Here is a 71,937-nt window from a genome sequence, read left to right on the forward strand (position 1 = left end):
ATCCAGTAAGAATGTTAAAATTGAAATAAGCAGATAAACAAACTGGTCATGTTTGGTTTTGATTTGGAGAAACAACACAACAAACACAACAAGTTGTTAAATTATCAGAATGTGTCATGTTCCAAATAGCTATTCAGGCTAATTTATCTCCTCTAAGAACTACAGGTGCACTGGACTACGATTGGCCGCGCTCTGCCGTCTGTCACACTCTGGACACGCCCCCCCCTCCCCCTCTGATGCTCACCTGTCACGGAGAGAGATACACAACACAGAGAGAGAAACTCACACTTCTGTAAAACAGCAACAACAACAACAACAACAACATATAATGCTCGAAACTCTTTCTTTGTCAACCCCCTGAAAAGATAACTCCTCCTCCTCATCCCTCACTTTCACGTACTCGCACCACGTTGTGTACAGCAGCTCCAGGTCACATGTTGCTTTGTGGACTGTTGACAGGCGGGGGGCGGGGGGGCGGCTAGAAGGGACGCAGGCAACGAATGAGGAGACAATTAGCAAACACAAGAACAAAAACAGTTGCCCATATTGTGATGGGAAACGAGGGGGGGAGTTGAAGATAAGGTGTGTGGGGGGGGGGGGTTAGTAGTAATACATACGATATTATACAGTGGGGTGGGGGGGGAGAAGATGGCCGACAGAGAGAGCTGTCTCAATTCGGTCTCCTTCACATCTTAAAAAACACCTCCCCACCTCCCCCACCTCCCCGCCTCTCTCCATCCCTCTACCCCCCCTCCCTCCCTCCTTCCACGGCCCTTCAGCAGGACACCTCCATGGTGTGGGTGACCGGGCCCACCCCCTCGGTGCTGTCGGAGTGGGTGCAGGCCCGAGAGCGCGACCCGTCGATGGAGCTGGCGCTGGTCAGGGAGGCCGTCCTGGAGCGCACCAGGCGGGTCATACTGGCGGAGGGCACTGGGAAGGAAGAGGGGGAGGGGGAAACATTGGGGGGGGGGAACAGAGATAAAAAGAAGAGTTTAGCATCACGATTTGTGGAAAGATAAAACAAAAAGAAGTGAGATCAGTGGATGTCGGGGAGATGTGGGGAGTTCATGCTAATGAGAACTAAAGAGTATCTGGTTTCTGCTGCTGGTGAGACGCTGCTTCGTTCAACTGGGACTCGACTGGTTCGGTCTCTGAAGGCGTTAGTGTCTCCACAGGCAGACACAGCAACATGCTGGAGAATCTCTGGGATCACTCTGTACAGTTTAATATGACCGTTATGGAATTGTATTAAAGTACACATCAATATTAGTAAAGTCATGAATTGTGTTGAGTTTAGAATGAAGCCTGAAGCTCGATGAACTGATCCAGGGTCTGATTATGTTCAGGTTAAATCTGAGCAAAATGTAATAATTTTAATAATTCATCCAATAGAAATGTATTAACATTTTATACATCAATTTAACACAAGTGACATAGCTGCCGTTACGAGTTTCTCTACAGTTACCTTCACTTAGCTCAATTTATCATTTGGCCACATGGGGGCAGCACAGCAAGCTTCTAATATACACTTACTTTAAAACTCTTACGAGACGCCTGCTGCTGGGAACTGTTTGATATGATTATTGTTCATGGGCCTGAAAACAAAAACACTAACCAGAGGCCGGACAATCTGATATAAAACAAATTTGGGGATTTGAAAGAATCACGTTCAAATGTTTCATGTGTTTTATATTCTCCTTATATGAAATAGATTCAGTAGAGAATCACTACAACCCAGAGAGTCATTTAAATCATGTTATATATTATATTTCACAATATTACAGTTTATAATAAGTTGATTTACTATTGGTTTTACATGTTAAACATAATCTCAGTGTAGTTTTACATCTCCTCCTCAATCAGGGCGTGTTGTGTCTTTGAGCCTCTCTTTCGATTGGCTAACAGATAGACGACAGAGCCAAATATGGAAGATATGGAAGAGACGACCTTCGACCTCCAGAAACACACAATCAACAGGATGCTTCTGAACTTTAACAGGACTGGTCGTAACTTAGTTATGATGCTGTTATTACAACCTGTTTTGTATAATCTTGATATTTTTCTATTCTCCGACAGAATGAACTCTGATTGTTGTTAAGTTCATTGAGTTATGGAACGTTTACAGCCTAAATTTCGGGAATATGTGCCTTTGATACTTTATGATAAAAAGAGGAGACATGAAATTCTCATTCTACAACATGATCTTTAAATTTTAAATTTGAATAAGCATAAGTCCACATTGTATTAAAGGACCTATATTGAGAGTTCATTCTTCTAAAGTTAGTTATTAATTTGCGTATGTTGAGAATGATTTTAAAGTCCGGAGGCTCCCAGCTAGCTGAAGGCCATGCAAAGAGCAGTACTGGAGATGTGATGGTAAAGGAATGGGGGGGGAGGGTGGGGGGGGGGAGTAAAGACAGTTTATTTTTCCATGGGAGGAAAAATTATTTTTGATGAAACAAAGATGGGCAAACGTAAAGATTCCATAACAGCCCCAAAAATAGTGTATTAGTTGCAAAAATTAAAGATCAACATAAATTCCAAAATGCCAATATCATCCAACAGGGCAGCAATAAGAGGTCAGAGGTGAAGGGGGGAGGAGGAAGTACCTGGCCCTCCACTCAACCTCCGATCCTTCACATAAGCGACTGAGAGAACAGGGCAAGGGAGACAGAGCAAGATTAACACAACTCGTATCCCGTCACCACAAACAACACAACTTCCACTGAAATAGATTTTCACATGAAATTAATGTACAGACTTGTGTCGACCGCAGAAACTAGGACCCTTCGCAGGAACTGTGTACAAATCCACCATGATCCAAAATTAAGTTAAATATTCTTACCCCTTAAAAAGTGTCTCCAATCGGGGGGGGGGGGGGGGGGGGGGGGCGGATTAGTCGATATCTCACGTCGAGAGCAACGTGTTATTTCAGCCGCTGAATCGCAGCAATAGTTATAAAAATCTGTATTTCTGATGTTTTGAATAATCTTTGTCACTCGTGCTGACGCTAACTCATTTACTGTTTTTCTAGTGCAGCTACACTTATAAATAGATTTTCCATTATACCATCTAAACTGTGTCAAACTGTCAGAATCATATTTGTCCCCCTGCAGTTTCTAAACCAGTCAAAACAATCCATAAAGTTTTTACCATCCTCTGCAGACTTATGTTAAAAATCATTTAATATCACTTTCTCTTGACTGCAGCATGAATTCTATTCCCAGAAGGCATTGATGTTGTATAGTATTGTGCATTACCGCCCCCTGGTGGATGTGAGAGGAACAGCATGTCGCCATATGTCGTCACTCACACCTGGTTTTTAGATCAAAAATGGAAATGCAGCTGAACGACAGTCTGCAGGAATGTTTTAGTTCCCTGAATAAGATCCAGCTTCTTGTGGTCGAGACCTCTCACTCACAGAGCACAGTTGTGTTTCCAGATACTTACTGTAGCCCATTCCCTGCAGGAAATACTTGAAGGCTTCAGTCAGCTTTCCAGGCTGGAAAACAACACACGTCACAGTTTTCATTAGATCGGACAGTTTAACACGATGCCTTCAGGGTCCAACTGGTTTCTGTTTGTTGGTTTCATTTGATTGTGCGACAGCCTGTTGAGTTGAGTGTGTGTTGCTGTTTGTTGGTGTGTTACCTGTGTGAGCTGGGGGAGTCCGCCAGAATCGGCCATCTGCCACAACAGGATCGACAATCAACAGGAGAAAATAACTCACAAATTCAGATTGACACCCTTTCGTTGTTAGTCTCTGTCGATTAACTTTTCTTTCTGAGAAGCTGAATATGAGGATTAATAACCATCTATGACAGATTTGAGGCAAATCCTTGAAATGAGTGTCTTTCTATCAGCAGAGACTTTACTACAGCTACCACACAGTTACCATAGAGACAGAACCATCTGCCAAGGACACATTCTATTACAAAAAGCACTTGATATTATTTTTTGATATTATTTTTGTGTGCACACGAGAGACCGTTTGTTCCCGTGTTCTGATTAATATGAGATTGGATTCATCGTCTCTGGAGCCCACACATTAATCGAAACATGGCAACTAATTAATCTCTTTTTAAATTGGTTTGATTTGATATGCAAAGACAAACTATCATCTCTCATCATATTGTTAATGGTTAAATTGTCACATTTGGTGATTTAAATTTAAGAAAAATAAATCAAAAATGTCAACAGGTTCTGTGTGGATGTGCAGCAGCTGCAGGAGAAACCATTACACCGGGACGAACCATTACCTTCAGGAAGGTGGTGTTGGTCGGATCCAGTTTGGAGTTGCACTCAACCTGGAAAAAACAACAACAGAAATGAATAAGCAAAAAAATAAACTGATACAGAGACAAGAAACCTGATGATGTGTTGAAGTTAGATGTGGATGTTATTGTTTGATCATATCAGTGTGTGTCAGTGTGTGCGTGTGTGTGTGTGTGTGTGACCCAGATACTGCAGTGAGCTGCAGAGATGAGTCACTGCTGCAGCCAAAGAACACAGCCGTACTGTTAACACACACACACACAGACACAGACACACACACACACAAACACTCACAGGCACAGACACACACCGTCATTCACACACAGACTTTGTTTTTCCTCTCTGTTGTTTCCACTTGCAAACATGAACAAAGCAAATGCACGTTTGTCTGTTTTCTCTAAATTGTGCTCATAACATCTGGATGCAGATGCAGATGCAGATTCAGATTCAAGTCGGATAATAATTGAAAGTCTCCTGCATGAGGAGCAGGAGACGTCAACACTGTGTGTGTGTTTTGGATTTAAATGACGTCTCTGTGTCGTTTCCTCTGCGATGCCAGAAGAAACGACACAGAGCAAACACACAAACACAAACACACAACTGCTCCTATCAGCGGGTATGAAATATTAACCTGACCTCCATCTGTCACATGCAATAAAACAACCTCTGTCACCGCTCTGTCGCTCCCTATCTCTCCATCTTTCTCTCTTTCCGAAAGGTTTACAACAACATCTCCTCCTGCCCCCTCCTCCCCAACTCCCCCCCCCCCCCCCCCTTTGCACCTCCGTCCCACCCCTCCTGCAAACATGCAGAAGATTAACTGGTGCAGAAGCACAAACATCTGGGCCACTTGAAAATATAACGCCAGAGACAGAGCGTCCCGGCCTCAGGGGAACAGCAACACACACACAGATGGACTCACACTCACACAGAGATGGACACAGACAGACTGGAAACAGACACACACACATTGTCTGTGAGGGTGAACCAGGTCTGTCGAGCTGAATGAGGACAAACAGTCTCCGTGAGGATTCACAAAGCACTGAGCAGAGGAAGAGGAAGAGGAGGAGGAGGGGGAGGAAGAGTTCAGTGTTTCTCAGAGAGACGATCACCAAGAGGGAAGAAGGAGTGAATTAAAGGAGAAGGTAGATGAGAAGGACCACCAGGGGGCGCTGGTGAAACAGAGCTCCAGCCTGAGGAGACGAGAAAAGAAGAAGAAGGACTCACCACTCCTTCCTCAGCCGGAGCGTTGTCTCCTACCACCAGCATCGTGGGACACCTGCAGGAGAACAGCGGCCATGTTGGATATGATGGAGGATCATTTCATTTAAGATTTCCTAGTATTGATTTTTAGGGCTGAAGAAAATTATGATTCTTCAGTGTCGCAGGTTTTCAGGTCGTTTGCTCGTCACAATGTTGTGTTCACCAAAACAAACAATCGTGGTGACTTTGAATTTCTGTAAAGAATTCACTACATATATTACATTGTTTGTTTTTACAGCTTTATTTAATTGTTTTTATTATTGTATTGCTTTTAACCAGGTATTTGGTTTTTAAAGCTTTATTTTACACTTTGTCTTGTTAAATAGTTGTTTAGTTTATGTAAGAAATAATAATAATAATAATATCATCAATGGTAAAATTCAATGACTTCTTTACCAGAACCAGGAAACAAGCAACAACTCACTTCAGGGTCTTGGCGTTGATCACCGTCCCGCTGCGATTCATCTCCAGGTCCCTGCGACTGAGGGGCAGACATCATGAATGACAAGATGAACTGTGTGTTTGTGCATGTGTGTGTGTGTGTGTGTGTGTGTGTGTGTCTCTCCACCTGTTGTACATGTTCCAGAAGAGCTGCAGGTTGAACAGGTTGACTGTGTTGTTGATCTGTTGTCGGTAGCTCTGCACCAGCTCTGTGTTGTTCATCAGCTCCTCCTGCACACACACACACACACACACACACACACACACACACACACACACACACACACACACACACACACACAGAATGTCAGTTTTCCCGTTGGTACCCTCAAAATGATGAAAACTGAAACAACCGAGTCAATTTCCTCTGTGGCCCGTGAACGCACCTGACTGAAGAGATGCGGCAGCACCACATCCGGCAGCGTGCTGGTGAGACCCGACAGCTGAGGAGAGACAACAGGGAGATCATTACCACGAGGAATCGAACAGTGGAGCTGGATCCGTGAGCTGTGAGAGGCGAGCACCTTGGTGGCGGCCCAGTCGATCCATCCTTTGCCATTGGGGTCGATGTTGAGCAGAACCAAACCCTCCACCAGGTCGGGGAAGATCAGCTGAGAGCACAGATGGATTCAGATGATGTCAAATCTAAATATATTCATATCTTTAGAGGATCATTTAGAAGATATGTGGTTTGATCTGACTCACAGCGAACTTGGCCAGAACGTAAGCTCCGGCTCCAACTCCGATCCCAACGATGCTCTTAAATCTAAAAACATCATTGATCCATTAGACACTGGTTTTAAAAGTGAAGGAAACACTGACAGCAACTGAAAACACTCTGATGCTCGATGGTACAGAATGTGACTGGTGGACAGAGACACAGACACAGACACAGACACAGACACAGAGACACAGAGACAGACACAGAGACACAGAGACACACAGACACAGACACAGACACAGACACAGAGACACAGACACAGACACAGACACAGAGAGACAGACACAGAGACACAGACACAGAGACACAGACAGAGACACAGACACAGACACAGAGACAGACACAGACACAGAGACAGACACAGACACAGACACAGACACAGAGACACAGACACAGAGACACAGAGACAGAGACACAGACACACAGAGACACAGACACACAGACACAGAGACACAGACACAGACACAGAGACACAGAGACACAGAGACACAGACACAGACACAGACACAGAGACACAGAGACACAGACACAGAGACAGAGACAGAGACAGAGACACAGACACAGAGACACAGAGACAGAGACAGAGACAGAGACACAGACACAGAGACACAGACACAGAGACACAGACACACAGACACAGAGACACAGACACAGACACAGAGACACAGAGACAGAGACACAGAGACACAGACACAGACACAGACACAGACACAGAGACACAGACACAGAGACACAGAGACACAGACACAGAGACACAGAGACAGAGACACAGAGACACAGACACAGACACAGACACAGACACAGAGACACAGACACAGAGACACAGACACAGAGACACAGAGACAGACACAGACACACAGACACAGACACAGAGACAGACACAGACACAGACACAGACACAGACACAGACACAGAGACAGACACAGACATAGAGACAGACAGAGACACAGACACAGACACAGAGACACAGACACAGAGACACAGACACACAGACACAGAGACACAGACACAGAGACACAGAGACAGAGACACAGAGACCCAGAGACAGAGACACAGAGACACAGACACAGACACACAGACACAGAGACACAGACACAGAGACACAGAGACAGAGACACAGAGACACAGACACAGACACACAGACACAGACACAGACACAGAGACACACAGACACAGACACAGAGACAGACACAGACACAGACACAGAGACACAGACACAGAGACACAGAGACAGACACAGACACACAGACACAGACACAGAGACAGAGACAGACACAGACACACAGACACAGACACAGAGACAGACACAGAGACACAGACATAGAGACAGACAGAGACACAGACACAGACACAGAGACACAGACACAGACACAGACACACAGATACAGACACAGACACAGAGACACACAGACACAGACACAGAGACAGACACAGACACAGAGACACAGAGACACAGAGACACAGACACAGACACAGAGACACAGACACAGACACACAGACACAGAGACAGAGACAGAGACACAGATAGAAATCGATGCTTATATAAATGTTCATCTTTGATTCTATGTTTGCAAGATACACACATATATATATTAATAAAGATAAGATTCTATTGGTGTTTTATTTTGCACACCAGAGCTTAAATGTGTGTTCTTTGTGTAAAGTGTGTGAAATTTAACATTTGAATTTAAAAGCAAGGAGCACGAACCCAAAGTGCTGCACCACAGTCGGCAACATCCCGGCCAACTGGTCCATGGTGGGATACAGGTACCTGCAGGGGACAATACACATGATGACATGAGATCATAAAGACAACATTAAAGAAGAAGAAGAAGAAGAAGAAGAAGAAGAAGAAGAAGAAGAAGAAGAAGAAGAAGAAGAAGAAGAAGAAGAAGAAGAAGAAGAAGAAGAAGAAGAAGAGTTCAGGTTCCTTTACCCCTGGGGCATCTGAGACGCTCCGACCTGCTGCCCCGGGGCGTCCACGTGACAGACCACAAAGTGCTTGGTGATCTCCTGCATGTCCTCGTTGTTGAAGAAGGAGTTGAAGCACAGCTTGTCTGTCGGAGAGCGAGGGAGGGAGGAAAGGAAACAAGGGAGTCAGTGAGAGGACGGAGGAAGGACAGAGGAAAGGAAAGTGATCACATCTCACCTCGTTCACTTAACAGAAATATGAACGAGTGCAGATCCTGTCTGTGCTTCCAAGACCAAAGTCTGTAAATATCGTTTTTGAGTTTATTTTTTCTCTCAACAACTCCCCCCCCCCCCCCCCCCTCCGAGGATTCCTCTCCCTAACGAGCTCCATGTCCTTGAAACCAGTTCAAACTCAGTAAAGTGAATCCTGACGTCACATTTCGATACTGGTCTCTGCAGATGTCCCACTTTCCCCCCGTGTGCGTCAGACTCGTTGTGTCCTCTGGTTGAGTTGTGTTAATCAATCGGACCGATGGACACGACAACTGGGTCAGAGGTGACGAACCAGAGGCGGTGACCTCCCCGTCTGTGCCACAGCGCCACCTGAGGGCCGGGGGGAGAAGTTCCTCCCTCCACGTTTGTGCTGAGTCATCGTCGGGATGAAGTCTGCACCGTGACCTATACTTCTTCCTTTTGCACTTTCTTTCTCCCTCTCCGACTAATCCTCCCTTTCTCTCTCTCTCTCCCCTTCTTCTGTTTTTGTTCTCCTCCTCTTCCTCCCTTCTTTCCTCTGGAGTCAGACAGAAGCACAGATGCCTCCGTGGGTCACTTTGATTTTCTTTCTTGTCTCGACGTCAGTTTCGGGGCCACGACCTCTTTTCCTGCTCCTTCAATCATCTTCCTCTCCCCAAACACTCTTCTAATCTCTTCTTCTCTTTTTCACTCCCCTCTTCTCTCCGGTTCCTTTTGTCTTTACTTCTGTGTTTCCTCTGCTGGGCCATCTGCCGTTTGGACTCATTTTAAATTCATCTTTTCAGTTGAAACATTAAGATTTAAAACCATTTTTTTCCTTCTCTGAGTTCCCGCTCCGTCCTGTTAATGCAGCAGAGTCGAGTGATTTATCGACTGGTCATGAATATTAATAACCTCAAGGTGCTGCAGCAGAAACAACATGGACACTGAGCTAATTCTAAGATATGTGACTTTATTCTACTTCCCTGTGTTTGCATCGTGAATTCAATCTGTTCTAAATAAGATCCATAATCGTCTTATTCAAATCCCATATCTGCAGTTTTTGGATCAGCTCCCGTCCCTGACACGGCATCCTCCAAACCCCCCCCATCCCCCGTCCCCGTCCCCAGCCCACCTCCACCCGTCAGTGCTGCATTGCTGCCGGCCGCGCCCCGCCTCCCTCTGCAGGATGTTTTTCTGACCTACATTTCATCGATGACTCTCGACCCGTTCCTTTGCATCCTCGTCTCCTCGTCTCCTCTCTTCTATTTCGGTCGCAGCCCTTTTTCTATGTTTCGTTGTTTTTGTTCTAATCTTCTCCTCCTCTGATTTTCTGCACATCTGTCCGTCCTCTCCTCTTCACATGGATTTATGTTGTATTATCTCTCCCTTCATTAAATTACTGTCCACTCAGAGTGTATAGAGATGATTTTATAACCACAACACCAGAGTGTTGTCTCTCTGATGTTGTGGTTATAAAAGGATTACACAATCCATGAAATCAGTTGTGATTAAATTAACTTTAAACCCTCTAGTCTCTCAGAAGCAGGAAAATGGGACGAAACCCGAAACTGAGCTGAAATTATTTTAAACTTCATGACTCATTTGTCACTTGTCTCTTTTAATTGTGTGTGAAGTTGGTGACAACGACGGTAACAAGTTTGTGTCTGTCTGTCTGTGTGAGGTGTGTGTGCGTGTGTCTGTGTGTGTGTGTGTGTGTGTGTGTTTGTCTGTGTCTGTGTGTTGGCAGAGTGAAGACAGGGAGGGATAGTGTTGCATGGGTGCCAATTATCACCTCTAACACGAGCAGAAACACCTTACACAACAACCTGGAACATCTCGACACACACACACACACACACACACACACAGACACACACTCCTCTACTCACGGTTCAGTCCCACATCGTGGTAGGTGAGGATCGCGGGCTTGTTCCCTTTGGGCGCCCCGCGGATAACCACATGCAGCATCCCATAAGGAGTCTCGACATCATGTTCCTGTGAAACACAAAGAACATTCTCACCTGGGGCTTCACACACACACACACAGACACACACACATGTTTTCACACAGAGCCGTGAGCCCTGATCTCTTTATTTTATTCTTTTGAATTTTATCCTCTGGACTGTTCTTCATTAATCTTCTTCTGCAGGAGCTCGAGTGGAGACGTGAACCAGGTTGTAATTTATGGGACATTAATTGACTTAACAGGCGATAACTCAATAGTAAATGGTTTCAAATGTAAAGTAATAACAATAATTATAATAAAAAATAAAGACGCAAGAATGAAGTATAACCTGGAGCGACAGAGCCTTCTCCATTCTAACCAATGTTAAGTGTCTTTGAATATTGTTAAAAGTCAGATATGAATGAAATGAATTCTTGTTATTTACAGTAAATCACTGAGGAGTGTGATCGTCTGATTATTAAACATGATGAAGATGAATCTGCAGCTGGAGTCACTCACATCTGGAAATGAAAACTGTTTTGATTCATTCACGTAGGAACAAAGGATTTTGTGTTTTTTAATACAAGGTTTTAGAAAGAGAGAGAGATCAGTTAAAGCAAATCCCACTGACTCCTGACCTGGAATCAGTGTTACACAACTTCCTCTTTTGTTTCCTGTTCGTTTCTCTCCTGCAGCTAAACCGTCAAATAAAGGAAACAAATTAAAGCTGCTGTTTCGCGGAAGACTTTAATCTTCAGGTTTTTTTTGTCCTTCACAAATGAGACGTGATCTTTAATAAACACAAAGAGCGGCAGAAATATAGAAAAGTACATGAGTCATAAACACGACGGCTGTTTAGATGTCAGAGAAAAACAACGAAGGGAAAAGATAAATTACAAATCGAAAGAAAAACAATGAGTGGAGACATCTCACGTCTTCTGTCAAAATGTGATGAGTCATCAGACCAACAGTGACGCAGCAGATTCATTTTACCTGAATTACATTTATTACATATAATAAAAAATGTAAATCATGTATATTTAGACAAGATTCATAACCAAAATATAACATATAATATATAATATCAATTTTAAAGAACAACAAAGGAATTTTATTCAAACACCCACAACAAAAAATAAATGTATTGTTGATTTGTCGTTGTTGTTTTGAAACGACTCTGAAGTTCTCGTGATTCAGAATTCTCTCTTTTTGTTCTGACCCACATTTTGTCTGCGTTCGCTGGTCAGAGGCAGACAAACTCAAAATGGAGGAAGGAGATATGTGGCACCCCGAGCTGCGTATTGTAGCTGCACACACACACACACACTGACACAGATGTACACACACACAAACACAAACTCACACAGTATTTTTGGGATTATTCTGCCTGCTTTTAGGGGCAGTGAAGCTTTCGCTGCTGATTCTGACACTTGTGTATTTTTACACTGATCCAACACACACTCACTCACACGTCGGCAGCACACAAACAAACAGTGCTCATTTCACTCGGCTGCCAAAACTCAGCCTGATCCTCCCGGGCGGTGCATCGTCATGCATCACACGGACGGTACCAGTTAATCCAGATTATCTCTTTATTATCTCTCTGTTAATTCAGCATCAACATGCGTGTTATCTGCAATCAGCTCTAATTTGGGGCCACGACTCTCAGCCTCAGCGGCCGGACCCTGGGACATGTGAGGTGACCTGATGACCTTCACACCTCCAGAGAAAACACACACAACATCTGTCTGTGGGGGGGAGGGGGGGGGGGGGGGGTTAAACCAGGTTTCAATATAAGAAACTGCATCTGTTCATTTTCCTTTCATTCCTTTTGTGTGATTTATTTTACTTTGCAAATCACACAAGCTGCACACCTCAAATAACTCCCTCACACAAACAGCTTCACTCGTCCTCTTCAAGGTTGAGAACATGGATGATAGCAAAGATGGATCAACACCTCCTCCACACAGACACACACACACACACACACAGACACACACACATACACGTGTTTATCTGCAGACACACACTGCAGCGGCGCGTTGCTGCACTGCACAGCATCTGTTTACATGCCTTAGTGTGTCAGTGGGCCATGGAAGAAGGACTGACCCGTGATCTGACACTGACGCTGCAGTTTCTTCATCTCATCACAGACATAAACATCATCATCTTCATCTTCATCATCATCGTCATCATCAGACAAAGATGAAGACATTTATTCTGACACATCCACACCAGATTCAAGATTTTTTTTTTTATTATTCTATATTTCCAGCCCCCTGTCTGTGCCCTCAGGACCCATCATGCACTGCCCCCCCCCCCGCCACTCACCCCATCCCAGCACTCAGGCATGGCTCCGCAGGGACAGTACTCTCAGCTGATGAAGAGGAGGAGGAGGAGGAGGAAGACGAGCAGCCAGGCCTCTCCTGTTTTAAGGGACTAGGTCCTGGTGAGCGCTTGCACTCGGATGCTGAGCTGGAGAGTCGATGCTGCTGCAGTGTCTTTGTGTGCTCGGCTCCCTCCCTCCCTGTTCAGCTGCCGCCCGCCTCCCTCCCCTCACCCTTTATAGGCACCACAGACAGGGGGTGGGGGAGGCAGCTGATGACTGGCTCACCGCTCCGTCTCCCCCTCAGGATTGGTCTGCGGTCTCGTCAGTCTTCTCTCTCTCTCTCTCTCTCTCTCTCTCTCTCTAGTTCTGCTCATCAACCTTGTTCTGTAAAATCCTTTTGGCAAAAAAACCAAACCGCTGCCGTTTGTGTAAATGAGGCGTAATGAGGCCGAACCTCTGGAGGACAGATCACCAGGACAAAGGAAAGCGTCTCTCAGTGCAGCTCACATCTCGTCCAAGGCCTTTAAATTCCATCAGGCTGCACCAGAATACACAAACATGTGGATATCAGTCCTCTGAATGTGTCTGATCAGCAACAACCGTGAATTATTGTCTGAGAAATCTGTGAAAGTGCAAAGCAAGTGATTCAAATCGATTCTGGATCCTTGTGGACCCGATGTCTCCTCCTTCCGGCAGGTTGTGTAGAGATCTGTGCAGGGTTGTGTTTGATTTAAGAGTCAACAATCTAGACTGACGGCTTAATGTAAAGTAAATGTGTATTTTAAAGAAAGCAGTGAAGATACTATAACTATAATTTGCCGAGTTGTGTTTTATTTGATTCAGCTTTAAAACCTGCATCACTGCTGCGAGTCGTGTTTCCAGATTCTACAACACTTCTGTGTGTTTGGATCATTTCGTGACCTGAAGTGTCTCGTCTGATGGAACAAACAAAGACCAACAGAAAGTCGGTTCCCAGCTGGAACCTCAGAGTCACTTTTATTACAAAGGTTCTGGTCAAACTGGTGGAGCCTGAAGCGCGCTGCGTCAATCATCGCCTGGAATTAAAGATGGACGACATGACGGCTCCTTTAAAGTGAAGCCAAAGTGTCTTGATCCCCCCCTGGTGGCTGGCTGCTTTATTTACAGTCTATGAGTTCAATGGAACAAGTTTCCTCAACAGAATCCGTTCGTGGAAAACAGCGACGAGAGGATTTAGAACTATCGAATTCTAACATGCAGGAAGTAAAATAAAAGATTTTACGGAGTCTTTAAAGACACCTGGGGGCGCCATCGTGCTAAAACTCAACTTCATGTAATAATCATCTTTTTATCCATTAATCTAAATATCTTCATTTGAAATAAAATGAGGATGAGAAGTGTACGTGCAGATTCACAGGACTGCGATGGGGTCTGAGTGACTATCATGCTGACTGCAGCACACACACACACACACACACACACACACACACACACACACACACACACACTGTCATCCAGCAGCCCCCCCGTCTCTCCCTCTATCCCCTCTTTTCTCTCCATCTATTCCCTCCGTCCTGCTGACAGAAGGCTCGTGGTGCTGACTCTTCTCTCTCGTCCTCTTTCCGACTCTTTTCTTTCACAGAGGAGCTTAACTCTCCCTCGGCCTGATTTAAACTCACAGTCGCTGCCTGATGGACGGACGACAAACGGAAACCAGAGAGTTCATCACGTGACTGAAAGGGACTGAAGCAACCATCTCCATATGATGAACGGTCACAGATACAGTTGAGCTGCAGCCGACGCTTCTTGATAATCTGCCTGCGAATATTTTAAAACTTTAGATTGTTCTCGTTAAATCTAAAAACTTTGTGGTGAAATCAGTTTGTCAAGATCTGTACTCAGCTCTCATCCAGGTCCAGTCCAGGTTTAAAGTCTCTGTGCCTCTAAGCTGTAAAATGATTTCATCCACCTTTGATTCGAGAGTGTTAACTTGTTCATAATTACAGTTTATAGATGCCAAGACGGTTCCAAACTCTAGGTGGCGCTATGACCCACATTCAACCCATAAATTAACGGTTTCTATTTAAATAAATGTGTTAAGAAGTTGGTATTAAAACCAACATTAATGTGTTTCACCATAAAGGACATTTAGTTTGCATTATATCTTTTAAGTTGAACTTTTAAGAATATATTAAACTGGAGATGAGGAGCGACAGACAGCGAGAAGAGAAGAGATGATGATGATGATGATGATGATGATGATGATGAAAGATAAAGACGATGAAGAGAGAGAGGCTCAAACTCTCCAGCAGCAGCTCTTACCTTCCAATCCCCTGCAGGCATCAGCTGGTCACAGCTTTCCTGCACAGACACACAAACAGAGACAGAAGACTGAGAGACGGAGGTGGACACAGAGCTGAGAGACATCATCACACAAAGGGAGCATCCCCCCCCCCCCCGATACTGGAAACACCCAGAAGCACCTTAGCGTGACAAGTTCACCTGTTTCTACACAAACACACAAACGTGTGTTTGAACAGGTTAAATTAGTCAAAGTTAAGTTCTACTATTAGATGAGTTTAAATTGGCACTTCAGCAATTTATTACTGCAAACTCCAAAAACACATGGGAGAGAACTACATTTCCCATGATGCAATTATATAATGCTTTCATCAGGACCCTGGTAAACATCTGAAAATAAAGATGGCCGACGCACCATCTGTTAACATGGAGGAGGCAGAGTTAATGACCTATACTGCAGACAGCCACCAGGAGGTCACGCAATACTTTGGATTCAGTTTTGTGACCCCCCCCCATGTCATCCATCTTTATTTAAAATACACAATTAGGTCCATGTCCCATCTGCTGACATGGAGGAGGTAAAGGTTATGACCTATCCTGCAGCCAGCCACCAGGGGGCGAGCAGGGAGATTTTATCTGGACGTCATGATAAATTAAAAGCTGCTGTAATAATCGATGCAGTGCCACTTTAAAAACATGTTCTAGTTTCCAGTATTTAATATTTAGTACATTAGTTTGTCAGCAGAATGCACCTGTTGTGCGACAGCGTGTCAAGAAACCAGATCATTTACTGAAGTGCATGAGGGGGGGGAACAAATCAACGTTAAAAAAAGATAATAAAGTGAGGAAGGAAGGTGTTATTCAGGGTGACGGAGAGTTCAGCATCAGGATTCAGCCCAAAGCAAATCGACTGTGACGGAAACAAACTCTGGGATGAAAACAACATTTTGAGCCAGAACAGATTTAAACCTTCACAGACGCCGGCTTCACCCGGTCAAGACAAATCGTTATTGATTTATGATTTCATCTGAAGCTTTATGATTTCTATCTTGCAGCCGAGGCGCTCGCTCCGTGAGGAATATGATCTAAACTCTCCATTTAAGAAGAAATGTGTTGAAGCAAAACAGGTTTGTTTCTTTAAATGCATGTTTTCTAACCCGTGTTGCTTCAGCACGTGAGGTTCACGAGTGTGTTCCTGCTCTGCCGCCTTCAGGGCAAAGCAGGAGCATCTGGACAGAAGAGACATGGACATGCACGTGAGGTTAGGACCCAGCAGACACTGAGTCCTTACACATGCACAAGTCTGTGAGTTCAAGTGAGGGGGTTTCTGAAAAGAAAATCTGTCAGGATTAAAGATGGAAGTTGCACATATACGATGGATCAGTGGTGAGAAGGGAAAAAGAGGGGAATAGTTTATTAGAGGAGAGAGGACAGGGACACGTCTAAACACAGCAAAGTTTCATGCAAGAAGGAAACATGTTAGTGGTGGCAGTTTGGTGGTCGGACCAGCAGGTGGCACTCTTTCCTCTCACTCCCACCCCGTCACACTCCATGAAGAGGAGGTGCTGCAGCTCGTCCTCAGTGAGAACTGACAGGAGAGTGTGTGCTGTGGCGTCTGCATGAAACAACCGACTCTACGCAGTTCTTCAATGTGTCGGTGCTCTAGTGGCTGATTGTTGTGTTGCGCCCACTCGTCCTTTTCTGTCAGGACGTGTTTCTGTCTCTGATCCGATGAGTCTGCGCCTGGAGGCTGTTTTTTTAGCAAATGTAGATTTTGTCCTAGTTTTCAGTTGTTTTTAAAGCGTCTCTCTGCTGAAGAGGAGACACAGAGAGAAACTGAAGCCTCCATGAGAGTCTGAAGCTTTGTGTGTTTGTTCCATAGTTTCATCTGATCTGATGGTTCTGGTTTCACATTGTAAATTAGTGACGAAAGAAGTTTGTCTGACAAACGTACGTCCTGTCGTCATCACCGACGTGGGCGGCGTCTACCTATACTTGACTCTTAAGGTTGGCAGACGGGCGTGTGTCCAGCATGTGGCTGCAGAGGGCGCTATTGCTCAGTAAAAGTTGCATAGTGTTGCTTTAAGTAAATTCTTGACGACAATGCCAACGGCTGTAAACAACCTTTCCATCATTGTATCTGCTTTACTCCTGTGCAGCCACTGGTAGTGTTCTAGTAGAAGTTCACAGCAGCTGTTAGTGGGTGAGCGTTGTGTCTCCTGTGGAGCTCAGTGTCTGAAGTCAGATTTCTCTGCTCGGTTTAGTTCAAACGTGTGTGTCTGTGTGTTTCTGCTCGTTCCGGTGGATCTGGTAGTTACCGGGATGACCCCGCTGGTCCGACGGCGGGTCTGGAGGAGCCAGTGCCGTGCGATGACATGCCAACGGTGAGTGGGGCGGCTGGGGGGAGAGGGGTGGTTAAGGGGCGCGGGGCTGGCGGGGCAGGGGAGCCCCCCCGAGGCCTCATCCCCTTTATCCTGCTGTGTCTTGAAACAACAAGAACAACAAAGTGGTTATTGGGGTAAAAACCGCAACAAACATGTACTCAACAAACATGTACTCAACAAACATGTACTCAACAAACACACATGTGATGTAGATTCATGTTCTGATGCTAAAATCAAGTCTGTTCCTGTAAAGTTCCTGTTCCAACATCATCACAAAGGTCAAAGTGAAGATCTACCACTTCATCCTGGAGACAGAAGACGTTTGTGAGCAGAGACGATTCATTTCCAACCTGAAAATCTAAATCCAGGAACCTGCTACACCAGAAACTCTGTGAAAATAAACTTCAGAGAGGAAAAGTCTGAAACGTTCAAAAGTTCAGGAGCTTTCAAATCTGACCAGACACCAGATCGTTCAGATTTGATTTCCTCAATAACTAAATTATATTTTTACAACTTGATACTCCATGACTCATTTATTTATTAAGCTTTACTTTAAACATAGAGACTGTAAAGATTAGAACTGGTTGTTAAATATAAATTATTATGTTTACACACAATGTAAATCATTGAATACTAATTTACAATTTAAAGAGGATTTTTTCTTTACGAATTCTCATTTGAGACCAAATTTGAACAATTCAAAAGCAAGACTATGTATTTTTTTCCTATTTGCTTAGTGTCATGAAAGTTTTAAGCTGGTGTTTTTTAAAGTAAATCATAAAGTGAAAGTTATTGGTACGTTATTCCAGCATCACTGAGCTGTGAGTCCGACCCTAACCCCTGTTTGAGAACCAGGAGGTCGACGCTCAGTGACCTTCTCTTAAAGGTCATTTGGAGGTGACCTGTTGGGGAGCGAGAGGCGGGAGATGAAGCAGCTGAAGTCGTCTTCGGCAGAACAATGAAACCCAGCGACACGATGAGTCACGCTAACATGTCCCCGGGTCGATGGGGCAGCGGATCGTAACGAGCAGATTCAACGACCTTCTGCTCCACCAGCAGATCAATATGGAATTAGACATTTAAAGTGATGCAGCACAGGAAGCTTTTCTAAAAGAGAAAATAAAACCTGATCTAGTGTTTCTCCTGAGAGCCTCGTAACGATTCCTCCAGCAGAAACAAGAGGTTTTAGAAGAAGCAGGAGAATCGCTCCTCCTTCCAGAGACGGACCGGCCTCCTCCAGACGACTCGGTCTACAGAGGCCTCGACTTCCTGGAGTTCTTCTTCTTCCTGGTTTCACGTTCATTGGGTTTTCCAGTAACAGTAAAAGCTGCAGAGTTTGTGGATGTGACTCGTAACTGACCTTCAGACTGCCGAGCAAAGTGTTAGAAAATCACCCAGCGGCTACTTGAGAGCCTCTGACTGCTCCTGGATCTGTGCCCTACTCAGCACATGACGAAGTCTGACTCTAAAACGAGTCTCAGGAATCAGGAATCAGCCTCTAATGGCTGTTTGGAAAGTTTAAGGAGATAATGATTCACTTTCAGACAGATTCTCACGGGAAGACGCCATCGGTTCCATAACTCCTGCAGCAGCAGGCCCTCGAACATGAAGGGCCCTGATTGGGCTGCGACCTGTTGCTGAGGTAATGGATGAACTGCAGTAAGTAAGTGCTCTTTATATAACCACATATATAATTATATAGCCTGCTCTCTATTTCTCTTCCATCACTCTCTCTCCCTCTCTCAGCTCAAGTGACCCTTCATCTTCTCATCGTGTTGTTGTCACTTTCCTGGTAAACAAGCTCCATCGACAGATTATCATCCACATCTCAGCTAATGAGCACCGACGTGTCTCTTCCTCCTGTGCTCGCTCTGCAGCAGGTGAGACAGGAAGGAGCAGAGGACACAGGACGGAGCAGAGGACACAGGACGGAGCAGAGGACACAGGACGGAGCAGAGGACACAGGACGGGGCAGAGGACACAGGACGGAGCAGAGGACACAGGACGGAGCAGAGGACACAGGACGGAGCAGAGGACACAGGGAGAGGACAGGAGGTGGACTCACCAGGTCTGAGTCCGCTCCTCTCTGCTCCGGCAGCAGGGGCTTCTCCTCCGTGAACTGCTGCTCCTTCATCCCCGCCATCCTGGTCAGCAACCTGTAGTCACACACACACACACACACACACACACACACACACACACACACACACACAAACACAAACACACATCTTAAATTACACTATAATTTCATCGTGCTGGGTACTATCTGCATTTTTACAAGAATGAAAGCTTTGTGCAAGAAAAACAAATCTTAGATCACGAGAAAAAAGTTGCAGTGTCAGAATAAAGTTGTAATTGAGAAGAAACTGATGTGGCACTATAACGAGAATATTATATATTACTAATAATATCACAGCAAAAAGGGTAGAGTCATAATATTATGAAAATAAATCCATAGTCCAACTTTGTTCTTGTAAAACTACGACTTTGTTCTCGTACCGTTATGAAATCTTTTTCTTCACATGTCCCTAATGTGTGTGTCTCACGTGTGAAACATGATGATGACAGATCGGTTTCATTCAGACGGATAAAACAGAGACGTCTTTGTACAAACGACCTCAAACTTCAACCATGGTGGACCTGTTTGTTCGGAGAGACTTTGCCTGTCGGTTCGACCACCGCCGTTTACAACATGGCTGCTTCCGCGTCTTTCTCATGAGGAAATCGTCACCTCCTCCTCCGCCATCTGCACTGCGCTGCCCTCTAGTGGTTTATTACAGTTTAACAAGTATGTGGGTAGTGACAGTTACATCGTTTGAAATGGACGAGACTCGTTTCATACGTAAAAGCAGCAGAAAAGTTTGTTAATAGAATTGTAAAGGTAGTAACAATGTAAAAACTGTTCACATATAAAGGGGTCATTAAAAGACGCCCCCTGCTGGACATCGTGACGACCCCACTAGCTGATCAAATCATTTCAGTTCATTATAACTCGAGACTTGTCCTCGGAGTCTTCCCATCATTTCTATCCCTGAGCAACCTAAAGTCATCGTGAGGCCTCAGCTGCACCGTTCAGAGGTGGAGGTCGAGAAAAGCTGACAGCAGCAGAGAATCTACTGAGATCAGACTCTTTCTACGCATGTAGGACTTTACAGAGCACAGGTGAGGCAGCTGGGGGGGGGGGGGGGGGGGGGGCAGCGGGTGAGGCAGCGGGGGGGGGGGGGGGGGGGGGCAGCAGAGTCTCCTCCAGGTGAATGATGTGCAGCAAAACATCGAGCAGAGCCACGACAGCTTCAGGGCAGAATATCGGTCATCAACACTTTATCTGTCAGAATCTCTCCTTTGTAACGACGTTATCTTTCCTCCTCTTTCTCAATCTCCTTCTCCTCCGTCGCCCTCCTCCCTCGCTCCCTCTCTCCCTCCTCCCTCCTCCCTCGCTCCCTCTCTCCCTCCTCCCTCCTCCCTCCTCCCTCCTGCTGTGACCCTGTTATTAAATGGCTGAGTTTGACCTTTCCGAGGAGAACAGACAAAACAACATCGCCTCTCTTCCTCCTGCTGCCAGGAGGAGTGCACCTCCTCCGTGTTAGTGGATGGGACATAGACCAATCTAAAAAGATGTCGTTGCTGATTTTACAGATTATTTGTACAAACACTACTTTGAAGTCACTCGTCAGGTTAGAGAATAAAAGTGTTATTTCCCAGGAGGCATTGTGTCTCTGCTCCTCTAACTCTCTCCACTTCTTTTATTTTGAAAGCTCTTCTTATAAATCCTTCTCCCAACACTCGTCTCTTCTCTCTTCCATCATCTCGTCGCTCTCCTCCTCCACCGCTGCCCTGTCGCTTCACTTCTTCCTCTCTCAGCCGGTTGTTCACACCATCCTCATCCTGCACCTCTGTCCTCATCCCTCTCTTTCTCACCATCTCTGTTCACGCTGACGTGCTTATGTAAGGCAGCTGGTCGTGAAATCAATTACCATTGCATTATCCAGCTATATTTGGCCTCGTGACGCCAGAGGTGCCGGTGGAAAGATCCCAGCTCTGTCCTGGTCTGACTTCACGCTTTGTCACCAGCTGTGGTGAGGTCTCCTAAACAAGGGATGTTCATATGTGTCTGTTCTTCTCATGGATTCAGTCTGTGATCATTTGGTCTATTCTACACGTTGAACATCTCAACCATGACTTTTCATGCTGGGACTAGATTTGGTGAAAGCATCAACGCTCCTCACACGACGACTCTGTTGTTTCTAATTCAAAATCTCCTCTCAGATGTCCTATAATCACCTTCTTTAAAGTTCTGGTTCGATTCATATCCCATCTGCTAACATGGAGGAGGCAGGGTTTATGACCTATACTACAGCCAGCCACCAGGGGGCGACCGGGACGCTTTGGCTTTAACTCTTGGGAGCCGTCATGTCGTCCATCTTTATTAAAAGTCTGTGTTTTGTAAAAGGAAGATTTCATCGACCTGAGAATGTGAATCGTCCCAGACCTGTGCTGCCATGGTAACAGTTATATAAAAACACCATCGGGGGGGGGGGGGGGGGGGTTGTGGAAATGGTCTCAGGTTGGTTCGTACTACAGACAGCCTCCAGGGGGCGATGGAGACACTTTGGTTTTTATGGAGCTGTGGTGTCGTCCATCTTTTTACAGTGTGGCAGGTAAAACGTTTTGTTTGTCTATTGTTTGTTTATATGTCGATTATATTAACATGGTGGATCCTTTGAGGTCATGTGGCCCGAGGTCATGTGGCCCGAGGTCATGTGGTCATCCCAGTGGACACAACCTCAGAGCTTCTCTTTATCCCTGAACCAACTGGGGTCCGGCAGCTGAAGAGTCAGTGGGTGAGGAGTTATTTACAGGTCTGTTCTCTCCATCTCCTCTTTCACCAGAGAACCCCCCCCCCCCCCCCATCTCCCCCTGTCTCCCCTCTTTACAAAATAAATAAACCGGAGGGTTGTTTGTCGCGATCGGGGGGGGGGGGGGGGGTCCTCTTTGGCAGCAGTTTGTTGAGGAGGACAAAACGAACTCGTCCTCTTTTTAGTTCCGCTCCTTTTTTTTAAATCTGCCTAGACAGCGTTGCTATGACAACCAGTCTCAGCCCCGTGGGGTCTGTCTCACCTTCTCCTTCCCTGCTTTGGATAAATATATATATTCCCACCATCTTATAAACCTCAGAATTAAGTATCTTTCTCGTTGTTTTCCTGCTTTGCTCTTCACACTCTGTTTATTCCTGATGAGACGTGTGAAGATGGTTTTTTCTACATCATCGTTACAGTAAGTGATGGAAGAAGAAGAAGCTCCTGATTTAAATAACACATCATGTGGTCTCTGTCGTCCACTCACACCGACACGTTGTCAGATTCCACATCTCCCAGTCGTACCACAGTGATCGGCTCTCTCTCTCTCCCTCCTCCAGTTCATGTCGGGTTGTTTTGTTCTGTCTCTGATTATTACTGTGTTCGTCTCTGCAGGACAAAACAAAGGTGAGATGTCTGAATCAAATATGACCGGACACCTCATTCAGCATCGTGCTCAGATGAGATCCTATCAGTCGTTTGTCTTCTTCTTTATCTGAGCGACTAATCTGACGAGTATGAGGTCATCGTGACCGACAGGAGCCGGGGGTTCAGCTCGTTAAGAGGACGCAGGGACAGCAACTTCCTGTCAGAGCAGAAATCAATCACAGAGCCACGTGGATGATCTAATGTACGTCCACCGGATCGATACCTGGAAAGTGGGACGGCTCCGAGAGACAACCGGACGAGAGACAACAGGACGAGAGACAACAGGACGAGCGAGGGTCAGAGACAGAAAGAGAGAGAACTGTGAATGAGAAACAGGACGAGAAACGGATCTTTCTAGAAATAATCTCAGAAACACAGATTTACTTCTTCCTCATTGTTTCTAAAGTTTTCCACTACTATTGAAAGAGTGTAAAATATTATTCCATAATAATGATGTGAAAATGTCCCGTCACAATCTGTTCCAGTGTTATCCTCTGATTATCTGATGCTATTATTTAGCTGCAGGTCAAACTTTTACGCAGTGAAATATCTTTACACCTTAAAGATTCAAATCTCTGATGACAACAATTTCTTTTTATCGATATGAACACGTGGTGTTATTGTTAATGTTTGTTTACATGTATATACACCCTGATTAACTACTACAAAAATTAAAGAAAAGGTAATTTGACTGTTTTTATAGTTAAATCAAACATATTTTTGCTGTACTCGTACTGTACTTAACAATAAAAGATATTCTATTCTGTTCTGGAATTAAATAAAATAACTACTGTGTCTCTTCAGGTCACCGTGAACCAAACACACATGTAGCTGTGACATCGCTGACATGGCAAGACAAGAAAAACTGATTCTCTCCAAGAGCTGGAAACAGGAAGCTGAGGAGGACATGATGAAGATGATCCTCCTCATTCACGTCTGTGTCCAACGATCGAGCTGATGAATGAGAATCTGAAACCTCGTTCAGGAGGAGACTTTGTGAAGGAGTCTGTTGTTTGTGGCTCACACATTTAAAGATCTGTTCCTCTTATCGACTCCACACCTGAGTCACGAGTGCAGTTGAGGGAAGTGCAAGTTGTAATCTTTGGTTCACGTTCATCTAAGAGCAGGAACCAGGTTGTAAATAATTTAGTTTACAGAAGATTTGAATATGAGTTCTGGAGCTTCATGTTACGATGTCCTGCAGAAAACATGGGTTTGATTCGGCTGTGGTCAAATCTGCTGCCAGCTTTGAAGCAGTGTGTTGGAGGGTGAGGAGCCGGGGGGGGGGGGGGGGGGGGGCTCAGATCAAAGTGTGTCTGGGTTTATGAATTCAACATTTAAGATGTTATATTGTCACATTCAGTGAACAAATATAATTCCTGTGACCAACGACAGGGAATTTAATCACATGAGCTCATAGAACTGTAAATATACATTTGAAAAGAGAAAACTATACAGAAAGTATTCAGATTCCTTCACATGATGTTTTTACTTTGTATCATTTTTAAGATATCGAGTGTAGATGATTTTATTGATTTAAAAACACAAAGTTGTGGATATGAAAACTTCCTGAAGCCTCAGAATAACCAAACCAAAGCAGGTTGGTGTTTAATATTACATTTTTAATATTTAAATATAGTCTTGCAGACGGGTTTTGTTGTGTTAGCTGTTTCCATTCCATGTGTAAAGGTCGTGTTCAAGGTCGTCTGGAGAGGAGACGCATCAGAGTCCAGTCTTTTTAGTCCAGACGTTTAGTCCAGCTCCATCTTGGTCTTTTGAAACCAGAAGTGACCATATTTGGAGGCGGGCGGGGGTGGAGCCTCATTGAGAATGCAAGTTCACGACACGCCCACCTGCACCTGAGACCTGCACCCATTGGACGCTACTGTCTGTCCGTAACCAATGCACACGGTGCTTAGTTTACAAAAATGAAAACAATGAATATCGTGCTCTATTGAAGAAGACTTGAAACTAGTGGAGTCGCCCTCTGCTGGTCATGTGTGAGAGTGCAAGTGTCAGACATAACCTTCACTGATTCGTCCGGCTCCTGTCACATGACCACACTACCTGGAGCCTCCATTACGACTGTTACTGACCCTGTTGTCTGTGCTAACAGCTTGTCCCCAGTGTAGCTGCAGCTCCTTCAGCAACAACCAAGTGCTTCCTGTTCACATGCACACGCCCAGTGCACGTGAGTGGTCACATGTTCGGCCTTTTCAGACGTGTAACTATGAACAAGGAATTAAAAAACTGATACGGAGCCAAAACTTTCGTAGAGACAGAGTTTGAAAACGTTGCTTTCAAAGTGGAGCCTCAGTGGTTTCCCTGGTTTTCACTGGGACACCTGCTAACATGTGACCTTCACCACTGGTTCAGCACCGCAGGTCGGGACTTGTGTTTATTTGGCACAAGCTGAATGGCGCGGTCGGATTCTCCGGCCGAGGAGAAAATATTTGTAACCGAGCGTCCAGTGTGGCGGTCGTGTGTGTGTGGATCTCCCACCGAGCGGGGGGGCAGACGCCAGCGAAGGCAGACGGAGGGACAGTGTGTGGCGAGGAGGCCGAGGGGGGGGGGGGGAGTGGCCCCGGCCGGACCACCAGATGTCGAGGGACCAAGCCCAGTGGAGCTCACATGATGGGATGAATGGTTCACTGAAGAGACTCAGGGCTTTAATACAGTGTCCAGTGAAAACAGGGTCATCACCCAGAAGGCCTGGGTTTTATTTCTAAGCAGGAGGTGTAGAGAGTTGAGTGGAGTGTTAGTTGTTGGAATAATTATTTGTGTAGATGTGGATTATAAAAGGAAAAACTATTGATTACAACCTTTAATAGAATAGAATAGAACGTAGCCTAATATAGTTTCATTCTTATCATATTACAATGCACATGTTTTTTTTGCAAACTTCTTAATTTATAACCTAAAAAACACATTTATCCCAGAGGATCAATCAAGTATTTCTGATTCTGAGAACACAAAAGAGTATTAGGAATAAAGTTTGTGAATAAAGATGAAATATGGAGAATTAAGTCGACTCCTCTTCATCAAATCGAGTCGGTTTTACCGTTAATATCTTTGGATTTGTTTCAGTTTACATTAATTTAGAAATATTTTATTAAACATTCGACTTTAATCTTGAAATTTCAAATTTGCTCAAATTTGTCCTTGATATGCAAAAAGTTTAGTTTAGATTTAGTTTGATTTAATTCTTAATTTATTTTCTAGGAACTCATTTAATTATTCATTACTATTTCCTTAGTTATTAAAACCAGAGTTTTCAAACTAAAAGCATTTCCAAAGGAGCCTGACTCTTGTGACGGTCAGTTTGACATTTATCGATAATTTATATTGTCTCTGCAAAATGGAGAATAAAAGTCGTGCAGAATCATGATGATAATGAAGGTGAACAATCAGAATAAATACAGTGAATGAATGAATGAAACAACATTGATTCTAAAAGACAGTTTTTTGGGGTTTGGATGAATTCACCCAGATTACGTTTATGATTTATTGTTTTTTTCAGTTTTCATGTTCATATTCATGTTTCCTGAACAGTACAGCAGGTTTTGAATGGTATCTGGTTTCAGTAGCTGCTGCTCAGTTTCCTGTGGCTGCTCTTATCGCTCAGGACGCGGAGCTGAGTGGAGTTTGAGGAGGTGATAGGGAAATTCACCACACGTGTTATTTTTAGCTCCATGGATCATGAAGGCAGGCGTCTATTTTTGTTCTGTACAAATGAGCCAATAACTGAAGCACATTGTGTCTGTTTCAGAACGAATCTCCGTCCAGAAAAATTTCAAATCTCTGCTGCTGAGCCGAGAAGTGGATTCAGGGTTTCTGTCTTCAATCAGCTGCTGTTCAACACACACACACGGTGAGATTGAGACAGGAAAGTAGAAGGTGTCCTCAGAAAGCACAGAAGGAGGTGAGATGAGGAGCCTGTCGGACAGATCTGCTCGGGGAGCTGGTTCCAGTGGGCACCTTCACCCTGAGGACCTCAGGTTAGGACCAGAAGATCTGATGAACCTGAGTTCACGTCCAGAAGAGGCCTCAAAAGTCAATAAGAGCTCAAAGTCAGTTTTAAAATTTATCACAAGGCAAAGAAGAGAAGAGACGATGGAAAAGTTTTAAATTAACGTCCAATGTGATGGCAGTCATGACGCTTATAAGTCGAAGGCTAATTAGAGAAGCTCATCTGTAGGATTACACAACCATAAACCAAACAGCAGTACACTTCATCATGTATCTCAGATGATCATCTAACGGTCGTGAGCTGGTGGATAAAGAGCTGCAGGTGTTTCCTCCTCTGAAGTTCCTGATCATGCACATGTGATCAGATGGAGATGGATCAGCCTGATTTCATGTTGTGGTGGAAACTCACTGATTCTTCACTCAGCTACATAGAGCGTCAGCAACTGGGTCACATTTGATCTGAAGAACGAGCAGCACCACAGCTCTGGAGCAGTTTGAGCAGCGTGTGTCACCTGGAGCAGACCTGAGGGAACTATCAGTTTCAGGCTCTGGCTCCACTCCCAGTTTAATTCCCACTATCTGTTCCAGTGTCTGCTGTGGTTTTAAAATGATTGTTTTGTCACATGACAGATGGACGACTCCTTCCCAGAGCATATTTAACAGTCATTAAATATGATGGAGTGTCATTGCAGTTGTGGGTGTTAGCCGCTGCTGCAGGATGAGCATGTGACACACTGGACTGACTGGAGTGACAGAATGGAACGGATGGACGGGAAGATGCCACAGACACATCCACACAGGAGAGACCTGGCGTGGCACGGTATGGGGGCGGGTGTGTGGTACGGTGGCTTCACGATCCTACGTACATGGTCTGCAGGAGGCTCTGTGGAACCGTGCAGCCAGCCGCCCTGGGAGGGAAGTTCCACAACAATCCAGGCCCCATCTAGCAGCAGGTGTAAAAATACAAGAGACAAGATCCACTGTACTGGTGCATTGCAGATGCAAAGGCAGAAACAACAATTCACAGAATCACAGGAGGAGACTTCATGCTATGAAGGAGCACAGGAGGTTACATAAGGCAGGAGGCGCAGATTAATAAGATCCTGCTGTGGAAATTAATAATTATATCTTATCTGTCGACATAAAAGAAAAAGTGTCTCGTCCCTGCAGGACCTGGAAAAGTCAGGATGAGGTCATCAAAGCTGCATAACTTGTTATCAGCCACTAACAGCGACTCTGACACCACAGACTGGGATTCACACAAAATCAAACTGGTTTCCCAAACGGACAGGAGGAACTTTACTAATCAGAGCTCAGATCCAACAGAGAGGTCCGGCAGAGGGAACGTGCATCAGCATACAGGACGTGTAGCGACGACAACAACACTGCTCTTCACTCGATGTGCCAACCTCCTTTCTGTGGCCGCTGAGAGGCCGGGGGGGGGGGGGAGATTTGTGGGACGCCCGAGGAGAACGAGGAGTCGTTCCAGAGCAGAGAGCGAGAAAAACACAGCGAGTCTGTGTGAACCAGAAGTCCTGACAATAATACTAATAATGAACTTTATTCATATAGAGCTGATGATCTCTGATTGGTTAAATTTATCCTACGTCTGCATATCGCTTGTTGTGTTGATTTACGTGAATATGAACCATGCTCCTGTTTCTTCTACACATTTCCTCTCATGAATTTAAACTTTCTCACTAAAGTGAACATAGTAGAGTCATCAGAAACATGAACACTTGAACAAACATCATTGAGAGAAAACCTACATAAAAGGACTGATTTTGACGTTTAAGCTTGGTCCATGTCCCATCTGCCAACATGGAGGAGGCATATACTGCCGCCAGCCACCAGGGGGCATCTGAGCTGTCATGTCGTCCATCTTTATTCACAGTCTATGGTGCAGAGACTGTGTGACAGTGTGTTTTATAAAAGTCTAAACTAATCTCCTCGTCTCTCCTCCACGAGTTAAACTGATATTCTAATTGAATCGTAAATAACAGTGAAGCTCGTTTTCAGCCTAACGAGCTTTAATGAATCACGTCCTAATTAAACATCTTCATCAGCTCACATCTGTTTGAAGAGCTCGGTGCAGCAGTTACTCCTGTAACCTCACCACAGTCCACAGGTTGCAGCAGCACGATGGTTATTCAGGATTCATTTGATTTCACTCGTGTGACTCGTGCAGAAGAAACCAGCCGGAGTGAATCCGCTCTTTGTGAATCTATTTATAAACCCGGTGCTGAGAATGTGAGCCGCTCCCACAGGGAAGGCTGGCTCGGCTTCAGTGGCAGATTCATACCCGTGACGAGGGAATGAAAAATATATAAAAGCCAATAAATTGAATAGCTTTAAAACACAATGTGGAAAACGCAGCGAGCAGAGGAGCCTGTGGATGATACGTTACACAACAGGAACATACAAAATGGGATCTGCAGCCACTGGGTTGTTATCGCAAAGTTGTTTTTAAATGAGACACACAAATCTGATCGATGCTCATATTTCTACTCATGATTTAAATAAACAACAACGTTTTATACAGTTTATAGAAGATTTCACACAACATCACACAACCAACTTGACCTTAGAGCGATTACAAGAGAATATATCCAACCCTCTGTCAACACCAGTGAAACCAGTCAGGTCCCACTAACGTTATCACATGTTGTTTCTCTGGCTACACAGAAAATACCTGAATATTTATCTTAATTTAAAAAAAGTTATTCATAATCTTAAAAAGGGAATTAAAGGGATTTAACCCAAAACCATGACTAGAATATACGACAGAGTATTAGGGTAATTTCTCAAAAAAAATTATTGTTCAGATTTCAATTAAGTCATAATACAGTTACTTTAAAAACTGAAATATTACAACTTTTTGTTCGTAGAATTTCTCCAAATCACAGAGTTGTCTTCCTTGGAGTCGCCCTCACACTCAGTTTAACACTTTCATCGCCCTCGTGGGTCTTTTTCTAAATCTAGAATCCAAGCAGCTTCGTCTCCTCTGCTGCTCCCTCGTCCGTTTCAGTCTCTCAGGTGTGATCAGCAGAATTCAGCGAACACCAGTAAAACCAGTCTGCACCAAATTCAATCAACCTTTATGACTCCCACCCCCGGAGGAGTCATCGTGCCCTCACCTCCGTCTGCTGCAACCACACACTCCTCACTGCAGCTACACACCTCTACACTCAGAGCTGTGCTGCTGACCGACTTCAACACATCAAACCAAACTTTATTAATACAATACAAGATAAATATGCTGCCGTGCAAGGGGGATGTGTTGTAATCGCTGTCCTGTGTGTCAGCAGGATTACACAAAAACTACACAACTGATTCCATTGAAACTTGGGATTTGGGCCGAGGAAGAAACTCGTTAACATTTGGAGCAGATTCAATTAAGGGGGCGGATCCAGGAAATTCTTATCTCTGTCTTTAACACTGCGAGAGATGAAGTGTTCAAGAAATATGCAGATAGTTGATGTCAGGGGCGGATGCAAGGGGGGGGGACAGGGGGGGCACAGGCCCCAGCTGGAATCTGATTGGCTCCTATTTCTGAATAGTAAATGATTCACTAACTAACAACAAATATGATAATTTGTTCTCATTTTCTGAGCTTTTTTAAAGTACACAATTCTGTTACACTGTATCAATTGTGAAAACATTGTATTTGTTTATTGTGTATGTTATATTGTATATATATATATATGATACAGTAAATTTCCTGATAGTGGGACAAATACAGGATTCTCTTATTTTATTACTATACTATTATCTTTTCTTAAACTAGGAAAAAATTTTCAAAACATATTCACTGATTTAGAGCTACAGTAAACATTAGAGAAGGAAATAAATCTGCACCAGAATCAGGACTCGTTCATGGAATGTGAAATATAATCTGCCCCTTTATGGACCTGAATTATCCTGGCTCGTATGAAGAGAGATAATATCTGTGAACACATTAAATTATTAAACATTTCTGTGTCCACTGTTTATGCATCTGATCTAAATACATGGTGACGAAGAGGACATCAGCCTGGACGTGGTTATGTGCTGAGTGACCTACTTTCCTTTGGGGTTTAATAAATTTAACCTGTCGAGAGGGGATGGGAGGTGTGTGTGTGTGCGTGTGTGTGTGTGTGTGTGTGTGTGTGTGTGTGTGTGTGTGTGTGTGTTTGGTGGAGGGTGGGGTGCCAAGTAAAGCACACAAAGAGTACAACAGCCTCAGCAGCAGAATTCCGACACGGTGCCAAAACAATCCTCCTTTTAACATCCTCCTCCACCTCCTGTCCTCCTCCAACACAAAGCAGCTCCGGCTCGTGAGAAGCGTCTCTCTCTCTCCACAACAGATAAAGTTTAAAATATTAAGCTCGAGACTCGATTCTGTTCCAAAAAAAACCCTGAAGGACAGTTTCATACACATTCTCAGACAGAAGCAGCTCAAAGAAATGAGATGGATGAAGAGTCACTGTACCTGTGGAGTGGTTGAGCTTCTCCGGTCACTTCAGTGTGGTTCGTTGTGTGTCTGTGTGCGTCCCTCAGGATAATAAGGTCTGGACGAGTGCACACAGCTCAGTTTGTGTGTCCGTCTGTGGGTGCACCAGACAAAATGAGAGAGAGAGGCACAGACTTCATCTCTCCCTCCCCTTCCTGATGATAAACAGAGAGCACGTGGCCTCACCAGTGATGCAGCACAGCGAGGAAGGGGGGGGGGGGGGGACAAGGGGTGACGAGGGGAGGAGGAAGAGGAGGAGGAGAGGAAGAATGTGGAGATAAGACAGGAGAGGAGGCAGCTAGAGGAAAGAGGGGAAGAAAGCTTTGGAGATGAGTCTGGTGGAGAGACGTGTGTGTGTGTGTGTGTGTGTGTGTGTGTGTGTGTGTGTGTGTGTGTGTTTTAAAAGCAGGACACTGCAGCTCTGTGTTGTCGCCCACCAGCTTCAGAATTACTCATGCTTTTTTAAAAACCCTCTGTGGCAACACGGCAAAACAAATATGAAAGAAGATCTTCTCCTCTGAACATCAGAACACAAGATGACATCACATCAGCTCGCAGACACACACACACACACACACACACACACACAGAGACACAGACACACACAAACACACACACAGACACAGACACGCTTTTTTGTGGATTTAGATTCTGTCAGGACAGATTTGTCCGTGTTTAGAAATGTCTGACTCATCCCTGTATCTCTTGTAAATCCCTGATTTCAGGAATCCATGATAAACCTCATCACACAGAACTCAGTGTTGATTACAGGAGCAGAGATTTGAGCAGATCTTGAAACGTGTCCACTTGTTTGTCACATTAGTTCCAGAGCCAGATGTTTGGTTGACAGTGTGAATGTGGGTGTGGTTATTCCCCAGATGTGTCGGGTGCTCATCATCTCGTCAGGTGCTGATGCTGGTTCCAGTTCAGCTAGAGGCAGCAATTAATGATTTAAACCAGTAAACCCTTTAAAAGAAGAATGTTACATTACAGAAGTCCAGGCAGAGAATTTATAACATCAACAGAACTTCCATGTTGTGTAGGGGGCGCTCACGAGTCAGTACAGAATGAATGGGACGTCATTCACTTACAATTTATTTATGTTGTCAATATAAGGGGTAGAAATAACTTTGTGATATCAGATCTGCACCTGTGGACAAAATCTCCCTCCCTATAGGAAAATGCAGGAAAATTTGTATTTTAAATTTGTTTTTTGATATATAATCATTAAAATATCAAATCCTATATTATACACTGCACCAATATATTTGACTTTTTGACTTTTAAAGTAATTACATTTTGCATGTAAGTGTTGAGCTCAATGAACTTGTTTTCTCAATTTGCCGTGCGTTGAATTCTCTCGACCACTGTGCAACAAAAGATAAATTCCAAAACCTGAAATTAGTTCTTTACCCTTGTGTGTGGAAGCATCAATAGAACTGAGTTCTCCCCTTGTGGTCCACACTCAGGGTCAGACCACAGCCTCCACTGACCCAGCGATCCGCCCTCGGGTGAGGCCAGAGACTGTCTCTGTTCTGCAGCTCCACAGCCTCAATCTCTGCAATCTCAGTTCACGTCCATCAACAGTCACGTATCCTCCAAATTCACCTGGGGCAAGAAAACTAAACAGAACCCAACTCGTTCCCTGCAAACACCGGACGACAACGTCCGCTGAAAGCATGAATTAAAGAATAAGGAGGTATTTTTAGAGAAAAGGCTTCTCACTGTGAAAGATGAGTGTTGAAACGTGACAAGTCTGAAGGAGGCGAGAGATGAGACCCCTCAGAAGACACTGGGACGGCCAGAGGCAGCTTCTTAGTGACGTGTTTGTGTCGTGTGGAATCTTCTGAGATGAGTTGACGTGTCACAAAGCTTTAAGATCAAACTCTCAAAGGTCCAGGCTGCAGGTTCCAGGGAGGAGGTGAAGTCTCTTATCAGATCTGGACCTTCTGTCATCGGCTCCTTGAACCACACGACCGACACGAGCAGCTTCTCCTCTTCAGTCATCACCAGTTACTGAATGTGACGGTTATATAACGTGAATGGACACTTACATAGTGTTGCTTTAAAGGAACGTGAAATTCGAAATGGTGACATTGCTCAAGTAAACACAAATCTTCAGTAGCTGGATTTATTAAAATTGTATGTTATCTCCAAAGTACATGAAAAACACACTTTACTTATAAGAAGATATTTGAGACGAACAATTAACAACCTGTCACTTGACATGTTGTTGTGTAAAAATCTCTCTAATCCTCGACACCGTCACCAAAAAGGAAAAGTTTACGTTGTTTCCCTCGTAGTGACGTCAAAGCACTGATTGCTTCAAAATGTCACATTCAAATCCATGAATCTCATCCTAATGAACTCGTGTTAAACTGAATTGTTTAACCTTTGCCGAAACCTCGGTGTTCCACTCGAGCTCACCCGGGGCACCACGGGGGGGGGGGGGGGGGGGGGGGGGGGGGCTTCCAGCAACTCATGGAAACTGATCCCAGCAAAGCTCCGTTTCAACTGTTGCATTTCCTCTCAGCTGCAGGTGAAATGAAACCTGAACAACTTCCCCTCTCGTTAGTGAAATCTGAATGTTGTGGAGTAGAAATTAAAGATACTTAAAAAGATCACTGAAGGACCGCATCGAGGTAAAAGTACTTTGTTCCATCCCACTTCTATAGACCTGAAATACGTGTTTTACTACTTATACGTAGAAAAACAGAAAACAAGGTTTATAAATAACAAGAATTTAGACATTAGATATATTGAGTTTTTAGGGATTTAATCAATGGCAGGAGCTTTGATTTCTATAAATCACATGATGTTTTTCTTTCCCATTATAGATATCTCCTCCTGTTTAAACCCTGTGTCGTGAAAGAAGAGCAGAATAAGGAAGAGAAAGAAAGAAAAAGCAGAGAGGGCGTCAGCAGCGCTGAGGTGTGAGGATTATCTGTATCTGAAGCACCGCCCCCGCTATGCTCCCCCCCTCCCCCCCAGCCCCCCCTCTGCGTTGGCACAAGAGTAACAGCTCATATGAAGCCATGTTATCGTGGCCGGGAAGGGGGGGAGAGGGGGGGGTCCAATGAGCATTATGTGAAGCAGGTGGCAGCAGCCGGGAGGAGAAAATAGGCAGCTATTTGGTGAAGGGTGAGTTGTGTGTCGGACTATGCAGCAGTGATACCAGTGTGATAGTGTGATTGTTGTGGTCATGGCTGCTCTTTAATGTTGAAATACATACGACTGATTATGACCAGATGTGTCGTCCATGATCCTTAAAGCTGTGACAATTAATATTTGATAAATTATGAATGCGACAGCGGCCGACGTGGAACATGAAGGAACATGGAGGACGCAAATGTCCGAGTCAGTTGTTCTGGAAACTTTCTGGAGCTTTGCCTGTCGACCCCCTGGTTCAATGTCCGGATGAGCCCAGGAGAGAAATGAGTTGACTAGTGGATGAGGTTTCTAAAACACAACAGACAGGAAACTGGAAGATAAGAAATATGTCAGGAGGAAAGAGAGGAGTTAGAAGATGAAGACATAAACACGAGGAGATTTGTTTTTGTCTCACTGGACTTCTATAGCGCCATCTTTGTTTGAATCCTGGGGTTCTGTCTATGTGAACCCCAAGGCTTGGTGCTGGGTCCTCTTCTCTTTGCAATATACCTCATTTGATGTGATTATTACTATTACTATTATTTAATGCAAAAAAAAAACAACACATGACACTTTCTGTGCAGATTTCTTCTTCTGTAAGAAACACAGATGACGGAACGCCACCTTCAACTGACCCTTCATCATCCCGATCAATCATCCTCTTCATCACAGTATCTCCTTTGTGTCCCCCCCCCCTCCCCCCCCCGTGTGTGTGATCCATCCATCGCCCCCAAAACCCTCACTCCCCTTCCAACATTCCCATTCTGAGATTAAGCCATAAACTTTCTCTTGTCAATGTGGAGTCAGTGTCCTGCGCCTGGTTTCCTCTGTTGACCGCGACAAACACAGTAAATCATTGTATTTAGAAGTTGACATCATCGAAATTTCCCATGATGCAACGCAAAGACCATTTACAGTGTTATACTGTTGGGCGCTGTCTGTTTACCAGAGCCGGGCTGAGGACGCTGCTGCTCATCCGACCGAGCGCAAGAGTTTATGCTTGCGCTCGGGGATATTGTCCCCATATCCCCAAGCTCGGATTGGGACAAATAATATTGTCTCAAAAATATCCATAACAGACTTTTTGAGAGGAAACTTTTACATTGTTTTGCACCTCAACTTATGTTTCACTCTTTGTTTTCTTTCTTATAAAACACTGAACAGATTTGCACAAAACTTGAAAGAATGTTAGTTCAGTGAAGATCAGGAAATTACTTAATCACTCTCTTAAACATTGTGAGATAATGTTTCTCTGGGAATAATTCATGGATCCTGATGAAAACGATCAGATATATTCACAGGACTGATATCTACGTGTGTGTGAAATGTGTTGCTGCTGAGTTGTTCCTCGAGGACTGGATTCCATTTTGCACGGTGGTTGTTTCCTGTCACTTCAGGTTCATAGACTCACGAGAACCAACTCGTCCTCAGAAAACACAGAAGAGCTCTGATCTCACAGTTCATTTTCAATCCTCAGTGCATTAATTCAATTCACAGAAAGCAACAATATCAATAACAATGCAGCGGTGTACTTTAATACATTAGTAATGAGCCCAGTTACTTAACAAGCTAATCAGCTACTTAGAGGTTAATTGGTATATGGTGAACTGGTGGTTCTGCTCAGAATAGAAGTTCTGTCTCCACAGGGAAAATTATAGAATAAATAATAGAATAATATCATTTAAATGTCCTTACAATCCAGATACATGTAGAAAGTGAGAACACAGGGGGAGAGAGGGAGACAGAAGAAGCTTTGGACCCTGTGTACACAAACGCTTTCCCAACAAATACCAAATGTCAGTGGTCCTTAAAGGAGACAAAAGCCAGAGGCAGCATTAGTGTCTTGTGTGTCAGCTTCCTGGACGCCCCCCCCCCCCCCGTCTGCCCTTTGCTGGAGCTGGAAGCAGCGAGTGTTCACCAGGAGCCGCAGACAGGTGTAATGAAAGGCCTGTAATGTATCTGCCTGTGGAGCCAGGTAATCAGACAGCAGAGGTTCAGATCCAGACACAAACAATTCACACCGCTCAGATTTCTCACAATAAATAACAACAACTTCATATAAAACAGTTACACAAGAGTCAAAAGGTGAAAACAAAGAATTAATGATGTGAAATCCAACTAATTTAATTTCACAAATAACACCAGGAGGCAAAAAAGCCAGGATTTACAAGAGGAGGCTAAAAACAGCTACACATTTATTTCATGAATTTATTATTTTATTTTAACCTTCTACGACCGATTGCGTCACCTCTGTGAGATTGACCAATAGATTGATTGACAGCTGACAGCACCAAGTCACAAGAGGTGAAGCCTCAGAATAAAAGGTAAACGTGACAAAGCAGAGAAGGGAGGAGTTTTAGGTTTTGTTTTCACTCTTGTCCCCGACAGTTCGTCACAAGCACATTCCTTGGATTTATTTTCTGGATACGAGTTTCACAAGCTGCCTCACAACCCACATGTGGTCGCACAACAGGACATTAAAACAAGAGGGTGACAGGTCAAACAGTCTTTATCTACCTCCAGCCTGAAGAGTCAAGAGACAGAAAATCTTCACAGCAGTAAAACAAATGTTGGAACTTTTTGTGCGGCCCTCCCTTTCAGAACAATCCCATATCAGGATCAATAGTTTCAGCCCCGAGGCAACATCGATATCCTCATCAGCAGTGACCCGCCTCCCCCTGTCCATCGTCTGACCCACATTTAACACTTCAGCAAACAGCTGGGCCACCTCACATGTGTCTAAACACGCCTTCACTAACTAATCCATGTGTGAGCACTCACAGCAGCCGGATGGTTCTTTGACTGTAAACACAACAACAGCAAACAGGCTTCTCCTGACTTGTTGTGTTGTCGGCATTTAGCTCCAATTCATCTGTGACAAAGTGCTGTTATCAAGTCAACAACACTTCCCTGAAACAGAAACAAAATGGATGTCACCATGTTTCTGTGTTATCACAATCACGACTCTAGAAATGCAACGTAACTGCAATAAGCTACGTCACAACCAGAATAAAGATCCTAGAATTTAGCTGGATTTATGGGATAATGAGGGATAAATTAATAAAAACGTGAAATGAAATGAACAGATGAGTCGTGAACTAAATGTTCTATTTCGGTCTTATTAAAATCCAGTGGGTCTTTGAAGTTTACCATCTGGAAACTTTCACACGTTGGCACTTGAGTTTCACCTCTGGATAACGAGCGGCACCTTGACCCGGACAGGAAGCTGGTGATATCAGCTTCTAAAGGCCAAAACACTCACACACACACAGTACACTCAGAGTGTGTGTGGACAACCCCCACCCCCCACCCCTGTGACACTCAAAGGATTAACACTATAGATAATTGGAATTTAAACATTTGGTGTTTGTTAAATAAAAAGTCCACTCTGAAGGTTTTTGATTTTGAACATTTTAAGAATAAAGAGTCTTGAAGAAGTAGGTTCTGTATAGTTGATAACATTTAACATGGTGGACAACTCACAAGGTCAGATTGCATTTAGGATCCTGGTTAATGAAACACTCCACTCAGCTTCTCCTCAAGTGGACGTGAAGTGAAAGTGACAACAGAAGTAATAAGTCCATATTGTAATCCTTGGGTAAAGAAATCTCACAGTATCCTGTTGCTGTCGTACTCCAAAGTACTGACTGAAGTACTGACTGAAGTACTGACTGAAGTACTGACTAGACTTTGACATCTTTCTACTGCAGGTCGGGGGTCGGAGGTCAGTGTGGGCCATCGGCCATCTTCCTCTTGCGGTAGTTGAGAACCAGGCTGGAGGCGGTGAGCTGTCCTGCCTGACCCTTCTCCCAGCTCTGGAAGCCGTTGAGTCCGCTCTGCCCGGACTTGAACAGACCTTTCTCCAGAGAGTCCAGACGCTCCACCAGAGCGGACGTGTCCTCGTTGTAGGCGTTCTGTGAAGAGTCCATGGTCCTCCGGAACCGACCGATGAACGTCTGCAAGGAAAGACAATAAAAACAGAGTCACACACACACAGTAAAAAGAGAAACTGTTGAGGTTTTCAAAAGATATTGAGCGGTTTCCAGAAATGTGAACTGAAGCTCTGGAATCTCGTCGTCTTCCTAAAATGAAAAGCTCCTCTTTTTTTATCCTGAATCGTCCGTTATGGGTTAGAATCACTCGCTGGGAGTTCACTGGACAACTTCCTGCTGCATTCTCACGTGGGCTCACTCAGAGATCTTTGGGACATTTAACAATGCGGCTGCAGGAAAAGTTTTTTTTAAAGTCCACTGAAACAGATTCTGACATTTGTTCTGACAGAGGATTTTCTAATGAAGCCATTTGTAAATCTTGGGATGTTTGAAGCTATGAGGACGTCTCATCACAAACATCAACGTTCTAGTTTGTCATGAGAGTCAGACTCAGTCTGCCCGGTAACAGCTGCACCACACAACATGTATGCTCACATGTTTTCTGATCTGATTACGCCCCCTAGCTGTGATGTATGAAATAACTATGTCTATGTGAGGCCGATTATTTCATACTTTTGTTTGGATTATCTCTTGCAGAGTATTCAGGATTTAATGTAAGTTCTCCTCTATGAATGAGCAAAACTCTTTTATATGAATTATTGTTAGAATCTTCACCTGCAGCAGCGTCTGTGCAATATCTGGGTTCTCTGGGCTTTCAAAGTGCAGCATCTGGGATCCCAGGCTGTAGTAGTAGGGCCCCCTCTTGTGCAGGTCCACCACGTTGGGGTCGGCGTTGAACACGGTCCTCCAGCCCTCTCTGTAAACCTTCGGCAGCTCCACGGACAGCACCCTCCTCTTCTTCTCATAGAGACCCTTGGACAACCACAGAGGAAGCTCCATCTTTGTACCCTGAGAGGAAGGACATCAGAATTTAACAGGTTAGACAATCAATTCAATGCTGACCATCTCAGATTTTCTGATTTTCTACTTTGTATAAATTATATTTGAAATAAAAAAAAACACTTCAGCTCATATCTTCTTTCTTTCTGAGATATGTAACCTTAAAAAAAAAAAAGGAGTCACTCACAACAATCAAGTCTAGAAATGATAAAGTTCACTGGTTGTTTCTTTCTAACTCTTCCTGACACACACTTGATGTTTTCAGGGATCGTTCAACATCATTAAATGTCTTGAACTTTTAAATGAGTTGGCCTACAGCTGCATATTCAAGTTATTGATTGTTGAATATTCAAGTCAAGAATTCCTTTCATACTTTGGAGCTGGACAGATTTCTGAGGCATTAAAAATGAACAAAAAGAGATTTCAGACACATCTAAATGACAAATTCTACAATAAAAAAAATCAATTACCAATTAATTGATGGTTGATTGAAATATGACCTTAAACCAAAGTATTTCTGAACATGATTGTTATGGATCTGGCTGTTTTCTTTAATAGTTATCATGACTTGTTAACTTTACAGTTATATTTATGTAGTCATGTGCTTCTACATGTGAAGACACGTGTTTAACTGTCCTGTGTTTTACATTATCACGTACAATTTATTCAGATCAATAACACTTAGGTTTCTAAACTGTGACAAGTACACTGTGTAAATGTGCAGTAACCAAACAGAAATCTGCATTTATTTTAATGTTTAATGATTTTTACTGGCACGAGTGTTGATTGGTTGATTATAAATAATATAAAGTGAGATTTATTTATTCTTTGATATTGTTTATAAGACTTTCCTCAGTCAGACCAAAGCGAGGAGGGAAACAGAAATATCTCAAGTTTGTTGTTGTTTCTTCACAACATTAAAAACCAAGCTCAGTTTGACACGTGTGTTTCTTCAACATGACAACGTTAAGAACACTTAACCCGGGTTATCTCCCGGGTTATCTCTCTACCTCCACGATGTCCTGCGTGTCACTGGACCTCTCCAGGAAGCCGAGCCGGGGGAAGGTGCACTCGATCCGGACCGGAAGCCTCTCGTGAGACAGCAGAATGTCGTCCAGGGACAAGAAGTTCTCCTCCATCCCGACCCCGGCCTGGACCGGGAAGTACGGCTGAGCGTCCATCTGCGTGTGAGAGAGACAGACCGAGTGAAGCCGCCGGACTCGAACCTGGAGCTTCCTCTGTAGTGTGTTCGTCTCACTTCCTGTTTGAGGCTTTGGCGCCAGGACCTACAGACCAATCAGAGCGCCGCAAAGAGATCTAGGCCAGAGCAAACGATTCGTGGACAAATCAGCGCGCTCCTGGAAGGTCGAGGGTAGAGCAATCGATCCTAAGTGATGGACCTGAGGATGAACAGATCTTTACTTTGAGGGCCCGAGCAAACTGTTGCCCTTTTCCATAGTGTGTTAAAACGTGGGGAAAAGAGGAAGTGAAGGAGAGGGGGAGGAGCAGAGATCTGTTTCTGTTCAGAGGAAGTGAATCTGTTCTTCAGTCTCTGGCAGCAGCTGAAAACCGAGGCCTGTCCTGGAGAGAAACACCATGTTAGCTGATTCCCTGGAGGAGCTGAAGAAGACTGGACTCCAAGCTACTCCTCAGTGGATCTACACACTACACACATCTACACATCTACACACATCCAGCTTCAGGATCCGTCCTCTGAGGGACTTTGAGGACGTGACAGCAGCTGTGTCCCAGGTCAGAGGTCGACTACAGGACATTCTGAGTGAGACAGAGACAGAGATTTTACAGATTGTGTCTCAAGTGGATGTTTTACTGTCACAACCAGAGATGAAGACCAGAGCTGACTTCTTAAAATATTCACAGGAAATCACACTGGATCCAAACACAGCACACAGACATCTGTTATAATCTGAGGGAAACAGAAAAGTAACAGATATTAGAAAACAACAGTTTTATTCTAATCACCGGGACAGATTCACTGTTTGGCCTCAGGTCCTGAGTAGAGAGAGTCTGACTGGACGTTTTGTTACTGGGAGGTGGAGGTGAAGACTGGGTGGACAGGACCAGTTGGTGTAGCAGTCACATACAAGAATATCAGAAGATAAGGAGACTCTTATAATTGTAGATTTGGATTCAATGATAAATCTTGGTTATTAGTTTGTTATGGAAACCGTTAAAGCTTTTATTACAACAGCATCATGACTCCAGTGTCAGGTCCTGAGTCCTCCAGAGTGGGAGTGTACCTGGATCCCAGTGCAGGTGTTCTGTCCTTCTACAGAGTCTCTGACACCATGACTCTCCTCCACAGAGTCCAGACCACATTCACTCAGCCTCTCTATGCTGGAGTTAGAGTTGGTATTAGAGCCACAGCTGAGTTGTGTAAGTTGTGCTCGCTATATTTAGTGATTGGTTATTAAAGTACTTTAAAGTACTTTAATTTGGTTGTTTTTTGTAATTTAGAAAAATTTAAACACAACATGCTGCATTAGGGAAATATGATAAATAAATAAATGTGATAGTGAACTTACTTTACTACAGTAGTTTTAATTATGCTCAAAATAAATGAAGATTTCCCCGATATACAAAGTCTGGTGCAATTATGAAGTTAGCCTCTAGAGGTCAGAATATTACCATTTAATTTCTGAAGTCCCCTGTTTGAAAGAATGTTGAGCAGAGATGATAATAATAAGATGATAATACTGCGAGTAATACAAATAGTTATATTAATAATATTAATAATAATGTGTGGGTCATGATACTCTCATCAGTGGCTCCTTGTGGCTCGTCCCTGGAAACACTGGCCATGAGGAACAGGGAAGATCTGAGCCCTAAAGGATTGTAACACTTTATTTGAAGTGGTGCTCACGAGGTATCAGAACCACATTATGATCAGAAAAGCTTTAATATCAGATGTAATGAGGAATGAGACACGAGGGGGATTGAATACTTTCTGCAGAAACCGATTTCATACCACATTCAATCTCCATCGGACATCCTCACATGACCGGTTGTTTTTAGATGATAAACGCAGCAGATGATTTATCGAATCATACACTAACTGATCTGTTGGTGTATTCATTTAAAGTGCAATAATTCATTTCTGAGGGCAATTGAACAACTCATCCTTCGCAGTCTGTGGTCGATACGTATCCTTTAACACATTATATTATTTTATATTATACTGCATTACATTGCATATTGCAATCTGACACTGTTCACTGTCTTACATCTTGCATTTCACTTTTTACTTCACTTTTTATATCTTTTATCTATTATATATATTTTATTTAGATATGTTTATGTCTAAATAAATGTTACTTTGTATAAATATTAGAAAAAGGGAGTAAATAAGAAGTAAATAGTGAGTAAATATATATTGTTTCTTTTTATTGCTTCTCTTATGTGTGTTATATTTATTGTGTTTTATGTTTTTATGTTTCTATGTTCATTGTATGCACCAATAACCAGAGAAAATTCCTTGTAGGTGTAAACCTACTTGGCAATAAATACTTTCTGATTCTGATTCTGATGAGATGTTTTATGACGTTATACTGAAAAAATTCAGATATTCACGACTGTTTGCTCTCAAATTTCCCACCTATGTCTTCTAAAAAATGGAATCATTCCTGAATTTACTTTCAAATCAACATTTTCAAACAAGCTAATTTCATAAAGAAATTTAACCTTTAAGTTGCTTTAAGGGATTTAAAGTGTTCTGACTTCTATCTAAAATATAAACATGACCGGTGCAGGCGCAGGACAGAGCAGCACATCAGTGGACTCATCAGTGCACTGAAGAGGCTCATCTGAAACTCAATCCACTCAGTTGTGTTAAATGTCAAACGTTGTGGTTGAACCACATTTAAAGTTCACTGCGATGATCTCTGGGGATAAGAGGCGATGACTTCACCACTAAGAGCAAAGTCTCACCACACATGTTGGAATAAACGACAGATATTGATTGTTCGCCCCCTTTTCTCTGGATTGTGATGTTTGATGCCCGGCGCTCGTTCTGTTGTGTGCGTTGTGTGTGTCACAAAATCAAAATAGAGTCTGTCATCTAGCACAATTTATTCCACCATTTGTTTACAGTAGCTTTTTGTAAATGCAGTTTGTTTGTATGATTTGGTTTGTAGTAGTCTTCGTTGATCAGCTCTGGCATTCTGAAGAGTGAGTAACACCCCCACACGACTGTAATATTAAACAAATATTGTTAAATATGAACAAATGAATAAATAAGCCCCGTTCAGTGGGACCTCAGCGTCCTCCTTCAGGTCTGAGTGGCTCACGTATCCAGTCGCAGTAACCAGACCTACTCTAGCAGAAACACGATGTGGGGACCCGACAGTAGCATGAATGTCACGCTCACACACACATGCACAAACAGTCATATGCACGGAATCACACACACACACAGACACACACTCTCAAGGCTCTCACTAGAAAATGACGAGTCATGATCACATGAAAAAATCTGGCAGATCTAAAAAAGAAAGAACCAAGAGGTCACATGTATAATTTACAATATGTCACGTCGCGTCTCTGCAGCTGTAAACATCAGCAAAGTAAAGGGAGGACTGCCAGTCGCACACACAGGGAACATGGACATCTACACTGTAAACATTTCAATACACAGACACACACACACACACACGGCACTGTCCCAGTCGGCCCTCTACACTGACCTTTCATGCTGTCTTTCACACACACTCACACACACGCACACACACACACTCAGTCACTGGGCTTCAGCAAAAGCTATTTTGTCACCGTTCCAAATTCTCTCAAACACACACACACACACAGACACACACACCACATAGTGTACATACGCATACGGGATGAAGACTGACACCAGAGCATCCCAAACGTACATGTTACACAACAGGAGCGTAAACAACATTGCTGGCCCTTCACCCCCCCCCCCCCCCCCCCCCTGTCTGCCCTGGTGTGCACAAACCAGACCAGAACGGTTTCATGTCATTTCTATGAGTCAAAAAAAAAAGGAAACAAAAGAAGCAGCACACCGGAGCCGAGTCTTTCTCATGAGGACGTCCCCGAGTCGGAGTCCTGTGGTGAAATGAGAGGCCCACAGAATATTGTACAAGACTGTTTGTCATAGTTCTCAATCCTCCATGTGTCGCTGCCTTCCAAACTTTTCCTTCTCCTCCTCTCCTCGTCTCCTCCTCTCCTCCTCTCCTCCTCTCCTTCCTCCCCTGCTCTGCTTCCTCTCCTCTCCCCAGTTAAGGCCATGGGGGGGGTTGGACACAGATGACTGGCAGATCTGGATCCAGGTTCAAGATGGAAGGCCGGCTGCTGGAGACCTGTGAGGACCTGAGCACCTCAGAGGCTGAGTTGGGGGGGGGGGGGGGGGGGGGTTGAGGCCTGATGAAGCCCTTTGAGGGACTCGTCTAGATCGTCTGGACGTGGGGGGGGGAGGGGGGGGGGGGGGTAGTGTCTTCAGCGGATGTAATATGTTGGGCTCCGGGGGGGCTGCCCTTTAATGTACAACGGTGTGATAGTCACATTTTATTTTTTTTTGGTTCACGAGGGAATAATTGATCTTGGTTGGACGATGGATTCTGTCAGTGTGTGATGATCGCTTTGATTGTTTCATTGGATTTGGTTGCGTCTGTGTCCGAGTGTCCGAGTGTCCGAGTGTCAACGGCACGACCACGAGATGTTCTGGAGACAGAGAGGAGGACGGGGGGGGGGGTAGAGACAGACAGAGAGACATCTGAATTACATCTAGCACCATCATCAACATTGAACAGCTTTTAGAGTGTGTGCGTTCTGAGAGTGTGTGTGTTCTGAGAGTGTGTGTGTTCTCACCTTGGACAGTATTCAGAGTGTGTGCGTTCTGAGAGTGTGTGCGATCTGAGAGTGTGTGCGTTCTGAGAGTGTGTGCGATCTGAGAGTGTGTGCGTTCTGAGAGTGTGTGTGTTCTGAGAGTGTGTGTGTTCTCACCTTGGACAGTATTCAGAGTGTGTGCATTCTGAGAGTGTGTGCGTTCTTAGAGTGTGTGTGTGTTCTCACCTTGGACAGTATTCAGAGTGTGTGCATTCTGAGAGTGTGTGCGATCTGAGAGTGTGTGCGTTCTGAGAGTGTGTTTGTTCTCACCTTGGACAGTATTCAGAGTGTGTGCGATCTGAGAGTGTGTGCGATCTGAGAGTGTGTGTGTTCTGAGAGTGTGTGTGTTCTGAGAGTGTGTGTGTTCTTAGAGTGTGTGTGTTCTCCCCTTGGACAGTATTCAGAGTGTGTGCGATCTGAGAGTGTGTGCGTTCTTAGAGTGTGTGTGTGTTCTCACCTTGGACAGTATTCAGAGTGTGTGCGATCTGAGAGTGTGTGCGTTCTGAGAGTGTGTGCATTCTGAGAGTGTGTGCGTTCTGAGAGTGTGTGTGTTCTCACCTTGGACAGTATTCAGAGTGGGCCCGGTGGTCAGTCAGTCAGACGGATGTTCGGGGCAGGACCGATTGATCTCAAACCACGAGTCTATACAGCTACACACACACACACACACACACACAGACACACATGATATAACTTTCTATAACTATGCCGTTGTAATTTAAATACAACTTGTTCATATCGTCCTGTTCTTCCTTTGTTGATCTCTAACGCTGCGTTATGATTGGCTCAGCAGCAACCAGTCATCTCCAGCCGTCTCTGATTTCTTAACATTTATTATCATAACACATGATGAGACATCGAAGCATCATTAACACAGAACCTTTAATATCCACTGAGTCAATGTGTATGAAACCAAAGAAATCTTATCTCATCTTCTTCAGTTAGTGGATTTAATTAGAGGAAGAGCGAGATTATAAAACAGGCAGGGAGTCCAAGTGCGTGTGTGTGTGTGTGTGTGTGTGTGTGTGTGTGTGTGTGTGTGTGTGTGTGTGTGTGTGTGTGTGTGTGTGTGTGTCACCTTTTGTGGTAGATGCAGAGGCACGGCAGTCTGGCTATGGTGTCCCCTTGCTGCAGGTCCTCTAGACAGATCACACACTCACCAGCATCCCTCGCCAACACGTCATCTGAGGTGGCAGACAGACAAACACACACACACACACACACACACACACACACACAGACAAACACACACAAAAGCACATATTAGTATGGACAAAGGCAGGTTGGTGCATTACACACAGTAGATCAGTGATATCTGGACTTTTCAGCTCCTGACCCTGAAAATAACGCTGCCAGAAACTTAACACAATTCTTAAGCCACACGCACAATGTACAGATTTAATAATGGATGTCAAAAATAACTGCTCAGTGAATTCAAGGCTGTTTTGGTGCAGTTACTAAATCCCATTAAGCTCCAATGAGTTATTGTGAGTACTCACTGAAGTGATGGGTCCTTTGAATCTTTAACCTTTACCAGTGTGCGCCCCTGATGTAGAAGTTGTAATACACGATGCTGACTGGGAATCAGACCTGTGTCGTCTCCGCCTTATCCTTAAAAAACATGTAACTTCTGATCCACAATGAATTATTAGTGTATTTGTGTGCTTGGATTTATTGGTGTTGGTGCTGAGGCAGCAGTCACAGCTGAGTTCTCCTTTCTCAGCCTTTTCTGTTTATTTCAAGCATCACAATGTTCAGCGGCTCGACTCGGCCCATTCGTCAGCGAGTGCTGCAGAGCGTATTAAATCCAAAGTCAACATCTGTTCCAAGTTTTGATAATCAAGTGAAGAGTCTCGTAAAATGTTTAAAAAATGAGGTCATCGGAGTAAAGTCCTCGGGTCAGAGAGAGTGAATCTCATCTTCTAACCAACCTCCATCCACTTCCTCTGTATTTCACAGCTGTGGGATTTTATTTTGACTTTAAAAACGTCTTTTGTGAACCAGCGTGTGACCTGAAATCCAGTTTGCAGAAGCTGAAACGAGGTCAATGCAGAATATAAGTTGAAACATAATGTGCTTCACTGAATGTTTAACAAGAACTGCACTCAGGGAGCGGGGGGGGGGGGGTGCACCCGCTGCATGCACTCCTAAACATTCACTATGTGCTGCACTCTAAAATGTTTAAGTATCACAAGTTAAAAGTTATAAAATGGACAAAATGAAGACATAATATATTTATACTTATTCTATTCATATATTCAATACTGCATTGATTTTGAATAGTTATTTAAACAACCTTTATCTGAAGTACAGCAGTTCCAGTGTTTGTATATGAGCTTTAAATGTATTATGCATTAGCAAAAACGTTGGTGTCGTGACCTTTAACCCCTTACAATGCAAACTGTATTAAAACTGTCCGAGTTATTTCTGCGAACGCCGGCTCAGATCTGCAGGTGTCGTCAACAGGATGAAATATGTATTTGAAGGTGGAGCAGAAATGTGATGAAGTCCAGTCTGTTCAGGATCCACGACCAGGATCCTGGATCTGCTCTGGGATTCAGATCTGCACCAGAACTCAGTGGGTTCTTATCTGCGCCTCAGCTTCCACCCGGTTTAATGGTTGTGTGGTTTAATCCTGGTTACAAACCAACAGTCCCAGTAGAGCTGCACCACACCTCCAGTCCTGTGAGTGACTCGACGTGAGGCCGTGACTCAGAGGAGCTGAGATGTAAGATGAGTGAATCTGCTCAGGTCTCTGAATCATGAGCTCTCTTCTCACCTGGCCACATGTCCCTCTCGACTTTCAGGCGTCTCTCTCGACGGCCGACTTGCCAACAGACGTTTGGCATCCGGCTCCTTCTCATCGCTTATGAGCTGAGAGTGTCGCTGTGTGCGTCTCTGAATCACAACACAATGTCTCTCTGTGTGTCCTGGAGTGACCCGAGGACTTGATGACACAAAGATGCACAAAATGCCCCGTTCTTTGATCTTCTGTCTCTAATTCCAGCCTCCTGACTTCTGTGTGTGTGTCTCAGCCCCCCCCGCCCTCCTTCCCTGTGTGCAGGGCTATATTTAGCGGGGGGGGCATTAAAATATCATCATGCAAAGTCAAAGCCCAGAAAAGATCCAGTGGTCAGATCATGTGCTGCTACCTGCAACCCTCACCTGCTTCTCACACAGGACGGGGCAGTGCAGACGAGCACAGACACACAAACAGGCCTTTGGGATTCTGGGTTTTTCATTTGATTTGCCACATTTTGATTTATGCAAGAAATTAAAGCTGCAATCTGTAACTTGTGCTCATTCAGGGCAGACGGAGCGTTTAGTGTCACAGAGTCTGGAGACTTTCAGCATCATCAACCTCCCTGAACTGAACATGCTGGTTTGAGTTTTTACCTTAAAGATGCAAATATGATTTAAAACACATCTTAATGTAGAGAAGTTCTGCAAAATGAGATTTAAATGACCTGCAGGGGGCGACTCCACTGGTTGTTTCTATAGAAGTCTATTCTCGCTTTATAACATCATTCAACTTTTTTCAAAAGTGTTTATGTCTCCATCCCTAGTTTCAAGTCTTCTTCAAAACAGCTGATGTTCATTAAGTAAAATTATGAGCACCAGATGTGTGTGTGTGTGGGGGGGGGCTCTCAGTCAGGCTCCACCCCCCTGCTCCCCCAAATATGGATACTTCTGGTTTCAATAAAACAACATGGTGCTGAACAAGTTGTCAAACGGAGGCTTGATCCGACTCTGAGAAAGTTCACACAGAGGATTTCTACAACCTGGATATGAAACCTTTAAGAATAGATATGATGATAAAATATTACCACATAATGGAAAGAATCTCTGTAAATATGTTTTTCCCAAAAAACCTTTGATCTGATCTGCTTGAATCTTGGCAGGTGTGTGGCTGAAGGTGCAGGAGTGGAGTCGGTTCAATGTGGACATGAGGTGTCTCATCTCAGCGAGTCTGTATCTGTATCAATATTTAAATAATATATATCAGTATATAATAAATAGTTTTTATTGTCTATAAACCTTTCAAGTGTCAAGTAGTTCTTTGTTTGTTTGAGCTTTTCTAAAAATCCAGAAGGACCACAAGTTTTCCTGAGTCTCTCATTTGCAAAAGTCTTCAGACCCGTCTCTCCTTTGTCGTTGCCCCTTTGACAACAGTTACAATCTTCTGGTATAAGTCTCAATGAGCTTTGCACATCAGGTCAATCCTCTTACTCCCCGTCAGACAGGAGGTGAGGCCTCAGTGAATCTCCAGGTCTCCACAGATGTTCTGGAGGGTTTAAGTCTGGACCTTGGCTTTCGGGTCACTGGAGGACGCTCCAGCATTGTCTTGACGCCGGGTCAGTGCTGAGCTGGGAGCTGAACCACTGCCCCAGTTTCAGGCCATCACGTGGACTGTGGAGCGGATGACCTCTCCGTACATTCATTCATTACCTCGACTCCCTGCAGGGACGCCCTCCGCCAGCAGGGGGCGCCGCGGCAGGATCGTCAAAGCAACCGACTGCCTGAGCTGCAAACCCACAATGTCACTGCAGTCCTTTAAGTGTGTGATTACATTTCGTGCACCTATTGTGTGTTAAACGCTGGGCGATGTGTCGATGTGCACCGGTCACTCGGCCCCAGGTGATCGACAATAGACGCCCGCGCATCCTGGGGAACGAGATAAGCTGCAGCCCGTTTGTGGGTCGCAAAGAAAAAAGAATCAGAGCGAGGTAAAGGGACAGGGAGAGGACAGGGAGGGAGAGGGAGAGGACAGGGACAGGAACAGGGAGGGAGAGGGAGAGGGAGAGGACAGGGAGGGAGGAAGCTCCGGAGATTACACAGCGGGAACAGAGGCAGTCGGACGGACGGACCCCCGGAGGAACAGGGGACAGAGGGAGGATGAAAGAGGAGTAATTTGCTGGAAATAAAGAGTGACAAGGCAGACAGAGCAGGAGGGGAGAAGAGAGGCAAGAGGAATTATGGGAGTCCTTCTCCTTTTACCCTCTCTCCTCTCATCCATTATCAGCCATCGGGCCACTCCATCACTCAGGATCCCATCTTCCTGACGACAGCTTCACTCTTTCCTCTCTCTCTCTCTCCGTCCGTCTTTCAATCTTCCTGAATTCAGCTGCAGGCTTCAAACTTACATTATTGTTTATATGCAGTGGCCTTGTGGGCCGAGAGGACAGAGGACAACCCCTTCCCCCCCCCGCCCTCTTTAGTGTGGTTACATTATCATAATCATCAGAAACACGACTCTACTGTCCTGAGAGCACAAACACACACACACCCACACAAACACGGACGACAAGGTGACCTTCAGGCTCCAGATCAGACACACATGTCCCCGGTTGTGAGTCAAACTAGTAGCTGTCAATCAACGGGCTGCTAGGGGCAGTGAATAGACACGGCTGCTGTCAATCATGTGTTTCCACACAACACCAGGAGGCCATAATTAAAACATGCTGAAGGCAATGAATGGCAGCCGGGGGGGTCGAGAGTGTGTCTGCAGCAGCAACATTAGTAAAACATCAGTGTGGAAACAATGAGAACAGAAGTGAATCGTACATATGAAAGATGATATTAATATTATGAGGATTTCATGTCTCTAATCAGGACGAGAGCTGACCTTCAGTTTGATGATACATGCAAAGCTCCACTCACTGTAAAGTCCTCTGGGTAATCTCACCCAGTACCAATTGTGTCTTATTAACACAACATTTTTGCTCATTGCTTTTGTGACAAAGGCCTGGTGGATATCTTTACAGTAGATATTTTCTACAAGCCTGCCGAGCCTCTAGGGGGCAATAGAGTCTCCATCAACAATCCATCCAACACCAGAGAAGAAGATCGGGAGCTCGTTCTTTAAGATGCTGTGGCTTCACTTCTAGGAGCTGTCATGTCGTCCATCTTTATTTACAGTCAAGAACAAAATGTGTTTGTTGCTTATGATGCATTCACATCACAGCAATCGTGTCATATTGCTCAACTGACCTGTAGGTGGCAGTATTGCAAGAAAAAGACAGTCAGCTAATAAACGAGCACAATTTACAATTCAAACGCAATTTCAAACTAACAGAACTTTAACTTTGGAAGATATCAGTTTAATTTAACTCCTTTAAAAGGACAAAAACATATGATTTAATTATCTTGACTGTGGTAAATCATAGACGATGGGATTCAGTTCTCATGTGGGAGCAGAAGAGCGACTTCAGGAACCGGCCTGAACCAAGCAGCCTCGGCAGCAGCAGGAAATCCTCTGCCTGACTGTGTTTGGCAGCCGCACCGAATCACAGACATTTCACTAATTGGATGAGCTCAGAGGGAGATACACACTCTCCCACTGTAGATCCAGTTTCTACTGGTAAACCTCTTCTGGCTGTAATTATGAGTTCAGGTGTTTGGCCTCAGTTTGTGTCCGACCGAGCTTCACTCCACATCCAGATGGACGGAGGTCCACAGGGAACAACCAGGAGAGTCTGAAGCTTCATGTGTTGGTTCCATAGCTTCATCTGATCTGTAAGTTCTGGTTTCACGTTGTAATTTAGGGACTAAAGAAGTTCGTCTGACAAACGTACGCTCTGTCGTCAACACATGCGTGGGCGGGGTCTCTCTGTACTTGACTCTGATTGGTTTGTAGACAGTGTGTGAGGTGGGCGTGTTTTCTATCCATACCCTCTTCCAACCTCGATGACATCACGAGGAGTCGGAGCACCAAACAGACTCTGATTTATCACTGAATGTGGGTGTGAAGGGGATTTTAGAGATCTGATTGCTCATCAAGTCTAGAAATTAAGGAGCATTTAAAATTCAGTTTGATTTGGACCCAGAACTCTTTTGGTCAGACTAAGTTTTGGTCCATTGCTCTAGAACGTGGTCCGAGGAACCTTCCAGTGAAAATCTTTCCCTCCAGATGTAGAACAATGGATCCCAGCTCCTCTGTCCTCTGCTCTCAGTGGACGAGCTCCTGCTCATGTGACACAGTCCAGACCTGAGTTTGAACCTCTTTCCTTCATGAACCAGGAGAGTTCATACTTCTGAGTCTGTGCTTCACCCTCAGACTTGACCTTTGGGTTCCTGCCTCACACGGAACCACACACATCTCATGAAGCATCAGAACAGATGTGGTTTGATGTGGTTTGGGAGGAGCAGCTCAGCAGCACCGGGACTCGGTGGGGCCTCCGTCTCCTCATGAATATTCATCAGCACAGCAGCAGAAACAGGAGACTTGGCACAACAGGGCTGAGACCAATGAACATGACCCGGACCTCAGCCAAAATCAATTCAGTGTTTATCGGCTGGGCTTTCCTTCCAAAGACCAGGATCTGTCACGTAAAAAGAAAAGGTCCGGGGAGAAGCTCTTACCGTTATAGGAGAGGCGGGGCTTGCTTAGACACATGATGAAGTGAACTTCCATTTCATTGGACGCCACAGACTTGGAGCAGACAGGACACTTGAATCCTGGGAAGGAAACAAGAAAACACATCAGTGATATAAAGACGAGTGTGAAAGAAACAAGCATCGACTCAAATCATGATCTGTGATAGTTTCTGTGACCGAGCCTCCCTCCATCCTTCCCTCCATCCATCATCCCTCCATCCATCCCTCCATCCCTCCATCACAACCTGATGAACACACACCAGGTTCATCAGGACAGGATCGACCTGTTTTTAAAAGTTGTGTGTCTTCATCACCGCTTGACGTGTTTCAGTTTTATCAAACAAGCGAAACAAGGCCACAGCATTTTGTTGCAGTTCATTCAAAGTGATGAAGAGCGTTTGAAGCCCCAGTCATGAGAGTTCTCCTTGAACCTGGTCCTCGTCACTTACTCCACTAAAGTTCCTTCAGTGAAACCTGCGTCAGGAATAGGAACACGTTTATCAGACGTGCTTCAGGAAAAGAAAAAGGTCAAAAGAGCCTCAGATCAGATGACGCTCATCTTCTGAGGATGATGTGAAGTCTGCAGGAGCCTCCATGGTAAAGTACCAACTCACAGCTTCAGTGTGTTTCCTCAGGGGATCCAACCTGATGACCCCCCCCGTATCCAACACAGATCTGTGTGTTAAAGGCTCGGCTACTTAATGTTCTGAATGTTTTACATTTCATTGACTTTAAAAGCAGGTCCGCTCTGACCTCAACAGATCCATTACTCTCTAAATAAAAGTAAAAATGTGTGTGTGATGTGGTTTGAGGCATTAAATAATTTCAACCCCCCCCCCCCCCCCCCCCCCCCGATTCCCCAGTATCCTGAGAAAGCTCCCGGAGCGTTAGGAAGTGAAACTGCTGCATTTCACAGCAGCTAAAGGTCGACCGAGGATCTGTGAGGAACAAACAACGTCCACAGATTAAAGACAACGCTTCAACCGAGGAAGTAGTTTGAAATGAAAATCAGTGCATGTGTGTGTGTGTGTGTGTGTGTGTGTGTATGTGGGCTTGTAGATCCTTATGTTGTGTATTCAGTGGACTCTACGTGTGCATTCATACAGTGATTACACTTTAACTCTGCTTCAGAACCGATGGAGAACACACATCCATATATTCAAAGGTTGCATTTGATTTTTCAAGTGGTTAAGTGGTTCGTCACGGCCGAGTGAAAAGTCTCTGGTGTGTGTTTCCATGGGCGGTCCCCCCCCCCCCCCCCGAGTCCAGTGGAGACGTGAGCTGATGATCACTCTGCTCAAGCTAGTAACAAAGACTCAAGTGGAAGATGGAAGATGTCGTTATATCACATCAACGTAGCTTTGGACTTTTGTTTGTGCCGAGATTTAATTTAATTTACTTTATCTATAAATGAATTTAATTCATGGACCAAACTAACGATTTGAATGCAAACGCAAAATCTAAAAATCTTGAATAAAAAGGAGCAGAAAGAAGAAGAATATAATATAATTCTTTCACAGACGTGATGGAGCAGGTGCTCGAGTTTACACAACTTTACTTTGAGTTTACTCGTCACACAAATCAAGTTATGGCACAAACAGGGAGAAACTCCAAACTCAAACAAGCCTCAGCTTTTTAAATCTGGATCCACTGAGGACTTCATTCACACGTCTTCTACCTGATGTGAAAAGAATAATCGATATGATCGATACAACAGACAGGAGCTGTCAGTGATTCTTAAATGAGGCTTTGAACTTCAAAGTGTAGCCATTAACTTTATTATAAATAACCATGAATTAATAATAAAAATAGTTACATGTCTATGAAATATATCATTAGCAGCGATTTGGTTTCCCTCAAAATGCACGAAGCAGATTTTACTTATGAATCTTACAGCTCCAATAATACAACCTAACTTTTATGTGATAGGATGGAAACCATTGTATCAGACCTGCTGAGCATGTGATAAGAATAAAATTAATAATAGTAATAATAGTAATAATAAAGACGTCATGTTTCAAGCAGTTTAAAATGTGTTTGGCTGTAAACATGAACTGTCATGTTGAAATGTTACACAACATTTCATTAAGGATTCAAAATATGTGATACAGACATACACTTGTTTGGTCTCACACACACACAGACACACACACACACACACACACACGCACACACACACAGACCCACAGACCCCCTCCCCTCTTTGCACGTGGCAGCTGACCCACTTTTCCCTCGGCTGCTATTTACAGATGCTCCATAGGGACGAGCAGAGAGATGAAGGAAATGAGTGAGGAAGACGAGCACGAGGAAGGTGAGACAGTTCAGGCATTCGAGGAGAGACGACAGTTTGTGATACACGGTCCAGCACAGAGAAGTGTGTGTCTGTGTGTGTGTGTGCGTTTGGCTTCAGCTTAGCCGAGCACCACAAATCCTTGAGGACATTTCATATTCAGGGAGCGCAGGAGGTCACATGGGGACAAAAGTAAATCATAGGACAAGATCGTAGATTAACTATACTGCTGCCTGTATACGTGAGAGTGTATATCTGGATGTGTGTTGGTGTGTACGAATGTGTGTGTGTGTTTGTGTGTGTGTGTGTATTTATGACAGTTGTCCTGTGCACTACACCCTTGAGGATCTACTTTATGTCGAATTGGCACATTTCTCTCAAATCATTTCCCGGACTGTCCCGGCCGTGGAGAGCAGGTGAGGTCAGTGAACGCCACGCAGCACTTTCTCAAACTGGGACACTTTGGACCAGTGGACCCAGTTGAGGACGTCTCACTGGCTGCTGCAGATGAGACGGGTCTAATAACGAGTCAGCAGCATGGACATGTGTCCACCTCGCTCAAAGTTAGTTGGACCTAATCTCACTAAGCACAGTCACCATGTTCTCTGGTTTTTAATGGATCCCTGACGAGGTCTCTATCACCACCTGCTGGCCGGGGGGGGGGCTTTCGTGTGACAACTTTAAGACGTTTGTGTAACGCTCCAGTGTCCTGCAGCCCGACAATCAAACTCACATCACGTCCACACACATGTAGCCGGAGCAGCAGCAGAGGCCTCGGCGCTGTGTCTAGACAAAAAGCATTCAGGCACTCAGAAGGTCACCCGAGTTTTGGCAGCACTCAAACACTCGAAAGCTAAAAATACACGTCAGGTTGTGTTTACTCGTGTTCACCGAGAGGACAACACGAGGACGTGTAGACAGCTGCAGCAAGAGCAGCTCTCCTCTGTTCCACGTCCACCAGAAGAAGAACCTCTGAGACCTGGTTTCATCCCACCAGTCGTAACACAAGTGTTTATTAATGAGATTAACGCAACAGGTCGCATCGCACAAACAAGCTGCTGCACACGATGATCTGTCGCTAAATATTTACAACCAGTAGCTGTCGTGTGTTATTACTGCAAAGCTGCAACTCACCTGTGAGACGCTGACCTTTTGAAATTGCAATAAAGACTTTAAATAAGTGAAAATGTTGGTGATGCTCACTTTGTGTTGTTGTGAGCTGTATATATTAAATCATATATTCATAAAAGAAAAGTTAGGAAAAAGGCAAAGTTATGCATCTAACCCATTTAGTGAGGGAGAAACTGCCTTCAGGTATGAGGGGGATTCATCCACATTATTTATGCATTTAAATAAAAACTTCAAAGCTGGATAATAATCACTCAAATACTAAATCAGTCCTCAGGCTTCCAGTTTGGATTCCTCCTGCAGCTCCCACGTGGGCAGCGGCCACATCTGATTGGTCACATTTTATTGAAATAGCTCCAAAAATATGCAGATATTCATGTTTTCACCAATAGAGGGAAATTTCCAGCTTTTGCCAAAACAAATGTCAGTAAGAAAAGTATATTCTCTCCTGCATGTGATTTTTCTTTTTGTTAGTTTACGCCCTCGTTTAAATGTTCTGGTTCTGCACAATCTGCCGTCACTGAAGGAGATGAGCAGGACTCACAGTATTTAAGGAAGGAATAAAAATTACATTTACTTTGGCAGTCCACAGTCATATCTCTTTGTTCTTGGGTTTTTCCAGCAGCGGATTGGATCGTTGAAGTGTCTCTGTCAGTCAGCGACTGTCAGGAGATTAGAAACTCTGGTGAATATCAACAGGAGGAAATCTGGTCCCTTCAATCACCACTAAGACGGAGGAAACTCAGAAAGAACTCTGCTGTGGCAAAAGTAATAATAAACACACAGCTGTAGCTCGGACTTACAATAATCACATTTGTATTAAATTGTAGTTTGTGAAACTCTCCCAGTGAAACAACTGTCAAAATAAACCATAACACAACGTCTTGTTTGGTGAAATTAAATTATTCCGCCCACGAACGCAAACCTTGCATGACCAAGCTGAATAGATGGAGCTGTCACACACCCGGAGACCAAAGTGCTATTTAATGCTCCCATGGAGACTTATTCTTGTCAACCCCTGCTCACAGACACACACAAATACACACGCAGACACACACACGCACACACAATTTACAGGTGAGGTCAGTCAACTCAATCTCTGGCCGGTGCATATTTCATCAAGCCGAGACCCTGACTCAGCACGGCCAGATTACCTGTCCACCGATGAAGACTCGGGCCAACACCATTAAGTGTCTGCCACGAGGAAGAGGAGCCACAGACAAACAGCACCGGCTACATCAGATATGAAATGTCGGCACATTGTGGCTCAGCAGGACAAGAGCATCCAGAGAGGTTCAGTCTTTCTGTTTCCTGTCAAATCGGACGAGGAGATTGATATTAATTTAATCCTCAGGACAAACACATGTCGATGATTTGCACAAAAACAAGAGAAGAAGAAAATTCACCTTCCAGTAAATCCAAGTCTGGTCTTTATTTACATTTGTTTGAATATCGTTATCGAAGAACCTGCGACCAAACTAATCTGATACATCCAATCGTTGAAACTCATGTTGACAGCAGCAGAATTTAAGTTGAAGTTTAAGATGAGCCTGATAGATCTGTGTAAAAGAAATCAAAATTCTGATTCAAAAGTATTCATTTAGATTCTTCCCCTGGAACACAGATATTTTGGGGCGGGGGGGGGGGGGGGACACGGAGCAAAAGGTCGGAGACAAACCCGACAACTTGATTTATATTGATACTGGGATGATTCACGAAGTGTGTTGGTCTTTGCCTCTGGTGGTTTTGTGGTAAAAGCCAGTAAGATGTGGTCTGTGATGAAAACCCCTTCAGGGCTCTGGAGTCACCTTGTCCGGGCTCGTTCTGCAATAATCGCCGGTCGTTACTTAACAAGTCTTAATCACCTACAGGTCGCTGGGCCGAGGGAACAGAGGCCGGGGACGATGAATCGGACGGTGAAGCACAGGAGGAGGATTTGATTGTGTTTTGTTCATTCAAGCCCAGACATCTGTATTTATTTGGTAAAGAAACCAGGTTAATGTTGATGTTTAATCTAATGTAAGATTATGTTTTTATTTATAATGTCCAGCCCTTCATGGACTCTTTGTGGCCTGGGGTTTCAGTTCAAGCCTCTGATTATAAGACGTGTTGAGGATTTAGTGGCCTCTAGTGGTGATTTGGCAGATTGCAATGAACTGAGTTAACCTCAGCCCTTCGCTTCTGAGCTCCGACTCAGTAGATCAGTCAAAACAACTTAAGTCAATTAAAAAGCAGTTTTAGGTCACATTTTCAGAATATGGAGAATAAGCAGATGCTGGTGTTTTTCTTTTCTTCGGCTCTTTTGCTTCAGGGAGCTGAGGATCATGGGTAAATTCCCCAGTTCAGTTGTACTGACAGATTGGAAGGTTTTGTCTCCTGAACAACTTTGAATCAGAGGGAAAGGAATCAGTCAGCAAACACAGACTCATTCGTTAAGTCTCACGTTGACTGATCCTGGATCTTCAGTACCTCGACTGGTCTTTAGTAAAAGCACTGAGAGACACAGCAGTACTGCAGCAGACAGTGTAATTAAAACATGGATCCTCCTGTCTCGTAACGATGAATAATGTCCAGGAGGGGACGGCCGGACTGCAGATAGCCACAGTCATCAGGAGGAGCCGGTTTAAATCACACCGGGGCCCGGGGGGGGGGGGGGGGGGCTGCACAAACAACTCTCCCAGATCCAATCAATAGCACTGTAAAATCCTGACTGTATTCAAACCTCACATAAAGTATCCGCAGATTATTAATTACTGAGAAGACGGAGGTACCGGCCCTTGTGTTCACTCCTGGACGTTTTCTGTATCAACAGTGGACACTCGGTGGACTGGCGTCAATAGCTTCAGAGGACAGACAGACAGACAGACAGAGAGACAGACAGAGAGACAGAGAGACAGACAGACAGACAGACAGACAGACAGAGAGACAGACAGACAGAGAGACAGACAGACAGACAGACAGAGAGACAGACAGACAGACAGAGAGACAGACAGACAGAGTGACAGACAGACAGACAGACAGAGTGACAGACAGACAGACAGACAGAGAGACAGACAGACAGACAGACAGACAGACAGACAGACAGACAGACAGACAGGGGAGGAGGAGGAGGAGGAGGAGGAGGACGGGGGAGACGGTGTAACTGCGCCGTAAAATGAGGATCACAACAGTGCGGGGGCCGAGGGAGAGATGAATCATCGGGCCGTCGACTTTACGGTGCAGAAGTGAGAAGGAGGAGAGAGCAGAGGGGGGGGGGTAAACGAAGGGGGGGTGGGGGCAGTAAAGCAGAGAAAAGAGGAGGGCGAGACAGAAAGTTGAGGGTAAAACACAGAGTGCACAGGGGAGCGATGGAGAAGGAAGCGGCAGAACACTGAGAATAAACACAGGGAGGGAGTGAAGATGAATTATGAGTCCTCATATCCAGGATTCAACTGAACTCCACACGTCTCCCTGAGATCCTCCAGAGACGCTCTACGTGACATCACAAGTGTCTGAGTCAGGAGATTAAAGAACATGTGATTTCCAGAGCAGAGTTAACGGAGTGTCCGCCCTCCTGCCGCTCTACCCTCACGTGAACTCCCTGTGGAGATTGTCCTGTTGTTGTGACAAAGTTTCCGAACCCAACAACCTCCCGCTGCGTTGCTCGTGTGTGAAAGGGAAACTCCAGAGAATATCCAGACCCAATGCTCTGGACATTTTCCAGAGTTCACGTCCTGAAAGGGCCCGAGTGTAGTTTTGGTTTAAAAGCAGAACACAATTCTTAATGTGAATATTCAGAATCTGCAGGTAAACAATCCGTGTGGAGAGGAGAATCAGAACACACACAGAAATACATCAGCTGTGATCTTTTTCATTTATCTGTATTCACCTAAAACACCTACAAAGCGTCACTGTGTGTGTTTTATGTGAAGAAACGTTGGAGTTAAAGGTAAATTAAAGATGGAATCTTGGCCCCGGATATTAACTTTGAGGCCGACACGTTGTCAGTCAACAGCCAATCGGCTCAGAGCTCCAACAAGGAAGGAGTCCGGGAGCAGCTTGGAAATGAAAAACCAGTGAGAGGTTGCAGGTTGAGTTACGTATGTGAACTGGTCCGCTGAGGCCAGGCTAGAGGTTTTCAACTCTGTGGAGGGGAAGCTGGAAACCGATCCAGTTGGAGATGTGCACACACACACACACAGACAGACGCACACACACACAGACACACACAGAGCTCCATGGCAGACAGGCTGAAGGCAGAGATTCTTCTGCAGAAGCACAACAAAGCCACTCTGGGACTTGAGCTCCGTGGCGTGGCAGACTGAAGGCGGAGATGGAACACACAGAGGCACCCCAGGCGGGTGGTGTCAGGCAGGCAGATCGTGGAGGAGGAGACGGAGAGAGGACACCACTAAGGCTACAGATGGAGTCTGAGAGCAGCCGGGCGCGAGGACGGAGACGAGGTGAGAAGAGCAAGAGCGTCTCTGTGTTTGGTAGTGAAACAGGTTTTCTAAGAATAAGACGAAGTGAATCATTTAGTGAGAAACAGAGACACCAGGACGAGACGTTCAAAGACTGACTGAGTATCTGTAGATGAACAGATGAGAAGAGAACAATATATATCGTACATTTTCAGTCCAACACATTAATATTAACCATAATATGTTATTAAAATGTAATTATCCCACAATGTGTGCAAGGAGTGTATGATTGTTATTGAAACAAAATAAGCGGCTGCATCTGGTTATGAAATGTGCATATGTTGTATTTTATCTCATCGTTAAATTAAACAGGGTACCCTTTATTTTTCAAAATAAAATATGCTGTTAAACAGGTGTGTCAGTCCCCCCACCCCCCCGTTCTTAATCCCAAACAGGAAACACTCATTCCTCCAGTATCCCAGCGACCTGTCACATGGATTATTATGATGTTTGGTTCATTCATGGGCCCCAGAGGATGAACCCCAGTGACTTTGGTGATCTCCCGACTTTAATCACACTGATCAAGTGTCCATTGAGTTTCTTCTTCATATAAAACAGGATGAAAGCTCATGATTGGTCGAGCACTTGACGCCTTAGTATGGCTTAAAGTTTGTACAACGGGGGGGGGTGGGGGGGGGGTAGAGACTCGTCGTCCATCCATCTTTATTTATATTTCATTTTCAGTCTTTGCTTTTCACTACGAACAACTTCCTCCATGTCGTTTCCTCCAACTTTATAATGTGTCAGCAAATAAAGCAATACATAAACAGCCATTGCACTATTTGTATTACACACACAGACACACACAGACACACACAGACACACACCTCTCTGTGCCAGACAGGAGGAAGCCTGATCGGCAGCAGCCCACCACTGTCATGACCATAAACAGCGGCCCAGGGAACTGTTGGCCCGATTACATCACAGCTTACAACAACTAAGGCAACGCTCGCCAACTGCCCCCCCCCCCCCGGAAAGACCCGAAGTTTCCATGGGAACAGGAAAGAACAAGAGAGACAGAAGACGAGGGAGATGGAGAGACGGAGGAGAGGATGGATGTCGGGGGAGTGGAGAGGAGCGAGCTGACAGGAACAGGAAAGTGAAGAGCGTGTCTTTTGTTTTGTTGTGTCGCACGGGGAGGTAACGTGACCTTGGATGAAGGGGAGAGGAGGAGGAGGAGGAGGAGGAGGAGAGGTGAAGAGGAAGAGGAAGAGGGAGGGATGTATAATCATACGGTGAAAGAGAAGGGACGGCGCTGCAGCTCGAAGACAGCAGCGTCACCGCAGGTTGAATCTCTGGAGCCTCAGAGACGTTTCCTCCAGAGATAACAGTGACATCGGTTACACAACACGATGACAACAACGGTGAACAACTTCACCACAAACACACACACCTGGAGATATTTGTGGATCATTTTAAAAACATAATCCAGGGGCTACATTCATGATAATGTGTTTTTCATTTAAAGAAGGAGAACAAACCTCCACAAGGAATCAAATGATGCTGACATATCGTCATAGATTTGATAAAAACAAATTAATCAAATAATTTCTGCCACATGTATCAAGTGTGTTCAGAAAAAAACAAGAATTCATGGAGCATTTTCACTTCAAGACACAGGCGCCTGTGACTGGAAGGTCACTGGTTCGATACCCAGCCTGTTAAAGACAGATCTGGTTGATCAATGTGTGAATACTGAAGTGCCCTTGAGCAAATCCTTTTAGCCACAACCCTCTGCCCAGCATCCAGATGTGAATGTGACCTCACTCTGAAACTGGGAGGCCCTGTCACAGCTCCCCTTGCTCCCAGTCTGCCCAGTCTCTTCACTTCGCCCTGACCACATCCAGACGCTGACGCCATGCCCGCCTGACGGCTGCTCCTGATTGGCCGGTCTGTTGTTCATATGGTGTTGACATTCAGCCACAGCAGTGATGAGACCTTTGATAGATCAACCTTTATGGCTTTCAGACGACTGAACGCTCTCCAGGGACTGTTCCAGATAACGATAACACCCCCCCCCCCCCCCTCTAATCGTCTCCTCTCTCTCCCTGTCACTTTCTGTCCTGACCCCGAGCTCCCCCCCCTCCACCCTCCTCTTTTTTTCTTTTCCTGCAAATGCACGTTTGAATGGTTCACGTCTGTCGGAAGGGAACAGTGCGGCTGAGGCAACAATCGCCAAGGTGAGGGGAGGCGTGCACGTGAGAGTGTGCACGTGAGAGCGTGCACGTGGAGAAAAACAGCAGCGATAGGCAGCTATGTGGTTGTCACAGCAACAAAAGCCCATCTCCCAGCCTCACTCCCATCATCTCATTCTCCCCTCGTATGTATGCAGAGTGTGCGTGTCCTCGTATGCCTCCTCTGTGTGTGTATGTGTGTGTGTGTGTGTGTGTGTGTCTGCAGTGCCCTGAGTTAACAGGAAGGAAAGAGACAGGCAAAGACGGGGAGAGTGTGTATGTGTGTGTGTGTGTGTGTGTGTGTGTCAGGGAGATAGAGGCAGAGGAAACAGTAATAAATTGCAGTGCTGACCTATATTCTCGATTCCTGCAACCAGACAGTTCAGCGGCACAGATGTCCCCCCCCCCCCCCCCCTCGGTTCCTGAAACCCTCGGCTGTGAAACGAAGCCTCGACGCCTGCGTGTCCCCGTGTGGCCCTCGCTCGCTGTGCATCAGTATTTGTTTTTGTACTTGTTTACTTTGTGTGTGTGTGTGTGTGTGTGTGTTGTTGCAGTGCACGTGGGAGGATCTGTGCTGATTTATTTCAGCGCTCAAAGAAACAGATTTCCAGCCTGGTCCCCGTGTGGAGCTGATGTCAGAGTGTGGACGCCATCACTTGTCAATAATCTGTATCTGGTGGAAAGGCTTCTCTCTTTTTTTTTTTTAAATCAACCCAAATCCTAAATCTGATGATGCAAGCAGAGGCCGAGCAGAAGACTTACTTCATTCTCTCTCCTGAAGGGAACTGAGGCACAGTTTGTCTTTACCTCCGCTCGTTTCATGGCTCCGATGAAATAAAAGCACGAAATCAACTGATCCAATGTTATAAAGTGGGATTGTGAGCAGGTGTCTTCTTCTGTGCTGTTGTTCCTCCGGCTGGACACACAGGGACGTGAAGGGGCGGTCGACAAAAGAGAATCAATCAGATTAAGCTCTTGTTTTTTTTAGGCATTTTGATCAGTTCTTCTCAGTTTCTCATCGACATCTATATACTGGTTTTTTTCTATTGAGCCGTTTCTGTCCACACACGTGTTTCAATCTCCGTCTACACTAACATACACAGGGATTGCTCCGGAGCTCTGGATAACTTCCTGAGGTTCTCCTGAGGGGCCGTGTGAGAACACAGACGTCTGAGTGATGTCAGCGTTCCTCCTGCCAGCCCGGAGTGAAACCTCCGATGAGTCGATGTGAGGAAGCAGCAGGAGACACATCGGACACATCGCTGGATGAGAAAGAAAAGCCGGACACACAGAAGATCCAAAACCTTATCCTTCCAGCAGGTTCTGTGATTCCATCCTAATCCTGCTGAATCAGAAACACGTGCTGATGGAGCTCTGTGTTTGCTAAGAGCTTTTATATGAGATGATGAAAGCTCTGGATTTATATAGAGCTTCTCTAGTCTTGATGACCACTCAAAGTGGTTTCATTCACAAACACAGTGCTGTCTAAGAGCAGTCCTTTTTCTATAAGAACCAAGACTGGGAATCAAACCGCCGACCTGGTTAGCGAACAACCCGCTCTGTGTTGTGCAGCTCAACTCAAATCTAATGAATAAAGGTAGAAGACAAAACTTCTGTATTCAATCGGATTTCTCTTCCACTAAAAGGAAACACATGTTATTGATTGATTTAATTTCTAGTGAATTAAATCGACATGAAGTTCAGTTTTTACCCAGAAGGAGAAGAACCTTCAGGTTTGTACAGATTTAGATTCAAATTTAAATTCTTCGTCACATTTAACATCCAATCATCTTCTCACTCTGAAACAATACGTTGAAACCTTCGTCTTTTTAACAGATTAAATGTAATAATCTGATTATCAGAGTTGCAGCAGCGATTACAATCCGTCCATCAGTCAAACCGTGCTGCTCGTTTCTGAAACACGACGCTGTGTTCGACAACACTTCCTCCCCGAGGTCTGACACACACAGACACACACAGACACACTCAGCATTGTGTTCTGTCAGCAGTGGTGAAGTGACGCCATCCAAAACGAAGCTGGTGCAGGATCACGGAGCTGCAGACGATAATCCCCCCCCCCCCAGCGAGGCTCATTTGACCCCCACGACCTTTTGGATGAGAGGAGGGGGCCACTCGGCTTCCACTGCTGTCTATGTGTGTGTGTGGGGGTGGGGGGGGGGGGGTAAATGCATCTCTTCACGTCTAAATGGATGTTCATCAACACGCACACACGCACGCACACACAGGCACACACACACACACACACACTTCTGTGTCACCATTGGACGTTGTCTTGAAAAGGGCAAACAGTGGGAGGGGCACCTGTAGTTTGTCTGATTAACGTACATCCACATCCAGAAGGTGTTTCACTGTGTGAAGGAACATCTTCTGAGTGTGTGTCTGTGTGTGTGTCTGTGTGTAACTACGTGAAGATGAGTTCTTCCCTACATCAACATCCACTCTGCCATGGAGCTCATGTTTTCATTCGTGTGCGTTTGGTTGTTTGCAGGATTACGCAAAATCTATAGAACCGATTTCCATCAGGTTTGTGGAGGGGTGAGTGTGAGGGTGATGAAGATCCCACTGGAGAGGAACCAGATAAACAAACGCTTAACGATGGTCATGTCTGAAGCTTTGAGATGACACGACCCTCATTACAACAACCAATAAGAGTCCCCCCCCCCCCCCCCCCCCGGGGATACGCAGCATAGACGTCCTTCTTGCTAACGTGTACTGTTCGCTTAAAAAGGATGTAAACTGAAAATAAAGTCCCTGATAAACACATAAAGCCACTCACTTAATGAATTTGTCTTTCAAAAGGTAAAACATCAAACTGAGTAACTCTCCGAACGCCCAAATCTCCCTGAATGCAGAATCAAACCTCTTAAACTCAATGAAACAGTCAGAACGGCTCATGTTTTCACATCAGGAGGACGTTCATAGGGAGCGTGAGAGAACCGTCATTACACATTATCTCTTCGACCTTTGACCTGGTCTCTGATGTACCGACTCACAAACCGCTTGTCACCCGTACGATCAGGAGAACACGTCGGGACAGGGACAGTAAGAGACGTGAGCACAGTTTGCTGTGAAAGGCGTGTGAGACTGAATTCCCAGAGGAAGAAGCTCTTCACTGCAGCTTAGACCAGGATGAACTTGACAGCCTGCATGTGCTTTCATGCAGCGGCCCCCCCGCTGAGCCGAAGCAGAGCTCTCACAGAAATAAACGGGGACTCAGAGTTTAGTTTCTCCGACTCTGTGCTGTTGTCGTGCTGAACGCAGTTTCCAGCAGAATCTCATTCACCAACAGAAAAAAACATCTTTAGCTGGAACGGCACAAACCTCCACCAAGACCTCACATCCAGACACATGAGTGAGTGCTTATAGAAATAAAGAAGTGGTCTGATCAGCTTTATGATTTATTACCTTCACCAATGTTATGTTTTCATTGTTGTTTGTCTGTTTTTCTGTCCGGCAGCAAGATCCCACACAATCTAACAGATCTTCTTAGAACTCGGTGGAATATGGACCAAGGAGGAGCTTGTTTATACTTTAGGGTTCATTCACATTTCGACCAATGGATTTCCATGAATTTCAATAATTTCATGACCGAACATTTTGTGAGATCTCTGTGTATACGCGGAAAAAGTGACAAAATGTAGTATTTAAAGTAACTATGAGAATTCCAAGGCATACAGTTTACCTTAAAATGACACAAACCCAAGTACTCCTGCTTATATTTTGACCATATTTCTTTAAATGCATATGAATTATTTAAAACTCAGCATAAATTAACGACTTGAAAATGAATGATTCTAACAAATTTCCATGACTTTTCCAAAACTTTTGGGATTTTATTTTTTTCCATGACTTTTCCAGGCCTGGGAAAAACACATTTTTTAAATTCCATGACTTTTCCAGGTTTTTCATGACCGTAGGAACCCTGATACTGGAAGACGGTTCGATCCAGGATTTCTTCACATTTTAGTGAATTTCTCAAGATCTTGTAAAATGTGGTGAAGCTTTAAAACGTACAAAATGCAACTCCGGCCACCAGGGGGCTCTTAATCAAAACAACAGCAAAGGACCTGGTTTGTTGACGTCGCGAAACAGCAAAGGATCATGGGAGTTCCCCCCCAGAATTTGGTGGAAACCTGTTTAGTAATTTTGCATATTTAAAACAAACAAACTAGCAGAGCCCTGTCACTAAATAGACAAATATTGAGATCAGAAACATCTCGATCTCTGCGTCAGTTCTTGACAAATTAAACTGCACACTGTCTTTTCCTGGAGCATTGAACCTGTGACATGTCCCCCCCCCCCCCCCCTCGTCTGCACTGTCACCCAGAGGAATAAAGTGATATAACAGATTGAAGCTGTGGTCGGCCCTGCCCTTTCCTCCGCTCAGACTGTCAGGTCCTCGCCGGCCGCTCCTGCAATTCCACTTGATGGGCTGTCAATCTTCTTTATGTGATCTTGCCCGAGGCTGGGGGGGGGGGGGGGTGCACCCTCTCTCAGCAGCAGATAGGAAACACACTCTCTCCATCGCTGTGGTTCGGATCATTTAAAACATGTCTCCCGTCTTTTTACCCTCGTGTTATTGTTGCTGTGACCTCTGCAACATGGCCGCCGCCAGCTCCAGCCTTTCTGCTGACCACACCCTCATGGAGATCACTGTGGGAGAGGATTTAGACCTGGACGTTAATATCTCTGAGCCCGTTGTCTATCACCTGACACCAACGTGACCTCTGGCCGATGTGTTGGGGCTCCCAGTGCAGACAGCAGCTATCAGGGCCGACTGGTTTTCTTTTATCAACAGAGTCGAATGTTTCTCCACATGAAACACAAGCAGTGACACTTCCTGTGGGTTGTCTAGCTGCAGACGACATTTTGCCTGATATCTTCTCACAGCTGCTTGTACAGATAAACCAAGAGATTGAGTCAAACTTGAAATGAAATGAAAAACCAGAAGCTTCCATCTGCAGAGTCGACTCGGATTCTGCATGTGTAGAATCTGCTCGTGGAGATCATGGACATCGTGGCGCTTCCTGTACTTTGACCATTTCCCTCAAGGCCCAAATCTGCAGCCTCTGTTTCTGACGTGTGCATCTTCCTCGGTTTCCCTCTGCAGACCCCCCCCCCCCCCCCCACCTCCCCCGACCCAGCCCTGTTATCTCCACCCGCTGATATGAACGCACAGCAGAGTCGCTAGGCAATGTAGGTAAGAGAAAAACAGCCGAGATGTTGATATCCAACTTGCTTTTCTCCTGCTGTGAGCCGGTCAGGGCTTTAGTAATGAGAGCCTGGGGACCTGGCTCGCTGTGCATGTGCATGTGTGTGACAGTGAGTGTGAGAGTGTGTTTGAGTGTGTGTGAGTGTAAGTGTGTGTGAGTGTGAGAGAGAGAAAGAGGAGTGTGTCTTATCTTCCTCAAGGACTTGGTTGCCGAGTGTCTGTGTGTGTTTGTGTGTTTGCAGTTGGAGGCGAACCAGCTGTGGCCATGTGGCGAAGGGTTTGTTGTTGTTACGTGCGTGTCAACATGTGTGTGCATGTGTCGAACGTGTGTGCGTCTGTGGTTTCCCTGCAGCGACAGCAAAGTGCATCATATCTCATCGGCTCAGCCACAGAGTCGTCATCGTCCATCACAGACAAACCTCGAAACCCTTCTCCCCCCCGTCCTGCCTCGCCTCACCTCCCTCCCTCCCTCCCTCCCCCCCTCACTAATTGACTCAGACCCAGATTTGGCAACAAGCTCATTACTGTCATTTCACACAACATGGAATGACCCATGCAGACGGTGCAGCGGCGGCCACAGTCAACACGAAGCAACACCCTGCAACGCTATGTTCACCAAACCCAACAGCCCCCCCCCCCCCCCCCCCCACTGCTCCCAGTTGATCAAACCACCTATTAATAGCACCGTCGGGGGGGGCGTTTGACCAAATGGAGGTTTCTAAAGCACCTTTCTGTCTTTTAGCCGAAACTGTAGGAGTCAATATTTTCAATTTCAAGCTTTTACCTGCAGAATAATGTCAAGTATTAAATGTGGGAGAGCTGCCCAAGGCCCCTGCATCTCTCAGTGTGTGTGTTTGTGTGTGTCCCTCCTCAGTCACCACAGGGCTACATGTTGTTTCACACACAGACACACACATGTCAGCCTGTGTTCTACGCCTGCAGCAGCGGATTCTGTTGTTTCTCTGCGTCCTCAGGCCGGAGCTGCACGTCCCCTCACAGCACTGACATTTAATGGCACTGCATCGGTGTCTCTCCCACCTGCAGGTAAACAAGGTGTGCGTGCGTGTGAGTGGAGGAGGAGTCGATGTGCGTGGATTGCACGCCTGTGTGTGTGTGTGTGTGTGTGTGTGCGTGGTTTCCTGTGATGATTAATCCTCCAGTGTCAACAAAATCAGCCTGAAGGGCGTGTGCATGTGTGTGTGCACGTGTGTGTTAGTGTGCATGTCCAGATGTGTGTTAGTGTGCATGTGTGTGTGTCCTTACCGCTGTGCGCGCTGAACCAGCGGGGTGCGATGTGCAGGGGCAAGGTGTCAGCCAGCGACCCCCGGGACCCTAGGTACAGAACCCCGTCCGTGTGGTGCCCTCCTCCCCCAGAGTCCTGGTACCCGGTGCCGTGGTGGGGGGCGGCTGTGGTGCCCCCTGACCCCCCTCCGGCCCGGTCCGAGTCCGTCCCTCTGGGGGTGTAGAAGCCGAAGGGCACGCCGGGGCTATGGTCGATGCCCATCCCGGCGACGGAGCTCACCGAGCGGCTCCGCAGGCCCATCGTGCCGCTCGGCCGGTAGTGGCCGAAGTGGGCCGAGGGTGGCACCGCGCTGTCATCCGTGGAGACCCCGGGGAAAGCGCCCCGGGGCCGCCCCGCCGTGCTCTGCTTGCCCCCCATCCGAAGCGGGGGACGACTGGGTGGCGGAGCTGGGTGCAAACAGGAGGGGGCTCGGCTCGATCCGCTGCGGGTCGAGAGAACCGAACCAGGCTGTGGCCCCCTCCCCTCGCTCCCTGTCTGTCTCTCGGCCTCCTGCCTGTCTGTCGGTCCGCGTGTCTCCGCAGGCTCGTCAACTCTCCGCAGACGCAACAGCCCGCGTCCCTGCGGAGCGGAGCATGAGCCCCCGCTGCTCGGCCGGATTCACCCGCAGACGGAGCCTCACCTCGGCCGCTGCGTGCGCGGGCGTGTGACCGATCGAAGCGACGGAGGAATGTCGGGCAGACACGGGCTTCACCGGGCTTCACCGGGCTCCCTTCGCCGTCCCGCGGGCGGTTAAACACGCGGCGGGATCATCGCAGGCGGGACGCGGCAGCCCGGAGCACGACAGCGCCGCAGTGATCGCTCCGCGGCTCCGGCCTCATCTGATCTCGGACATCGTGACAACTGTTGCCCGGTGCGAGCGCCGCAGGATCCCGGTCCGTGTCGGAGCCGCGACGAGATTTAAAAAAAACAACCCGGGTGTCGAACAGAAACAACGGCGTGTCCGCTCCGGGGCTCCCCGAGCAGCGGTGGCCTCCTCCCGGGGATCGGGGTCGCAGTGATGCCGCTCCGCTCCGCCGCTGCTGCCGCTGCTGCTCAGACAATGGAGCCGCTCAGCGCGCAGCCTCGGATCATAAACACCGAGGACAGGAGGCAGAGCTGGGAGGAGACCAGCCCCCGAGCCCCCGGAGCCCGGAGCAGCTGCCCCACTTGACAGCCACCGTTCCACCTAAAGCACACATCTTATCATTTAAAACGTTTATTATTAGACTGTGCAATCTGGCATAATGATAAAGATTAGTAGATTCAAAATGATAAAACTCTTAAATCTTAAACACACATGTTTATAGCTTTTTACCCCCGAGTTCTGACCCTTTACTGTATTAATAATTTTTAATATGTTTTATTTAACCTTTCATTTGACCCTTTAATAATCTATAACAAGTTTTTTGGGGGTATTTGGGTTTTAACATTATGTGATCTTCAAATTACTTTTAATTTTGTCCCATTTTGTACACTAACATTTACACATTGTTAAGCACCTAGTTGCAGTTGAAGGAAGCATAACGTGTATTATTGTAATATTTATATATCATAGTCCCGTCACAGTGAGAAGGTTCCCCTGTAGAGTTGCTGTGTGTCTCTGGATGTTGGACCTGTCCAGGATGTCCCTGCCTCTGCTCCAGCCCCCCCCCCCCCCCTGTGATAAGCAGTACAGAAGATGGATGTTTCTGTCAGTGAACCCCTCAGCTCTGTCAGTTGTGGTCTGGGTTGTGTGTCTGTGATGCAACATGGCTCCAGGTGTGGAGAGGAACTGTCTGAACAAGTAGGATGAAGATAAATGCAGCACAGTGGTGGTGGTCAGGGGCCCCCACCCGCTTCAGGGGACTGGATGAAGATTCATACACCGGTGAGACCTGCCCACTTCTCTTAGAGCTGACCTTTGACCTCCAGCAGCATCACGGAGTCGATGTAAATGAATCAGGTTGGAAGATCAAGCTCACGATTTCAGTGTGTGGTCGTTTTAAACTGAAACGTGAGCATGTCAGGGCTTCTTCTAAACTCCTAACTTCCCCTGATCAGTCGAATATTGCATTGTGTGTGTGTGAGGAGGAAGGTGCTGAGTCATAACCTCTGTGACTTCAGCTGGACGACCTCATAAGGGTGACGGTGATGTCTCCTCACACATGAGCTGGGTCACATGAAGAAGGGATGGCCGAAGCCTCTACCCTCTCAGCCTCTTCCTTCTTGGACCAACGTGTCAACAAGCTTCTTCATCTGGAGCGAGAACATAAGGAGCCACATTAGCCCACATCGAGTATTCATATTTAAATGAACATATAATTGGTTTCTCACTTTCTGGTTTTCGTTGTAGCAGAGATAAAAAAAAGAGAAGCAAGCAGCAGACGGCCTCAGAGGAGAGGAGGCTCAGGGTGA

At 45.3% G+C, this 71,937-nt stretch overlaps 3 protein-coding genes across 6 annotated transcripts; all 3 read right to left on the reverse strand.

Annotated features, from left to right (window-relative positions):
* Positions 1 to 775: 775 nt before the first annotated feature.
* Positions 776 to 31,855, reverse strand: ndrg4 (NDRG family member 4). Of its 4 annotated transcripts, XM_053426102.1 has the most exons (18): positions 31,729 to 31,855; positions 19,850 to 19,940; positions 17,719 to 17,877; positions 15,422 to 15,460; positions 10,735 to 10,840; positions 8,637 to 8,757; positions 8,409 to 8,471; positions 6,685 to 6,745; positions 6,504 to 6,590; positions 6,366 to 6,422; positions 6,107 to 6,210; positions 5,963 to 6,019; positions 5,503 to 5,554; positions 4,260 to 4,307; positions 3,652 to 3,687; positions 3,451 to 3,502; positions 2,610 to 2,648; positions 776 to 930 (listed from the first exon to the last, which is right to left on the reverse strand). In XM_053426102.1, exons 2-18 carry the CDS (start codon positions 19,925 to 19,927, stop codon positions 776 to 778), a joined length of 1,314 nt encoding a protein of 437 aa, XP_053282077.1. In that variant the 5' UTR covers positions 19,928 to 19,940; positions 31,729 to 31,855. The 4 variants fall into 4 exon arrangements, with proteins under 4 accessions (XP_053282077.1, XP_053282074.1, XP_053282075.1 ...); XM_053426099.1 differs by lacking the exon at positions 31,729 to 31,855 and having other exon boundaries at positions 17,719 to 17,867; positions 19,846 to 19,940; XM_053426100.1 differs by lacking the exons at positions 2,610 to 2,648; positions 31,729 to 31,855 and having other exon boundaries at positions 17,719 to 17,859.
* Positions 31,856 to 37,002: 5,147 nt separating this feature from the next.
* gins3 (GINS complex subunit 3) lies at positions 37,003 to 41,017 on the reverse strand. The gene is made up of 3 exons (XM_053426106.1): positions 40,742 to 41,017; positions 39,507 to 39,740; positions 37,003 to 38,855 (listed from the first exon to the last, which is right to left on the reverse strand). The coding sequence occupies exons 1-3, from the start codon at positions 40,910 to 40,912 to the stop codon at positions 38,625 to 38,627; spliced, it is 636 nt and encodes a 211-aa protein (XP_053282081.1). The 5' UTR covers positions 40,913 to 41,017; the 3' UTR covers positions 37,003 to 38,624.
* Positions 41,018 to 46,183: 5,166 nt separating this feature from the next.
* znrf1 (zinc and ring finger 1) lies at positions 46,184 to 69,921 on the reverse strand. The gene is made up of 4 exons (XM_053426232.1): positions 69,525 to 69,921; positions 52,962 to 53,057; positions 46,678 to 46,783; positions 46,184 to 46,249 (listed from the first exon to the last, which is right to left on the reverse strand). The coding sequence occupies exons 1-4, from the start codon at positions 69,919 to 69,921 to the stop codon at positions 46,192 to 46,194; spliced, it is 657 nt and encodes a 218-aa protein (XP_053282207.1). The 3' UTR covers positions 46,184 to 46,191.
* Between the last annotated feature and the right edge of the window lie 2,016 nt (positions 69,922 to 71,937).

This window comes from Pleuronectes platessa, chromosome 7, assembly GCF_947347685.1.
Source record: "Pleuronectes platessa chromosome 7, fPlePla1.1, whole genome shotgun sequence".
In the NCBI taxonomy this organism is placed as follows: domain Eukaryota; kingdom Metazoa; phylum Chordata; class Actinopteri; order Pleuronectiformes; family Pleuronectidae; genus Pleuronectes; species Pleuronectes platessa.

Bases quoted from the DNA above. Each gene is read 5' to 3' on its own strand.
- gins3 (XM_053426106.1), bottom strand. From the start codon at position 40,912: ATGGACGCTCAGCCGTACTTCCCGGTCCAGGCCGGGGTCGGGATGGAG. The intron at 39,741-40,741 runs GTAGAGAGATAA...CCTTCCTCTCAG, and splicing joins ACACGCAGGACATCGTGGAG to GGTACAAAGATGGAGCTTCC. The intron at 38,856-39,506 runs GTGAAGATTCTA...CTTTCCTTGCAG, and splicing joins TTGCACAGACGCTGCTGCAG to ACGTTCATCGGTCGGTTCCG.
- ndrg4 (XM_053426102.1), bottom strand. From the start codon at position 19,927: ATGGCGGGGATGAAGGAGCAGCAGTTCACGGAGGAGAAGCCCCTGCTG. The intron at 10,841-15,421 runs GTAAGAGCTGCT...TGTGTTTCACAG, and splicing joins TGCCTGCAGGGGATTGGAAG to GAACATGATGTCGAGACTCC. The intron at 6,020-6,106 runs GTGGAGAGACAC...TCTGCCCCTCAG, and splicing joins TTCTGGAACATGTACAACAG to TCGCAGGGACCTGGAGATGA.
- znrf1 (XM_053426232.1), bottom strand. From the start codon at position 69,921: ATGGGGGGCAAGCAGAGCACGGCGGGGCGGCCCCGGGGCGCTTTCCCC. The intron at 46,784-52,961 runs GTAAGAGCTTCT...CTGCCACCTCAG, and splicing joins GCCCCGCCTCTCCTATAACG to ATGACGTGTTGGCGAGGGAT. The intron at 46,250-46,677 runs GTGACACACACA...GTGTGTGTGTAG, and splicing joins CTCTGCATCTACCACAAAAG to CTGTATAGACTCGTGGTTTG.